The 72,089-nt window shown below is 37.3% G+C and overlaps 1 long non-coding RNA gene across 1 annotated transcript; it reads left to right on the forward strand.

The window, feature by feature from the left end:
* The first annotated feature begins 9,968 nt into the window (after positions 1-9,968).
* LOC140604831 (uncharacterized) lies at positions 9,969-53,565 on the forward strand. The gene is made up of 3 exons (XR_012007660.1): positions 9,969-10,111; positions 50,575-50,678; positions 52,720-53,565. It is a non-coding gene; the product is annotated as an uncharacterized lncRNA (long non-coding RNA).
* The last annotated feature ends 18,524 nt before the right edge of the window (positions 53,566-72,089 follow it).

A 72,089-nucleotide genomic window follows, 5' to 3' on the forward strand; every position in this document is an offset into this window, starting at 1 on the left:
GAGAAATAATAAAATGAGAAGATCCTGCTCTGCTCCTCAAGTGGACTCAACACAATTAGTCATTAGGCTATTTGCAGCTGAATTCCCTGCACCACCCCTCCGCCTGGCTTTACGCTGTGAAGACAATCTATTAGTTCATCAGTCTTGCTCTTTCTGGACACCTCTGGAAGCTCTAAAGTTGACAGATGTCTGTTTTTCATAACCAAGACGGCTGCCTCTACCATGTCCTCTACATTTTAACAAATTACTTGAAGATACAATTGAATTGAGAGAAGGTGAGTCAGTTCAGTACAAGAGGCTTCTACTTACATGTGACATACGCTGTGCTGTAGCTGTAAGCGTGTGGATACAGTACTTGGTTAGAATCTCAGCTCTGGTGAGTAAGGCTATGTGATCTTGTGCAAATACCTCTCCATTGCTTCATTTTCTGCCCTGAACGGAAGAGAAAAAAAGCTATACCTCTTTCTCAGGGCTACTGTGAGGATTAAGTGAGTGTATTCATGCAGCAGAGCTAGGATGGCACAGGGCATATTTTTGAGGGTTAGCTTTTATACAATGAGGAGGAGGTAGAAGGGGAGGCATAAGCTTTACCCCAAAGACTGAGAGACAGTACAAACATTACCACATACAGAGGCCTTTGGGTTTCAGGTCTGAGCTCATTATTCATTTGCAAACACAATCTTCCTTGGGAAGGGAACCGTGACTTAGAAGGTGGAGCAAGAACCAGGAAGAACAATGTGATCATTAATTTTATGTGTCAACTTGGCTACACGGTAGCCCAGTTTTGGGTCAAACTCCCATTTAAATGTTGCTGGGGCGGTGCCTGGATGACTCAGTCCACTAAGCATCTGCTTTCAGCTCAGGTCATGGTCCTAGAGTCCTGGGATCAAGTCTTCCATTGGGCTCCCTACTCAGTGGGGAACCTGCTTCTCTCTCTGCCTCTGCTGCTCCCTTTGCTTGTGTTCTCTCTCGATCACTCTCTCTCTCTCTCTCTCTCTCAAAAAAAAATGAAATTTTAAAAGATATTGCTGTGAAGGTATTTTTTTAGATGTGATTAACATATACATCAGCAGACTTTGAGTAGATTACCCTCCATCATGTGGGTGGGCCTCATCCAATCAGTTGAAGGTCCTAGAAGAAAAGACTGAAGTCCTCCAAAAAAGGAGTTCCTCCAGACGGCCTTTGGGCTCTAGGTGCAGTATCAGCTCTTCCCTGGGTCTGCAGGCTACCCACATTTTTCAGACTTGGTAGCAGCCCCTACAATTGTATGAACCAATTCCTTAAGATAAATCTCTCTAGACAGAGGGAGGTGGAGATACATATGTCTATGTATATATGTACATATGTATCTTTTTCTAAAAATATACATTTTTATGTCATCAGATATGTGTATACATGCATGTTATTCTCTACACACACACACACATACTATTACTGGGGTATCTTGGTAGAGGGAATAAGTATGTGTTTTGTGTGCTAGAATATATGCATCATTTCTAGTCAGAGTGTTGGTTGTGGCTATGTTTTTAAAAGCCCACAGATTTCTTAACACTCTTGTTGTAGGAATTAGCATCTATTTCCTCTCAGCTGCGGTCTTGTCAGGCTTGTGGCTTCTTGGACCACTAGAATAAGGTGGGACTGTGGCTGTGTGATTGCCGAGACTGGGCCATAGAAGAAAATGCCATTCTGTCTGGTGTGCTTGGAGAATGCACACCTGTTGCCCTGAGCTGCTGAAGAGCAAGTCCAACCACCGTGAGGGGGCTGTGCTCTGAGAAAGCCAAGCTCCATAGAGAGGTCACACTTCAGTTTGCCAGCTTAGCCCTCAGGACCTCCCCGCCAAAGCAACAGATGTGTGAATAAAGAAGCCTTCAGGTGATTCCAGCCACAGAGTCATCTCTAGCTATCAAAGATTCCCAGTTGAGTTCCTACATGCTAGGGGACAGAGATAAGCAATTAACACTGTTGAACATTATTGGAGCCCTGTGTTCCCAAAAAGCAGTGATGTTGGAGAAATCCTCCTACCCTCATATGCCAGGAAACACCTAACCATAAGGGACCACCCTGACCTCACATTATTCGAGCTAACACCCAATCAATTCTTCCTCATGACTCCCGTAGGACTTATGGATGAGTGCCCTGTGTACCTGCCTCTGTAAAATCCTAGACCCCTTTTTTTTCCCTCTGGAATGTTCCTCATTAATGAACATTCTTCCTTATTTCGAAAGCATGAACAAAATCACATCTTTAGTTCAGGTGCGTTTTTGTCTTCAACCATTCTGAGTGCTTTCCTCAACACTTGACCCACAAAAATCTGTGAGCATAATGATGTTAGTTTCAGTTTTCAATGGGATTCAGTTTTTTTTTTTTTCCACAAGAAAAATAACCAGAACTTATAGTTATCTCTATGCTTCAAAGTTAAAAATTTCACCAGGTTAATTTAATTAGTCTTTACTTATATCCTCACATGTACTCAGGAATTTTTTTTTAATATTTTATTTATTTGAGAAAGAGCAAGGTAGAGAGAGAGCATGAGCAGAGGGAGGGGCAGAAGGAGAAGCAGACCTCCCACTGAGCAGGGAGCCACCGTGGGACTCGATCCCAGGACCCCAGGATCATGACCTGAGCCAAAGGCCAACACCTAATTGACTGAACCACTCAGGTGCCCCCTCAGGAATGTTTTAATCTGTGGAATCATGACTTTGTTGAATACAAAGGAATGATTCTATCATGTTTTAAATTATTGCTTCTGTTTGTCTTCTTTCTCAGAGACACCAATTATGTGTATGTTACATCATTACTCATTCTCTTCTATATATATCATCAGGACTCCATTTTTCTCTCTTTTCTTTTCCAATAAATTCTGAAATGTGTGTTAGTTTGCCTTCCATCACACACACTGATTTAATTTCCACTAGATTCAAACATGTTCTTTAATGCTTCAATGCTGACATTAAATCTATGATTATAGTTTTAGATTTTTTTAAATCCTTTTTTTGCTTCACTTTTTAAACAATTGTGTGCTTCTATGCAAGCCTCTTTTTCATATCAAATATTAATCTTTTGGTTTTTGTATTTCATCTGTAATTTCTTATTATATACAGCCCATCTTTCTTTGAAAATTTGAGTACAGAGTGATATATTTTAAAATTTATTTTCTGCCATGTCTTTAAAAAATATGTATATATCCTTTATGTACAGTTTGAGAGCTTTATTCTCCATTTTTTATGTTGCAGGTTTTTTACTGATTCCATTTTTTTTTTCTAATTTCCTAATCACCAAACAAGAAAACATACATCCAGCCCTGGAGTGGTTTACTCATTGTCTCTCTGGTTGCTTTAGAATTCTCTTCTCCAATCGCAAGCTGTAGATTTTGAAGATTCATGCATGCCCTAACCATGCTTCAGGTGTTTTATTGTCTCTTATTTAAAGTAAATTTGCAGACATATGGCTAGATCATCTAATCTCAATATATAATATTTCTTTGTAATCCTGAGTTCAATCTGTTTTTTCTTTGGACTGTTTTTTGCCTTTTAAAAATATTATTGGCAGAAAGTGTAAATAATAAACTATAACTCACAGCATACACACTTCTGGGGCTTTTCTTGGTTCTGTCCTTTCTGTGGAAAGGACAATCTACCCCACCCACCCCCCCAGTTTATGTGTTGCTCGGGACTGTTGTTTTTGTGAGAATTTTTTTGTGTTAGGAAGGCTTTACAAAAGGATTTTTTTTTCTTTTTTAAAGATTTTATTTATTTGAAATAGAGAGAGAGAGAGCACATGAGAGAGAGCATGAGTGGGTAGGGGTGGGCAAAGGGAGAAGCAAACTTCTCTGCTGAGCAGGGAGCCTGATGCTGGGGTCTATCCCAGGACCTTGAGATCATGACCTGAGCTAAAGGCAGATGCTTAAACCAACTGGAGCTATGCAGGTGCCTCACGAAAGGATCTTTAAACTTGACTCTGTGAAATGCTGACCTTTCTCATTCATTCATAGCTTGGCTGTTGACTCTGTTGGGTGATCTGATCCTTTTGCACATTTATGTTCATATTTCACAACATAGATGTATGGTGTACTTGTGCCTCCATAACACTGAAGTATCTGTATTTCATTGTATTATTTAGTAACATGAGAGTTCCTGGTATTAAATATGCAAAGTGGCTTGAGAGTCTTTAAATAGGGGCAAAGTGAAAATTGCTGCTTATTTATTATTGCTATAAGGGAAGCCATTTAGGATTACTCTCCTGCCTTCTTCCAATTAGTGCCCATCTCAGCAGCATTTTCCCTGTGCTTTTGTAAAGGTTAAGCTACTTCGCTGAACTTCAAATCTTCAGTCGGTGTAGCCCTAAATAGGAACACAAAATTCTGCCTCATTAGGTCCCATGTGAAAGATAATGTTTACTTGATCCTCTCCCCTAAAAATTGTTCCATTTTTATTTCCAGCCCCCCATAACCACACCTGTTTGCAGCTTGAGAGTTCTTAAGCTGGTATTTATGCACTTACACAGAAGGTAATAAGGACCAAAAAAAAAAACAGAGACCTAAATCGACAAGTTTTACTTTTGATTCTAAGTCAGTGTCATGTTACCTCATGCCTTACGTTTCAAAATGTGGTCCCTAAGCCAGCAGCATCAGCATTACCCTCAAGCTTGTGAGAAATGCTTAATCCCGGCCCCATCTGGAACTTTTGAGTCAGAATCTACATTTTTAACACGATCCTCAGGTGATTTATGGGCAGTGAAGCATAAGAAACATTGTTCCTTCCCATTCCTGCCTGACAAGTCCCAGAGAGGAACTTTGAATACTCTGCTTTGCTTCAGTTGTGCTGTCCACACATGACAGTGGGCTGGGTAGGTAAATGTTCATCCTTCCAGACATCTTGTCCTTGTTTTTATAAAAATTCTAATCATTGGATATTGCCAGAGAAATAGTGATTAGCTTCTAGGCCTCATTGGTCAGGGTAGGTAAGCAGCAATAAGCTTACATCCTAAAAAGAGGATCAGATGGGTCCAATAAGAAACTTAATATCCTATTACTGCCTTTAATATCAAGTAGATGGAAGTTTTGTTTCATCGACTGACCAAATGAGTAGAGGCCCCTGCTAGATTCTCTTAAAGTAAAGGGGATCTCTAACCAGGTTTGTTTGTTGAAGAAATACAATCAAGAACTTCAGACTACATTTTAGAAAAGGCAGCTTCTCAAAACTCTCACTCAGATTCATTTCAGGATATAGCAAGGGAAGTGAATGCTTCCTGTATATGTGTTTCAAGGAAGGAATTGTCAGGGGGTTTTATTGCATTGGTCTGATGTGTGAAGTGTGTGAAGTTCTTCTTTGGGTTTTATTTCCTGAGAAGACATCAGGCAGGTCACCAAAAATGATCTGTGTTTCCAAAGAGAAAAAAAAAAAAAAAAAAAAAAAAGGAAGTTGCAAATTTGCTACACAAACTTTATCAAACAAACTTTATTTTTTCCCTTATTAAAGCATAACAATAACAGGTCCTGGCATCTTTCACTAACAGAATTTAAATCAGATTTGATTTTTTGAAAAAATATCTGTTCATGTTCAACTCTTTAAGAATATACCTATTAGATTACCTGACACATATCCACTTCAAATCTTCATTCATTCATTAAATCATTCATATATTGTCCTCTGTGTGCTGGACATTGTCTTCAAAATGGTTTTCTTCCTTCCTTTCTCTGACTATTCTGTGTTCTTCATGCTTATTCACCCAAGGCCAATCCTTCCAAACTGATTCCAGTCTATCACCTCCCTAACTTAAGTCTGCCCTCAGCTCTCTGGTTGCCAAAGGAATGTAAAAGTCAGTGGAAGAACAAGATTTCCATGTTTTGGCTGACTTTTCACATAGTCATTTGAAAGGAAAAGTTCCATGCTTTCTTTCTATGTAAGTCAGCTTTGTTTCATGCCCCTGGCTAAACTCCACACTGAGTGATTTCAACTGCTAGAGGTTAATTTTCCTGTAATAGCCTCATTGTGATAGAGAGTTTGGGAAATTACAAAAATTAGATGCACTACTAATTGGCCTGTCTGGTTTTGGAGCTGCTCCCTGGGTTATATAACACAGTCAGAGGAGGCTGTAGCAAGGCTAGATTTGATTCCCAAACCAACACTTACCAAGACAGTTAGATGAGAGGAAAGAAAATTGTTCCAAACAGAACCACATAAGTGTGTTATTTTTTTTCTTTTAATTGGCTAGGAAAAGGTACTAGAGAGATCTATTCCCTTCACTAGGACCTGGAACAGTATGTCAACAAATATTTCTGGGCACCTGCTTCACCCACTTCCTAGCTGAGCCAGCAGGAAATACAAAAGAAGGATACACCACTCCCTAATCTTAAGGGGCTTACCTTGGAGAGGAGAAAATATCAAATCATGTCACCAAACAGTGAGGTTTCGAATTTGCTCAAAGAATAATTTAGATGTATAGTGAAAATGATCTTAATATTTTTTCTAATTCATCTGAGTTTTGTGATAAACCCTACCCTGGGGGCAACTGAACTTTACTGGATGATAATAATACTGCAATTGTTTTTTTATCTAAAATTTCCCGCCCAGACTCTTTGTTCTATGCAAAGTTCTTCCTCCCAAACATAGCTGGCCAAAGAGTGGTTTTGGAAGACTCAGTTTCTTTCAGCCATTGCCCATTCTTTTAGATTTTACTCCCACCTCACTACTGCAAAATGGTATTTGGATGACAGAGGCAGCTTAGTGCATTTTAATGGAAGTTTAGGAAAAGTAGAGGAGTCCTTCAATCTACCCTAGATCATCCATCCCTGGATGGCCATGTAGAGTGGCCCAGTGGTTCTGCTTTCTTGTCTAGTCCCAGTGAGGGGTGATTTATCTGGCTCTCAGAGTGAGCAGGTGCCTCTGTCTTAAAGTTTTAGCCCAGCGCTGTCTTTTTTCTCCTAATGTATCTTCCGGAAAGAAAGAAGGAAAGTGGGGTGAGTGGGAAAGACAGGGAGTTGGTGGGGAAATCAGTATCAGGAAGTATATGAGAAAATTGCATGAATATATTTTCAAAATATTACCCCCTTGTGATTTATATGAAATTGTTAAAATATAATGAAAAACAGCATGTAATGAAGTACTCAAGTTTATTCTGTATATTTTATGCATTGCCATATTCAGATACAAGAGAGATGAGATGAAATTTGGTGGTAGTATGCGGGGAGTAGTCATGGAGTCTAGCATGGGCATGATTTGGGTGAACAGGTAGGGTTGCAGACCCTGAAAAGTATCAATGGAAGGATCTTCAAGCAACACGTGAAACCAAGCAGGGCTTTGTTACTGTCTTTGGTGACTTCCTGATTTTTTCCTTGGGAATGGTTTCCCAGGAATAATAGGAAATGAATTAACAGTATCTCCTCATGTGGCAGTGAGATTGGGTTGAGTCTGCATAGACTTGAGTATGTGGCAACTGGTAGGCCAACTGGACTGTTGGTTAAGAGTGACCAGAAGTAATTCTCTTGTAATCTGATTCTGTGAAGATGAGGTTCTTATTAGAGAATCTTTCTTCTTCCATTTTTAAAAGGAGACAAGTGTGCTCTGAGCAACTCCAAAGCTCACCTGGCTGTGAAGGTAAAGGCTTTCCTTTTCCTTTGCTCTGTAACCTCATCTTTATTTTTCTCCCAGCCCAGATGCTGACCTTGAAGACGTTTTATTTTACCCTTGAGCTTCCCTCAGGCTTCTCTTTGTCTTATAGCAGATTCAAGTCTAAAATGAATTTTAAGTGATTTGCTAGGAAGAAACAAGTTATAGTAAGAATATTGTGCAACCTCTTTCTGACCTTAAATCCTCTTAAACCACCGAGAAAAGGACTGTGGTGTGTCGAGTCTAGGGCTAAATGTTCTCCTAGAAAACAAACAAACAAACAAAACATGAGTAAGTATCTTTTCTAAGATTAACTTCCTGACAATTGCTGTGGCTTCTTTTATTTGTGTTTTGAGGAAGCAAAAGAAGAGGTAATTAAGGAGTGGATTATAATATAATCACCCTGAATACAATTCTTTCTTATATTTATAGCCATGCCAAAAATCCAAGCTGGCCCCTCAGTGATTCTTTCATTAGGGAAAGCCCAAAAATCAGGTGCACAACTTTCTACCAGAGTTCCAGCAATTCTATTCTAGTGCATTAGGCTTGATAGTGTGTGTTTGGGTGGAAATTAGTGTTACTATCTATATCCTGTCTCCCTTAGAATCTCTCTAAAAATCTTGTTTTTAAGAGGAGGAAAAAAATCCATGGAGTAACGGAGTGTATCAGCAGGAATTCTAATCTTATTTTAGCATTCTTTAGAATGTGTCATTGAAAAGGCAGACTCCCCAAAATTCCATCAAGGGGGCTTGCCAAAATCCCAGCAAGTGTCCTGAGAACTGCCAGAGGAGCACTAGTTATTAGACAGATTTTAATTTGTGCAAATCCATTAACAAAAATCTCTAATTAAAAAAAAATCAATAGATGCCTGTGACATTAACCAGGAAAATCTAATAGAGGACCATTAAATTTTTTTTTCTATTCAATTAACTTGAACACAACACGATGGACTCAACAGATACTTTAATTAGATGCATATGAAAAGAAATTTTGCAAAATTAAACAGACTCTCTATTTGCAACTGATATGAGGAAAACTGCAGTAGAAGATTTGCTCAAATCCCTAATGACTGGTAATTTCCTTGAGAGGGACGTGAATTCTTAGACAACATCCTTACAAATCAATCCTTCCCCAAGAGGCTGTCCTTTGTCAAGAAATAATACACTGTGCTGCCTGCTTCTTTCTCTATTCTTTTTTTCTCCCCCCCTGGGTGAGATATTCATGTGGGAAGCACAAAAGGTAAGTTTCAAGGGACTTGACCAGAATCACTACTCCAGCCTCTTCACAGAAAAAATGACCCAAAATATATGGCTCTAGAGCAGCCCGGGTGGCTCAGCAGTTTAGCGCCAACTTTGGCCCAGGACGTGATCTTGGAGACCCAGGATCAAGTCCCACATTGGGCTCCCTGCATGGAGCCTGCTTCTCTCTCTGCCTGTGTCTCTGCCCTGCCCCCCTCTCTCTCTCTGTGTGTGTGTCTCCCATGAATAAATAAAATCTTATATATATATATATATATATATATATATATATATATATATATCCCTAATTTACAGAGTAAACATGTGTCCCAGATCGTCCTGGACCATCTCAATTTATGCCTGTTGCCTTGGCATAGTTATTAATATCACTCTGTTTTGCTCTCAATAGTGTCTTGGTTAGGACAATAAATTATACAGTCATCCTACTAACCCATCAACCACCCCCACTATCTATTTCATACTTCCAGGGTGGGCCTTCCAACTTTTTTGGTGGAAATACAGGATTTCCCTGCTCAAAGAGGTTAAAATTTGGGAAATTAAGAAGTGCCCATTGTTGTCTATGTAAGAGGCATGCAAAAACACTTGCTCCTCAATTGGTTGTCTTCTTTTTCCATCCTGGCCTTCCACCTCCAAATTTACCCTCAAAGTTTTTTTCCATTTAGGATTAGTGTTGAAATCTTTTGAGATGAGTTTAACATAATTTCCACTACAGAGATTCTCAACTCCTAGGTGGTTCTGGTCTTTTTAACTTAAAGAATCATGTTCCTCATCTAAACTAACTTATTAGTTAACAGTATATTATGTATGCTTGGGAAGGCTATATGTAAAATGGTGGATTGTCATTCTACTAGCTAATCTCCAAGTTGACTCCCACTGATGCCTGCTTCCTGATATTTACATTCTTGTGTAGGATTGTACCAGGATTGGTTTTTGTGACCAATAAATGGTAGTTTGTTATTCTAAGATTAGCAAAAAAATTTTGCATTTTCTATTTTGTATGTAATTACTCACCTTGTCTCTCTCTCTCTTTCAGATTACTTGCTTTGGGGGAGACATGTTGTTAGCTATGTTGTAAACAACCATAGCAAGAAGCCCGCATGGCAAGGAGCTGAAGTCCCTGGTCAATCACAAGCAAGGAGCCAAGAATTTCCAACTGCCATATGAGTGAGCTTGGAAGTAGACTCTCCAGGTCCAGTTGATCCTTGAAGTGACTATAGTTTTCATCAATGGCTTAATTGAAACTTAGTAAGAAACCATGAGCCTGGACCTCCTAGATTCCTAACCCTCAGAAACTGTGTGAGATAACAAATATCTGTTGTTCTAAAGTGCTAAATTTCAGGATAATTTGTTATGCAGCAATAGCTAACTGATCCAGTCAAAACCCCTGTGTCCTGGGGGGATATTGTCAGAAAGGATTAATATGGTGCCCAAACAAAAAAGTCAATACCATATTTATGAAATAAAAGGATAAAATGTGGGCATAATCCATCTATCAACTTAAGAAATATTTCTTGATCACTACAATGTGCCAGGTGCTGTATTATACACTGCACTAGGTACTAAGGACATAAGAATGATGTGCAAAGGATATAAAGATGAGAAAAATAGGAAATTGCTAATCAGTCTCTGCATACATGACTTTGGAAGGACAAGTAGGTGAAAGTGGATATAGGGCCAATAAGTGCTAAATATATTGTGAACTTAAAACTCTTATTGCTACTATTTAATTTATGCATATGAGTATATATCACTCAAACATCAAATAATTCCCTGATAAGACAAATGACAACAGATAAGACAAATTGTTTTCCCCCAGTTTAGAGAGTCACCAAAATAAAACTGTGATGTTTATCACTAAGAGAAATTTCTATATTAACATACTAATAGAATGATTGGATTTAGTGAAATTGTGAATACATGCCGATAAATTTATCTGGGGTTAATTTACCTGCGGGCTTCGCTAAAGAAGACGAGGTGAAGACCAGGCAGTGAGGGAAACTAGCCCTGAAATTTGGATATAGCTTCTTAATTTGATCATTAAAAATGGGAGCAGTGGATTATCACTGACTTCTTTAATGGTCTGAAAGAAGCAATTTAGTGCCTCATATTTCCATTAGCATACATTCAGTGGCAATGATAGTACTGAGCTAGACATATCAGGAAGATTTCAAAAATAAATCGTAGTGTGGGATAAGACTTACAGAAGAGAGTTATCACCTCTCTTGAAGTAAGAGAGGGTAAGGATTTGCCTTTTCATTTCCTGTGCCTTGTCATCAGAGTGGCAAGGAAATTCTTGGCTGACTGTGAGAGTCACACTCAGTGAGTTGCAGATCGGGTTGATTTTCTGGTGGGAAAGGGCAGTATTCTTCTACCTGTGGTACCATGGATGCCCTTGCTCTGCACGCTAATGAAGACTCAGTGCTGACAAATTCAAAGTAATCACCACCCTTTTCATCTTCCCTTCTTTCCCCAAAGCTTAAACTAATAATAATAACCATTTTAAAGCTTTCTCATGGGAAAGTTGGGCTCGGCTAGAAGGGAAATCAATTGTTCTTAGGACAGCTATTATTGTAAGAATTAATCACCGCTATTTGCAATTACTGTACCATACAATTATCACTAATATTTATGCCGCTTTGACTGCTGCTGGAGACCGCGCTGCCTCTATTGCTATTACTCCAGAACAGAGAGGCAGAGCAGTAAAATAAATGAAACCAAAGGATGGAGATGACAGGTTGAGGGGATCCGATTCTCCCACTGTCAGGCCAAGATGTATTAAACAGCTCTTGCCTGCTCAAGTCACAACAGCAACCCACTCAGAGCTGCAAGTTCTGCTTTGAAAGAAAAGAAAGGAACTCAAATAGGTTTGAGAGGACACAAATTAGAATAATTCTCAGCCTTAAAATCTATTTTCTGAGCCTGCATATCTCAGTTCTTCTAAAGAGTATGGTTCTTTGTCATAGAAAAAAAAAAAAAGTCAGCCTCTCCCTATTTTGAAATGAGCAGCTTGCAATGTACTGATTGGACTCTTGGGGTGACTCCTCACATCTGTGTGACTAAGAGATATCTGGTCTCTCTACTGGAGGGGAATATTTAAGATTTTAGGTATTAATTTTCACCCAGCAATAAACAAACGACAAGGCTTTATTTTCCTCATTTATTTATCCAGCATCAATTTATAATTAAAATATATTTAAAGTTGTTTATAACTCTTATTTTTAAAATAATTGCAGACTTACACAAAAATGGAAAAAAAATTGTATTAAAATATCTGTACAATCTTCACCCAGATTCTCCCAAATCATAGTATGATTACCCAAATCAGGAAGTGTAACACTGAAACCCCAAAATCTAATCCACAGACCTGCAAATTTCACCAATTTTCCCATTAATGTCCTTTTTTTTTCAATCCGGGATCAGATCCAGGACCTCCCATTGTACACAGTCGTCCTTAGTCTACTTTTATCTGGAACAATCCTCATTCTTTTTTTGTCTTTGATACTCTGATGCTTTGCAAAGTAGTGTCTGATTATTTGCAAAATGTTTCCTTGAGATTGCTCATGTTATGCTTTCTGGGGGCTGAAATAGCACAGAAATTAAGTAGTGTCCTCAGTAGTGTTATCCTATCTACCACAAGACACATGAAATTTATAGGTGATTTTTTTTTAATTTTTGTTTTTTTTTTAATTAAGCTTTTATTTTGAGATAAACATAGAATCACAAGAAGTTAAAAAAATAATACAGATAATCTCTATATAGCCTTTATCAGTTCCCTCCCAAGTTAGCAACTTCCAAAATCATAGTTCAATATCACACCAGGACGTTGACATTGATGGGCAAGAAACAGAACATTTCCATCAACACAAAGATCCCTCTTTTTGCCCTTCTATAGCCACACACACTTCTTTCCTCCTTCACCCTCTTTTTAATCTATGACAGTCACTATTATGTTCTCCATTTTTATAACGTTGACATTTTGAGAATTTTTTATAAATGGAATCATATATTATGTAACCTTTTGGGACTGGCTATTTTCCATTCTGTGTAGTTCCCTGGAGACTCACGGGGTGTGTGTGTGTGTGTGTGTGTGTGTGTGTGTGTGTGTGTGTGTCAATAGTTTGTTTCTTTTTATTGCTGAGTACTACTTCATAGTATGGATGTATCACACCGTGTAATCCTTGAAGGACATTTGGGTTGCTTCAGTTTGGGGCTATTAAGGAAAAAGCTGCCATAAACATTTCTGTACAGGTTTTCATGTGATCATAAGTTTTCTGGGATGAATGCCCGCAGCAAAATTTCTGGTTGATGTGGTAGTTGCATGTTTAGTTTTGTTTTAAGAAACTGCCAAAATGTTTCCCGAATTGGCTGTACTATTTTATATTCTGACTTTCCATGTATAAGTGATCTAATTTTCCTCATATTTACTAACATTTGGTATTGTCACTATTTCTAATTCAGCCATTCTGATAGGTGTGTAGGGATAACACTCATTTTAATTTCCTTTTTGCACATGGCTGATAATGTTTAGTATCTTTTCTTATGCTTATTTGCCATGAGTATATCCTCTTTGATGAAATGTCTGTTCACATCTTTGCCCATGTTCTAATAAGATTATTTGTTTTTCTGTTATGTTTTGAAAGTTCTTTACATATTTTAGATACTAGTCTGTTGCTGGTTATGCGGTTTGTAAATATGTTATCCTAGACTGTAATCTGTATTTTCATCTTCTTAATGCACTCTTTTACAGAGAAGTTTTTAATTTCGATGAAGCCCAATTTGTCAAATTTTTCCTTTATGGATCATGCTTTTTGTATCAAATCTAAGACTTCTTTGCCTAACCTTGCCTAGAGATCTTAAAGATTCTCTATTTTTTTCCAAAAGTTTTAGAGTTTTGTGTTTTTTCACTCAAGGCCATAATCTGTTTTGGTTTGATTTTTGTCTCAGGTGTGAGACTTAGAAGAAGTTCATTCTTTTTTTGGCAGGCGGGGGTGCAGGAATGCCCATTTGCTTCAGTACCAGTTGGAAAAAGCTATTTTTTTCTTCATTGAATTGCTTTTGCATCTTTGTTAAAATTAAATTAGGCATTTTTGTTCAGGGTTATTTCTGAGTTCTTCATTCCATTATTAAAAGTATGTGTCTCTCCTTTTACCAAACCCGTAGTCCTGATTACTGTGGCTATATAAACTTAGACTAAATCCTCCCTCTTTATTCTTTTTCAAATTAGTTCTATTCTAGTTCCTTTGAGTCTCCATATAAACTTGTGAATAATCTTGTTTATCTCTACTAAATATCTTGCTGGTGTTTTGAGAGGAATTGTGGTAAACTTGTTCATCACTCTGGGGAGAATTGACATCTTTTCTATGTTGAGTCTTCCAATCCATGAACACAGAATGTCTCTCCATATTTAGATCTTTTATTTCTCTCACCAGCAATTTGGTACTTTTCAGCATGCAAGTTCTGTACTTATTTTGTGAAATTCACACTTATTTTGTTTGCCTTTTGAGTTTACAAATGGCACTATGTTTTTAATTTCAATGCTCACACTTTAATTGATAGCATATGGGTATACAATCCCTGGAATAAACTTGTACAAATATATTTTTATGTTGCTCAAGGTATATCTTCAACATAAATTCCTTAGAAGTGGGCTTAATGGGTCAAAAGGTAGGTGAATATATAACTATGTTAAATGTTATGAAGGATAACATTAACTTGTATTTTGCATTTCCACAGCAGTGTATGAGAGGGCTTATTCCCGATAGCCTCACTAACAGAATGTATTGTCAGACTTGGAAAGGTTTTGCCAATATGATGGATGACAAACTGCATTTCAGTGTCATTTTGATTTGTGTTTCTACAATTATAAGCGAGGTGAAATATATATTTGTACACTTAAGAGCCATTATTTAATGCTATCGTGAATAGTCTGTTTATGTATTTTCTCATTTTTATATGAAGTGTTTGGTCCCTTCTGTTTCAATTTTAAGGATTTTACATATTGTTGGGATATCAATGTACTTTGTGTGTTGCAAATGATTTCTCTGAATTCCCTAATAGTCTTTTAACTTTTTGGTGTTGGCTTTTTTTTTTTTAAACCATGCTTTTTAAACATATTATGTCATCAAATGTACAATTTTTTTTTAATCCTTGAATTTTAAATTCTATTTAGAAAGCCTTTCCCGATATTGAGGTTAAAGAGAGATTTACCCATGTTTTCCTTCAGTTCTTGCTGGTCTTATTTTTCATTTTGAGATTGCTGATCTATTTAAAGTTTATTCTTGTGTATGGTGTGAGGAATGGTCCCAGTTTAATATTTTTCCCAGGGGTTGCTTAGAGGCCCCTATGCTATTTATTTAAAAAAGAAATCTATTGTTTCCCCAGTGATTTGAGACACCACATTTGTCATATACCAAATATCTACATGTACCAATGTCTGTTTTTGGACATTCTATTCCATTGGTCTGGTTGTCCATTCATACTCCAGTATCACATTGTCAAATATTCATTCACCAATACTCTGTGTATCACTTCCTTGCTAGAGAATGTAAGCCTGTGAGCTGCCTTTTGATATATGGTAGCTTGCTGAGAAGGACAGGGTCCGTGGGCCTGTGCTATCACACTTCTGCCAACATGTGACTTTGTCTTCTCCGCTTTCAAAGGCACAGTTCTAACAATTGTAAATTAGAGAGGATGACAACATGCATTTCAGATGCTTATGAGGCTTAACTAAAGCAATGTATGTGAGACTTCATTGGTAACTATTATTGTTATTAATACACGCAGTGCAGCATATATGATGGTATTTAAGAGGCCAGGTCTTACAGTAAGGCAGTGATGGAGTCCACTCTCCTATTAGGGGTATGACCTTGAGCAAGGTAACTTAGTCTTTCTGAGTCTTAGATTTCTCATTTTGAAATGCAGATGATAATTATAACTCTATGATCAGGTTATAAGGATTTATTATAACACTGTATGTAGAGCACTTAAAAGACTGTCTGACACACTGTTCATGTTTGATTAATGTTAGATTTTTCCTTTATTAATCTATATAATATCGCTAACAACTTTTGGAGTGAAAGAATATTCCATTGCCAGAGACTGAAAGGTGTTTGCAGAGGCTATTCTGTGTATACATCTCACCTATAAAGCATCCAAATTAGTGAAATCCAGACTAGTTGGTAATCCATTTCATTTAAAAACATGTAAATAAATAATTCTTTGCTTGGCCCCTTGTAGACACAGTACCAGTCTCTGTTGCCCTGACCACATGTGTTTAGTGGCTTTACCTCTGGATCTAGAACACACGTCAAATAGCTAGACTCAATTATGGTAGCAAGCCTTCCATGGACAACATTCTTGGGGGATGTGTCACATGCCTTTAATTTCAATGATCTTTCTACATTGGGTCAGTGCCCATTTCACATTTCGGATCACAGAGTCAGGCCCTGGCCTTTCTAGAGGCAAATTTATAGAAGTTTTTCATTAGAGAGGATTCCTGTTTTCTACCACTTTCCCTTTGCTCTTTTCTGCAGAGGGTTAATTTTAAGGGAAACAAAAACAAACAAGCCCAAACGTTTCTATTTATTATGAGCTTTTCAGCTCAATTCAAACCTTGTTGGTATTGATTGCCCCTCAAAGATATTAATTTATCACAGGCTTAATTCTGCATGGAGACTTCCCAATTATAATATCTCTCCTTCCTTATATACTTCAGAATTCTGACATTAGATTAAACATGTGTTTCCTGTCACTCCTTCGTTTCTCCTAACCCTGTTCCCACAGCCTTCTGCTTGGCTAACCATATTTTGGCATCTTTCCTGTTGACCTCATGAAACTTGTCCTTTATTAATACCCCTTGGCATCCAACAACTTCAAGGTGATAGAAGAACAGGAATGGCATTAATAATTAGAATTAAATAACTAACCAGAACAGAACAGGCCACTTTCCTTCACCTGCTTACCCTCTCTTGGCAGCACAGGGAAATTGTCTGTGCCAAGCAAAATGGGGCAAAGGCGCTAACTGGAAAGGCAGAGATGGATCCACAAATCAGGGTGGTCAGCTAGGTTTTCTACCAAAATGACAGAATTCTTCATAAAACTATACATGAATTACAAGGAATCATTAAGGTTATCTAGCTCTGTCCTTTCTTATTCAGATGAGAAAACTGACACTCCGAAAGATAAAGTAATTGGTCCAAGGTCACACAGCTACATGGTAGTTCGGGGTCTTTTATAGTACAAAAGAGTGTCATTTTCGGAGAGGCGATTTAAAGGAGGCATCCGACGTCCTGAAGCTACTATTTTCACATAAGTTTATCCTGGTAGAATTTTCCAGTTTGACACTTAAATCATACCAGAGAAAAGAAAATGTGTGAAGCCACTTATAAACATTTCTGTAAGATTCTCATTAACACTGTGACGTTTTTCCTCTGAACTCTCAGGTACCTATGACACATTGAACCTGCCTCCTCGATTTGCAGGATCCCTCGAGCCCACGCTGTATTCCAGCTTGTCTGCTCCTGCACTTGATTAATGACATATGTCCATACCACTCTGTTGGACATTTTCATATACTGACTTAAACAATTAACTTATAGTTTATTCTCAGAAGGACCCACCCAACTAGATTAAAGTACCTTGTTCATAGGACCAGAAGTTTTAAACTTTTTTTTTAAGACTTTATTTATTTATTCATGAGAGAAACACACACACACACACAGAGGCAGAGACAGACAGAGGAAGAAGCAGACTCCATGCAGGGAGCCTGATGTGGGACTCGATCCTGACACTCCTGGATCATGTCCTGAGCCAAAGGCAGATGCTTAAACACTGAGCCACCCAGGCATCCCACAGAAGTTTTAAATCTTTCTAGCCGCCCTGGTACTGTAATTACATAATTAAATTATGTAATTCACTGTCCATACCATACTAGATGCTCAATAATACATGTTCATCTATGGAGCAGTGGTCATTTTCATGAGTCTTTATGACTACTCTGCTTCTCAACCTGAATGACACTGGATTTAGAAAAATAACCCACGTGTCTGAGGAGTTTTCAGTTCTGGAAGCAAATGAACCCCTTAAAGATCCTCCTGAGAAACCTCACAATGCCTCCAGGATTAATTACTTATTTCCTGATTAAAAAACTGTTCCAGGTTTACATTTATGCTTTGCAATCTCAAAGCTCTTGCAAGTGTGTGTGTAAAGCTATAACTTCTATTTTAATCGATTCCTGCAAATGTTCATCTCCTATTAGAGAAGGCAGCCAGTGCAAGAGCAACTGGATTGTGGAACAGTTTCGTTCCAAGTGATGATCTCTGTTCTGATACTGTAGAAAATCCTATAATGCATTAAAATGTTTCCAACAAGGCCTAATAAATATATTACAGTTAAAAATAATTCAATCTGTCCCAGTGATTGATTTGAACCACAAGGTAGAGACAGGTGGCTAAGGCACGTTTTTTTCTGTCTCCCAAATATTTTCCATGTAATGAAGATCCATCCTTTTTATTGTGTTGATGAAATAATAATAGAGTCATAAAAGAGAATAAGAAGAAGTTTGACAAAGTATATGTTTGATTAATTGCCTTCATAGATTAGAGGTGCTGACAGAGTGTTTCTGATTTCTTAATACTCATCTTTCAATCTTCTAAGAGGTAATGCAAAACATATGTATTTACCAACTGCCAACTCTATGAACAAAAACCAAAGCACAAAATGCATGTGTCAGAAGTGCTTGAAGTGTGAAAAGTCTACTGTCTATTTAGAATTTTAAGGTTATGGCAGGCTGATTCAGTTGCCTTGTCAGCCAGGACAGGAGGATAGTTGATCAGGAAGCCTTTGGACTCTCTCTTCCCAAGTCATGTCTTTTTTTCTTGCAAAAGGGAAGGTCCAAATTTCTCAGAGCAAATATAGGAACCATCACGAGTGGTCCCTGCCCCTGCATTTTTTTGAAAAATACTTTCAACCCAAATGGACTTCGCCATTGGGCCCTGTGAGGATTTCATGGGTAAGAAAATATGACAGATGCTCAAGAATTGGTGGCTGAGAGACAGTCGGTGGAGATAATATCATTTACAGTTACAGTTTTCAGAACCTTTTCTTGTGTTTATGTTGGAATCCTAAACCATGTGACTTCTCCTATCTGAATTTATTTACTTTTTTATTCATTTATATTTTTCATTTGTCTACTATGTGATAGTCCTTGTAATACAGCAATTAAAATGAGATGCATAATTGTTGTCCTTGGAGAATTTCTAGCTTATTTAGAGAAACAGATATAAAATGTGTCATTTCAATAAACTGTAATGAGTGTTATAAGAGTGGGTACATTGGGCGCTACAGTAACATATATCAGAGATGGGTAAGCTTAATTTTCTCTAGAAAGTTAAGGAAGACAGATCATTTGTAGATGGAGATGTTTAAGCTAAAATATAAAAATTTAGAAGGAGTTAGCAAGGCAAAGTAGTGTTATTTGATGGTGGGTGGATGGTGTGGGAGCTGTCTTCTACTTTTTTCTTATTCAAAAAATCTAATGTTGAAAGTTCTCATCTTAGTAATTCTGGAGTAAGCTTGTATGAAACAAATCCTCCCACAGCAAGCAGTTGTAAGCTCTGGATAAAATATAAAAAGCAGCTATTTAAAGTTACCGAGGAGAAGTCAAAGGCAGGAAAAAACTTGAGAAGATTCACTCCTGAAGGAAGGAAATCTCACTGGGTGAGGCCCATGATGTTAACAGACTTTTCCCTGAGAGCACATGGTGCTGGAGAGTTAAACATAAAACAAAACACCTTGGTCTTTTTGGCTAGAAGTGGCTAGAAATCAAAGGGAAACAAAATCTCTCACATACTCCCATAAGCTACAGAGAGGATGCCCAATTCTGTTTATAAGATCTCAAAAAACTAGGGTGACCCTTGAACTGCACATGTTCAGGGAAAATTACAAGATGCCTAGAAGAAAGCGACAGATTTGCAGCTAAAAAATCTGAGCAAGAGATTTCAGCTGCTTTACCCATATAGGAGATATAAAGTTTGGAAATTGAGTTCTATACATTTGAAAAGTCTTAGAGACTTGCTTTGGTTGAAAGCTAAACTTTCAGAACCCCTGTTACTCTGAAGTTCTAAGTCCTGAGCCTGGTCATAGCCTTCTTTGCCCTATATTTGGAGGACATAAGATGTTTTTTGTATGTTACCAACAAGGCATCTTAGTTTCATCCTTAGTTTTCTATTGGCTATTAATTTGCCCTTAGCTTTTACTCTTTTCCAGGGCTCAACTTATCCACCCAGTTCTATTGTTCTTACAGTTATTATTTCATATTTCTCAAAGGCTTGATAAATTATACCAGCTAGTGAATTTTCTTCCACTGATATACCAACCCAATTCACCACCGGTGAAATCCAAGCATCTGCTTCACCGGTTTTTGCACGGACTATCCTTGATAACTGACTACCATCCAGGGGATCCTCCTTGCTACCTGGTAGCAAGTAACGCAGCTCAAAAATTCCATCTCATTGGCTGCTGTCCTTGACCATCTGTAACAACCATTTCCATTTCAAGAGTGTAGCGTGAAGGATGTTTGTGAATGCCCTTGAGTTCACACCTATACAAGAAAAGGAGCAGAAGCTAGATTTGATAGAGTGAGAAGTTGAATATGATGCCTTAGCAACCAGAAACTTTGAAACTAAAAAGGCTCTTCAGAATTGTTCCCCATTACGACAAGATGGCTGGGTCTTTATGAACTATATGCAATACACTATATTGTATTTAGATCATCCCAGGAAGGTCTGTAATTTGTGTAATATGGGTCTCTGCAACCAAGGCAATCCCCAAAGAGGCTGACAGCTAAAGGCTGTTCTGCTAACAGTACTTCCAAAGTGCTGAGTCTACAGGGGCTTTCCTCAGGATGGATTTGGGTGGTTTATCATTGTGTTTAACACACTCTACATCCACCATTTCAGACCCTAAAGTGAGAAACTTCATGGCAAAAGCCAACACTACAAATAGCAGAATGGCAATGTAGAAAAATCCTGGGAACATTAGGAATTCTTATGAGGATATTATCTACATCTCATCGTAATGCCCATAGCTAGCTGGATTTTCAGTTACTGAAAACTGAAAACATTTTAACAAATGGGGGAGGGAGAGAAAGGCAGATAGCACACTGAAGGCAGAGGAAGCAACCTGGGAAACAGCCAAGATTTCGAGAGAACACATATCTTCTGAAGAACTGAAGCAAGTCCAGGATGGATGGACTACGCAGTGCACAGGGTAGAGAGAAAAATAAATCAAGCTGAAGAAGTAAGTAGAGGTGAGATCATGGATTCTGCTGACTTCACAGTGGAGTTGATTTTATCCCAAGGGCAAGGGAAAGTAATAGTTAGTAAGGTTTTAAGCTGGAAAGTGATATGATAAGGTTGTGCTTTTGAAAGATCTCTCCAGCTCCACTAAGGAGCTTAGGTTGGAGAGGCAAAAGTAAGATACTGGGAGAACGTTTAGGATGGAATTGTTCTAATCCCAATGGAAGGGGGCTTGGAGCAGGTGGTAGCAGTGGGCATGGAACAAAAGTGGGCAGAAGATCATTTAAAGGTTGGAACCAATTGCACCTGGTGGCCAATTTGTTAAGGGAAAACTTGAAATTGGGGATGATTTCTCAGACCCTGGCTCAAGCAACGAGTGCTTGGGAACCTATAACCTTCAGTTATAGCCAGCAGGGAGGTTCAGGCACTGGGCTTTAGAGCCAGACTCTGTGTTCCCTTCCTGACAGGTGCTTCTTAGCTGTGGTGCTTTCTGTCAATTTTCACCATTCTGTAGTTCCGTTTTCTTGTCTGTAAGGTGTGGTAAAGTATCAATCTTCAAAGCTTGTGCAAAGGTAAATGAATTTATACAGGTAAAATACCTGTCCCTAGTAACTTCCCAGTAAATACTAGTCATTATTATTAGGGGCCTTACTCTGGTTTTCCTATTCCTGCTTCTTGTTTGCTTTTAAAACCTTGTCGATTTTGGTGCTTTCGGATTCCAATGCAATAACCCATTTTGTCACTTGCTTCTTTCATGATGACTTGCCTTGGTATTCCTGATGCCCAAGCCAGCATCATTAACTCCCTCACATCATGCCAGTGGAAGGGCAAGTGATATTGTAGGAAAATAACTTCCTGATGAAAGTAATTTTGATTTAAATTTGGGTATACCGAAATGACTGTATCCTCAAATGGAACAGTCTGACAGTCAAGTCTGAGGGCTCTGGCATCTAGGACCAATGGCATTGGCATCACATTCTTGTTTATCTTAGGAACCAGTGGAAGTTAAAGCTTCATTGTGATCCCACATTTGCACACTGCCATTCTTCTCTGTACTATCCCTAACCTGTTATCCTTCTTTGCCTTCCCAGGCTTTTCCATTCCACTGCACCTCTGGAATTCAGAGTTTATCCTCAAGCCCCTCAAATGCACACACTTTCTCAGAATACATTCTCTAAATGCCCCTTTCACTTTTTGCTCTAGCTGAAACTGACTTGTTCCAACAACATTATTTCACCTACAGCATATCAGGCATAGATTGCTTTTTTATTTTTCCCAAGAACTGCATACCTTGAGAAAAATGGACTACATTGGGGTAGGAGTTCCCCCATGTTTTCCATAGATGCTTCCAAACTACCTTTCCTACTTTCTCCTTCAAAACCCATTATGGTACGTATCATCAGATTTTGCCATTTTATCCTCTCGGTGAGGTCTTCTGTCTTTTGATCCTTCCCCATTTTATCTTTCCAATGCTTTATCTTCCTTCTTTTCTTCCTAGCCCAGTGTAGAAGTCATAGTAAGCTCCATAACTCTCTAATCCTTCCTCTCTAATTCTATTTCTCTCCATTCTACTTACCTCATAGAACCTCATTTAAATACAAACTTGTGCTTATTTCATATTTGCATATGGCCCACTGAATTTTGCCCAAGGGGAAAAATAAAATGACAGAACCATGGTGACAGGACTTACTTTAAGTTTTGGCTACAGTTCTGAAACATCACTAACATTTCCTCACTTTCCTGGTTAAATTCATTTCCCACCCTCTCAGATGATTATTTCATACTATTCTCCCAAATTTCCCCCTTTCTTTCCATATTCCCCATACTCTCCGCTGATCACTCCAACATGGACTTGATAGAGAAATTATATTAAAGTAGATGAGAGTTATTTCATCTTTTCACCATTTCCACCAGAAACTATTTCAATGAAAGAAGCACACATACTAATATTTTAGATAACTGACTTCAATGGAGCTCTGGTTTCTATCTCATAATGTCCCAGAAAGGACTTCATTTCTGGAATCCTCTTCTTCTCTCCTGCATCAATTTCTCCCTCTTTATTAGACTCTACCAAATTTCCAAATCTGCCTTGCTGCGTCTCTACACAGTGCATTCACAACCTAGTTGCTTAGGCCAAAAGTCTGGATTTCCTTCTTTTCATCATCTTTCACATCTAATTTTTCAGTGAGTCCCAAGTCTTATAGGTTAGATCTCAAAATAGTTTGAAAATGACCCTATTTTACCATCTTCAATGACATGGTCTCAATTCAAACACTTTTATCTCTAGCATGAATCACTGCTACATTGTCCTATGAGGTCTTCTTGTCTCCTTTTTGCTTCACACAGTCCATTTGCCACAATACGCTCAGGATAATGTTAATAACTTACTTTGTGTAAAAGTAAGAATAACTTTGATCATATTGTCTCACTCCTACTAACCCTCCAATAGCTTCCAATTATAAAAAAATAAGCAAATCTTTTTAGTACAGTCCATGAATTTATCCTTGTCCAGTTCTCCAATCTCATCTATCTCCACTACTCCTACACTAGTTAGTTAAGTGCACTAACCTTCTTTGTGTTCCTCTAATATGCCATTCCAAGGCCTTTGCATTTATTCTTTCATTAGGTCATTATTCAGATTTCAAATCTAATGTCATCTGCTCAGAGTCCTCTCCCAGCCAATCTAACTAAAACTGCTCACCTGCATCTGTGCTCTATCTCATTACTATTATTCTAGTCTATCTCCTTCCAATGACTCTTTGGTTTTCAATATCCTTTAATTTGTGTTGCCTCCTTACTTATCATACACATAGCAGATACCTGCCTAAATTCCTTGAAGCAGATTCTTTCTCTCCCTTACTCACTGCTGAATCACTAGTACCTAAATATTTGAATTTGATGGACACTGCTTGTGCTCAATAAACATTCGTTGACTGACTGAATTATCACTGATTGATATTGAAGCCATCATATTAAAAACCTATACCACTCAGACCTCGGGGTCATGCTTGAGAAATTAGGAAGCAGGATTAATGTAAAATTGTTCTTTTTCTCCATATTTAAGTACAGAGAGAGAGAGTGAACAAACTCCAGAAAGGAAAGAGGAGATAGATAGAAGTCACAGAGACATAGAATGGATATATTCGAGATTTTACTTTAAATGTCATTCTACCCAGTTTTTTTCACTTAGTACTAGAAGAACTTTCTCACATAATTAAAGATATTTGTAAACATAATATTCAATCGTTGGATAATATTCTACTTTCTATGGAGGGACCATAATTAATTTAACCATTCTATTGTTTGTTGACATTTGCTTTTTTTTTTTTAAAGTATTTCTTCTTTTATAAATAAACATGATTATGCATTAGTCGTTTTGAACATTTCTGATTGTTTCTTTAGTATGAACTCCTAGGAAGGGAAAAACTACTTAAAAGGAATAAATATTTTTAATGTTACCAACATTACTAAATAGCTTCCTAAGATGTTTGTGTAATTCATATTCAAATAGTCTATAAAAGCAACCATTTCATTGCACCCTCCGACATTAATAATGTTTATTTTATTCTTTGTTCGTTTATAGGCAAAAAGGTTAATCCCAATATTTTCATTTGCATTTCTGTGATTACTAGAAAGTCATAAATATTTCAGATATCTACATTATTTCTTTTGCATTTTGTACATTTGTATATTAGATTTTCTCTTTTTGGTCTTAGTGATGTCCTCATCAATTTGCATGAAGTTTTTATGTATTAAGATTTATATAATGGTTATAAATACATAACCATTTATCTGTTATGTTTGTTTCAAATATTTATCAGATCTACAAATTTTAAAATGTTTTCCCTAATGTCAGCAACTTTAGAGGCTTTAAAGGTATAGGGTGAAATCTAAGGAAAAAATAGAAAAACACCTTCCTTCTTAAAGTGGAATGTACTAACAGTGGGCCCAAATAGGAAAACTGAAGCAGGGGGAATTAAGGATTTGCCTCAATAGAGTTCCAGTGGGGCATAAAGGATTCAGGATTTTATAGGATCAAGAGGAAGTAACATTCAGGAAAGCAAGCAGTGCAGCCTGAGTGTTCTAATTTTCCTAAAAAATACAAAACAAAAAGCCAGAGTCAGTCATGGCTGAGAGACCAGGCACAGAGTGGAAAGTAGCAGTTTATCTTTTATGAATTAACGATTAGACCATCTTTGAGATTTTAGGCACTTTCTTTTCCAACCTGGAGCCTTTAACCTCACACGTCTCTCCTCTGAAGCCATAAATATAAAGGAAATCCAAAAAGTTTTTTTTTTTTTTTCTAATGTATAGAGAGAAGTCAGGAGAAAAAGGTAGATGCCAAAGGAAACAGGATTGAATTCCAAGACTTCTGTGAAGCAGGGGCATTAAGAAAATATCCCTTTGAAGAGCATTTTGGTTGAAGGAGAGAAAGGAGGGGCAGATGGATAGACAAAGTTAGCACCGAAACAGTGGGAACAAGGAGTCCATCCAACACAGATGTGATCAGATCTCACCTTCCCTGGTGCATTGACTAAATATATTAAGGGGAGAGCAAAGTCTTTAGGACGCAAACACCTGGGATGAGGAGAATCTATATTCCCCTTACAAAAGCGTGCTTTCTTGGCACACGTGCAGCTTTTCAGCGATCTGGGCCAGCTGTGCACCCCGGGGACTGGCACAAGCCCCGGGACTCGTGCCTGGTGGGTACACCACATTTCCCAACTTGAGTTAAATGCCTTGAAATGGCACCAATTGAGAATGCCATTAACACCATTACCATGCCACTAAGCTGTTTTCCCTTAATTGGATCTGAAATTTATTATATTTAACCTATTAATTTTCTGAAACATGTTGCCATAGCAGTGTCTCTCTTTCTCCAGGCTCACTTGCACACCCAGAGCCAATTGCCATTCAGCAACAGGAAGAAAAATACAGGCTTCCTTATCTGCAGTTTATTTATTCAGATTTCCCTCAGGCTCTTCAATGTTACCCTAAAGAAGCCGCCTTGCTCTTAGTAATTCTGTTCTTCTAATATCATGGAAATTGGCTTTAGGATGCAGAACATGAAAAGGCAAAAAGGAAACTTTACTTTGGTTATCCCCAAATTAAAGCAGTTGGTGAAAAGAGAAAATGTTTTTGTTTGCGTGAACATTTTCCTCTTCTCAAAGACTATTTTTAAAAAGATCTTAAACCTTGGATCTATTGCCTTCCTGCTCCCCCCACCATTCTTCCTTCTGCATACAAGTTTCCTATCTCAGCCATCTCAATTCCCATCCCAATCGTTTTACCATTAAAACAGGACTTTGCTGTGGCCATTGAACTGAACTGTCATTCAGTCAGGAGGCATCTGAGTGCCATTCATTCACCCACCCATTTATTATCTTACTCAATAAATGAATTAGAATCTCTATTGTAAACCAGATTTTAGGAAAATACAAATGCTCATTCATTCACTCATGCTTTTCTAAGGAAGGAATCTGACATAATTTTTCTGGTTCTTTTGTTTTCTTAATTTTTAAAGGGATTTGTCCATTTCATCAGGATTTCAAATTCATTATTTATGATAGCTCATAACACATTTACAAATCTGTATGGTTACAACCTCCTTTAAAATTTTTATTCTGGGGGCACTTGGGTAGCTCAGTGGGTTACGCACCTGTCTTTGACTCAGGTCATGATCTCATGGTCCTGGAATCAAGCCCCCTGTCAGGTTTACTGCTCAGTGGGGAGCCTGCTTCTCCCTCTCCCTTCCCTGTCCCTGCCTCCATCCACTCATGCTCTTTCTCATTGTCTCTCCAATAAATAAAAATCTTTTAAAAATAATAAATTAAAAAATAACAATAAAATAAATTATTCTTTTAAAATTTATTTTTATTTTTTTAAATTTTTATTCTGTAGCTACTTTTACCTTTCCGTGCTCCACTGTGTTTATGTGTTTATTTGCATATTCTCTTTCTTTCTCTTTCTCTCACTCTGGATTTTTTTTTTCTGGGGGAGGGTCAGTCCTCATATAAGTGTTTTTATAATCCCTTGGGAGTAATCACCTTTCCATTTGTTCATTTTTTTTTTTTTATTATTCATTTGTCTAAATTCCACTGAAGCTTCTCTTAACTCAATTTTCTTTCTTTCTTTCTTTCTTTCTTTCTTTCTTTCTTTCTTTCTTTTTATTTTTTATTTTTTAGAAAAAGAGCATGAGTGGTGGGGTGAAGGGCAGAGGGAGAGGGGAAGAGAGTCTTAAGCAAACTTGCACTACACATGGAGCCCAACGTGAGGCTCAATCTCATGACCCAGAGATCATGACCTGAGCCAAAATCAGGAGTCCAGTGCTTAACCAACTGAGCTACCTAGATGCCCCCTCTATTATTTTCTTGTTTCTTCTTGATTCTTTGATTGTTTTTCCCTAACTTCCTGAATTGAGTACTCAGTTCATTTACCTTCACCTTTCTTCTTTCTTGATAAATGTATTTATGGCTCCACATTTCTCATTAAGTACTGCTTTAGCTCTGTCTCACAAATTTGCCTTTTAACATATTTGTTATCATTCATTTTCAATACTTGTTAATTTTCTTTAGTATTTCCTTTTAACTCAAAAGTTATTTAGTAATTATTTAGTTTCAAAATACATTGGATTTTACAAGAACAATACTTTTATATTATGTTGATTCTTTGAAATGTATTGAGACTTTGTTTCCTAATTCAAGACCATTTTTTTGGTCAGTGTTTATATGTGCTTAAAAATACTTTTTATTCTTTGAGTGTAGATTATCATTAATATGAATATGCTTTTTCTGCCTCTTTAATGTCCAAATTTCTAAAAGAGGTGCTAAAATTCCCAGCAACTGCTGTCTTTCTCTCAACTTTCCTGATAGTTGATGCTTGATAAACTTAGAGACTATATTGTTAAATGCATATATGGATATACAGCTGTTTTATTATACTTTGTACAAATAAATAATGTTTTTCGAGCATTATGCTGCTTTTCCCTTAAGTGAGATTTAATTAGATCCTGTCCCTATGAGTCCAGCTTTCTTTTGGTTCAATTTTGTTTGAGATATCATTTCATATTCTTTCATTTTTAGCCATTCTCTTCAATATGTGTCTTGTCAGCAGGTTTTATTGCATTGTGTTTAATTAAATATCAGACTCTCTACTTTTTAATTGATCTAATCCATTTACAATTACTCTGTTTTTAAAAAAGATGTACTTATTTATTTTAGAGAGAGAGAAAGAGAGCTAGCACATGCATAAGCAGGGAGAGGGGCAGGGAAGAGCGAGAGAGAGAGAGAGAGAGAGAGAATCTCCAGCAGACTCCTTGCTGAGCATGAAGCATGACACAGGGCTCAATCCCAAGATCCCAACATCATTACCTGAGCTGAAATCAAGAGTCTGTCACTTAACCACCTGTGCCACCCAGGTGCCCCAACAATTACTCTATGTAGAACTTTGTACCATCATATTGTTTCTTATTTTCCATTAACTTGTCCTTTTTTACATCTTTTATTTTTTCTTGGGTCAAATAAAAAACAAATCCCACCTTAAGTAAAGAAATGAAATCTTTATTTGAAAAGATTACTGCAATAAAGGGGGACACTGAAGAGAACTCTCAGGTCATAAGATCTGCAAGCAATTTAAGGGGTGGGCAGAAAGGAATGCCTTTTGTAGGGAGGGATAAACAAGGTTACAGAGAATCAGGTGTAGGGGAGTGGGCTAAATAGTTGAGCAGGAAATGCCTTTTCTTCTGGTCGGCAGATTCTTGGAAGGGGCTGTAAGGAGGAGCCACAGGGCAATGCTGGATCAGGCTAAGGGTAAGCCAAAGTTCAGGATCTGAGGGGAGAGAGTGAGACTAAAACTTGGTCAAGTTATCAAGTATTTTACAAATATTGGTCAGGGGTGACAAATAGTTCAGCTAAACATCTCTGAGGGGAAAAAAAGGGAACGAGGTGAGTTTTTCTGTCTTTATAATGAATATAAAAGGGGAGAACGCGTTAGTCTTATGTAAGTCATATGGGAAAGGGTCATTCTTTGCAATGAGCTTTTTCTGAAACACAAAACAGTGAGATGATTTCTAAACCACCCCTATCTCCCTGTGGCACACGTCACAGGTAGAGTTTACTATTGTTACCAGCTTTCAACTGAATATATCATTTTCTTTTGGAGATTGTATTTTATGGTGTCAGACTTTTCCTTAAAACATATTCTTTTGTTAATTTACCCTAACTGAGAAAAACTTATCCATATTTGTGTCTTGCCTCTTACAAAGTAAGTATTTCATCATCCTCCCGTGTTTGCTCTCAAAATGTGTCTTTTATAAACACTAACATGAATAATTTTGTATGTCTTACCCTATCATTAATATTATAGAATCTAAGATCACATGGCTAATTTTTTCCATGTTTTTTTAATTTCAGTATTTATCAAATGAAGTTCTAAATCAAAATGTATTCCATAATTATCCCCATGGCTTTCTCTTTTATCCTAAGAGGTGTAAGTTTTGGCCAAAAAAAAAAAAAAAAGAAATAAAAAGAAATCATGTGCTTCATAATTCTCCTTCAGGACAATATCTCTCTGTGAGTCTTTCCCATAATAGAGTTCAGTAAATCTTTGTTTAATGAATAGCACAAAGAATATATCAAGTGGATGTCTAGAAAGTTATATTTATCAAGTATAACTACAACCTGACAGATTTTTCTGATAGATGTTTAAAAATTGTGTATTTCTTCTATCTTGATTTTATGTAAATGTAAACTTACATAAACTTATGTAAATGTAAAGAATCATACAATTTTATATATACACGCACACATATATACATATACATGTTTTTTTCATGCACCCAATGTTTCCTAATTTTTTTATCTCAAGGTTCATGGAATCCAGTACATTATACATTAACATAAAAACATTTATATTTTGACATATGAGGTATTTTTCCATGGATTATGTCTGAATTTTTTATTCAATCATTCAACCATTCTTTCAACTAATATTTATTGAGTGCCTTCTATGTGCAAGGTGCAAGGGTAGGAATAAGATTACAATTATATATTGGACAGTCAGAGAAGCCTTACTGAGGAGATATTTGAGTCAAGATGTACATGGAGATGAAGGACTGAATCATCCATATACCTGGGGTAACAATGATTTCTACAGAGAGGACAAAAGGGTCAAAAAATCCTCTTAAAGCTTGCCTAACAGGACAGTATATTGGCCAATAATTTTCAGGGAAAATATCATTATCTTATAACAATGTACATTTGCATGCATTAAATATAGTAATTCCTTTCTGATATCTATAACCAAGAAGTCATGGACCATTGGACATGTTGAGAATACCAATAAAAATATTATCCAAACAGCAAAAAAGCAGATACAACTCAGTAGTCCATGAAAGATAGATAAATTCTGCTATATTCACACAATGGAATGTTATACAGCAGTGACAATGTTTTAACCATCTACATGGATAAACCTTAAAAACAAAATTGAATTAAAAAAAATTCCTTAGAAATCTAGGTAGAATGACACTGTTTTCATATATTCAAAAACAGGAAGTACCCTCTATTAGGTTAAAAAGTCCAAGTAATTGAAAGGCAAGAAAATAATCAACACAAAATTTAAATCTGATCACCTCTATTAGAGAAGGCAAGAGGCTGAACTAGGGATAGACCATACAGTCAATGCTATGTTTGCTATCCACAATGTTTTACTTCCTAACTTATTTGCTGTATTCTGGAATGTTTACAATTTAAAAGACAACAAAGAAGTAGGCTGAAAAGAAGGAAGATAGAGGCACTTAAATATACTATTGTTAAGTACGTGAATAGTTGAAGCCAGTTTGGAAGGTAACTTGTCTATATCTGTCAAAATTTAAAGTACACATACCTTTTTATCCAAGAAACACACATGTGGGTATTCATCAGAAAATTTATGTTTACGTATTTATCAGTACATGAATACAAAGATGAGGGCACAATGATATTTATTGCAGCATTATTCAAAGCAGCAAATAACCTAATTATCCATCAAAAAAGAAAAGGTTAACTGAGTTATAACATATATTTCCTATAGGATGCTTTGCAATTCTTAAAAATATATTTCATATTTGTGCATAGAATTGCATAGAAAAGTAACTAGAAGATGAAAAACATAAGTCATCAAATTGTTTACCTCTGTGGTGGGAGGAGAAAGGGAAGAAGGAAATTTTAATTTGTCCTGTATACTCTGTATAACAAAAAAACTTTGTTCCTATATTGATCGGGTGATTCTTTTTTTCTTTTCTTTTTTTTTTTTTTTTTTCTTTTTAGAGAGAGAGAAGGAGAACTAGAGGAAGGGAGCAGAGGGGAGGGGCAGAGGGAGAGCGAAAATCCCAAGCAGACTTCATGCACATGAGGTCATGACCTGATCTGAAATAGAGAGCTGGAGCTTAACTAACTGAGCCACCCAGGCACCTCAGATCAGGTGATTCTTTTTTTTTTTTTTTTATGATGTATTTATTTATTTTAGAGAGAGAACCCTTGAGTGAGGGCAAGGGGACAGGAGGAGAGAGAATCTGGAAGCAGGCTCCTCAATGAACGTGGAACTAGTTGTGGGGTTGGATCCCAGGACCCGGAGATCATGACCTGAGCTGAAAGGAAGAGCCAACTCCTTAGCCAACTGAGCCACCCAGGCGCCCCTATGATTGGGTGATTCTTAAAGCATTCTTTTCCTTGCCAAGAACATGTTCATTAATATATTAATTATGGTTTGAAAAACACTTTTAAGCTGATTTGTATCCAAAATTATTTAATTATCCTTAATATCATGTCCTCCTCAAAGTCATAATCTTTAACTTGAGAAAGACCTTGAAATCACACACAGTTTATCAGGATCCATGATTCTTCTGGAAGAATCCTCTAAGCCAAAGGTGTATTCTCTCTGCCTTCATCTAGATAAGGTGATTTTGATGGACATATCCAGCACTGCCCAGCCTTTCGGTATCTCTCACTTCCTCCCTGGATGGCCACATTGCAGCCAGAATCATCTACAGAGCCATTCAAAGAGCATCCCTTGCCTGCTTATATGCGTCTCACATAGAGACTTTCAGATATGTTTCCAAATTTTCTTTGTGTATCTCAATAACCATTGCTACCTTCTCCCATCATTATTTGCTACACCGAATTGTCTTCCTGTTCCTCAGACATCCCCTACCTCTTGGTCTTTGTAGAAGTTTTAGCTCTTCTCTCTTCTATTTCCATCATGATGTGATTAAAACCACTTAGATTTTTGGAAAAATTATAACTGAATTGAAACTCCAGCTCTGCCCAGCTCTGCCAATTATTGGCTATAAAATCTCTCAAAAACTACTCAACATAATTGACCTTTAATTTTTTCATTTGTAACATGAAAAATAAAAATTCTTAATCAGATGTCTAAGAAGATCATATCAATTAATGGATGTAAATCATTTGTTATTATGGCTATCCTAATGAGCATTTAATCAATATTTGTTCGATCAATTTACATCACAGCAAGCAATAATACCAGGTGTTTACTTCATCAGCACTTACCTATTTGCTGTTATTCCAAGCAATTCAATCTATCAGTCAAGAATCTACTACATTATTGTGTTGCACCGTTGAGCTTTCCAAGCAAATGACTTACATCAGCATTATATATATATTTTTTGTATCTCCTATTAGTTTTTGGGAGGATGTTATTAAGAAAGTAATTAATGTCTAATTGTTTATGTATGTAATTTTTCCTTGTACAATGCTCATTGTATCCTATTTCCAACTTCCATTCTCTATAATTTTAGTTCTGGATAGCATTTGAGATAAGCTATTTTGTCCACTGTAATACATCCATGGATGTCATAAAGCAAATTTTTAAGTTGTACTATTTTAAATGTCCACATTATGGAGAAGAAAGGAGACTAATTCTGATAAAATTTTAGTCTGGGGCATGTATCTTGGTAAACAGCACACACACACACACACACACACGCACACACACACAAACACGCAGTCCAGTTCCCAAAGTATTGGCTCAGCCACTTCACACTATCACCACACACAGCCATTTATCCATTCTGCAAGTAATTGCTGGCCTTGGGAACTGAATGACTGACAAGACAACCTTGATTACCAGGCCTTTCCAGATTCACAGCCTCTCATTGAAGATACATGTTGAACAATAATTACAACAAAGTACAGTATATGTTAGAAGAAAGCATGTCTCAGGTCAATGGGAACACAGAGCAAGGGCATTCACCTAAAAGATGGCATTTGGGATTGAAGCCCCAATAGCCATTCCCCAAGAAACTTCTCCAGAAAACCTGTTTTTGGCAGTTAAGCTGTTTCAAATCCTGAAAAAGAAAAGATGATTTTAAAAAAATCCCTTAATCACTTAAAACACCGTCTCTACCATCAAGTTCTTCTCTAGAATTCCTGGTAATTATAGTACATATTGTCCTTCAATTTTCAATGAAAAAATCCTTTTGTGGGCCATCACTGTCTTACTGTTAGGCCAGGATTTTTTTTTTTCTTTTAACAAATCATCCCATACAAAAGCCCTGTTACATACAGCTCAAAAACTGGATAGGGAAATTTTTCCTAGTCCAAGCTATTGTCAGTGGAGAGCCAAATCCACACCAAAAGAACAGGCACTAGCACCACTATGATAGAAGTGATTAAAGCAGAGACTGGTAGTCATTGTTTAAAGACATCAGGGAATTGACTTACTTACAAAGTGGGAAGTTGAAAGAATGGGTAGCCCTTAATGTCCACAGTCTTGCAAATTCAGGTGTGAGTGTATATATATGAAAGTGTGTGTGTGTGTGTGTGTGTGTGTGTGGTTATGAAAAGTCCAAAGGAGCAAAAGGTTAATATTAATTTAGGAGTCATAGAGAAAGCTTTATGAAAAAGGTAGTATGTGAATTGTATTTAGAAGTACTCAAAGTACAGAACATGTTTAGGTCTTCCAGGTCCATTATAGCTGGAACAGAGACTAATAAGGGTTTTTGACTGATAGAAACATAGGAAAATAAATCCAGCTATAAAGCCATCCAAGTAAGGGACAAGATTCTCTGATTCTAATGCAGTGTTCTTTCAAAACAATCTGACTCCCATTCTATACTTTCCCTGCCAAAGAATACTCCTTTGGTCTGGAACTAAAAAATATTTATTTTGGAACTAAAAATATTTCTATGTTGCAAATACTTATTTTTTTGTGGGATTGAAGAGTTGAATATGTCCCCAAATTCATTCCATACATGTAAACAGGTGTGTCCCTCATATATGTGTCTTCATGTGTTTTCATTCATCATTGAAGAAGACCTGATATAATATTGTCTATAATCCCTTTAGAGGCTTGGATGAAGGAGAACCAAAGTGGCATATGACCAGAAGGGACAGATGTTGCCTCATCTAAAATTATCTGTCAGTAACATTGTTGGCATGGTGCTGGTACAGTGCTGAGCTCAAGAAGACATGACAAATTTTTACTCTTACTGCTTTCCTAGAAGCAGGTATCAACCACAGCTACTAGTTATTACTGGTACGTTCCCAAAAATGTCAGTAAACCTGCCTGAAAAACATTTTTTTAAGTAGGTTCCATTCCTAGAATGGAGCTCAAAGTGAGGCTTGAATTCACAACCCTGAAATCAAGACCTAAGCTGAGATCAAGAATTGGATGCTTAACTGACTGAGCCACCCAGGTGCCCCTGAAAAACATTTTTAAATGAGGATATATTTCCTAGAGCATCTAAGATCTAGTGTTGTTTTACCAAACCTGAACCACTTTAGCTAAAAGAGACCTCTGAAAAAAATAAAAAAATAAAAGAGACCTCTGAGAATTTAAAGAGCCAAATTATCCATATACAAAAACATGTTATCTCAACTCAATAAACCTTTAATAGCATATCCTAGAATAGCTCCAAAAAATGTTTAATTCTTTCATAAACTATTAGTAAATGCAAACCCAAAGGTGAAACCCAGAGCATAATGTCCTGTAGTATTGAAATCATGTGTAAGACGTTGCTGAGTAATACAGAGATTTGGACTCCTCCAAATGGCAAATACAGTTTTGCTTTGGAATGAATGATAACTATAATCCATTTAGTTCACTCTAATGTTTATTGAAGCATTGTCTTACACACTGACAATATAGCTACAAAAACAAGCAGCAGAAATATTTCCTTCCTCATGAAACTTATTTCAAGTAGGAAGATATTAGGAGTAAATAAAGTAGGCCAATGAAGTGTAGACCAGATGGTGATCAAAACTACAGAGAAACAGCAAAGAAGGAGGATGGGAAGGCAGAAGCAGCACGGTTGGGTGGGGAGAAAGCAATTGCCATTTCATGTGGGGTTGTCAGGCTCAGCATTACTCATTTTTTTAAAGATTTTATTTATTTATTCATGAGAGACACAGGGAGAAAGGCAGAGATGTAAGCAGAGGGAGAAGCAGGCTCCATGCAGGGAGCCCGATGCAGGACTTGATCCCAGGACTGCGGGATCACACCCTGAGCCAAAGGCAGAGGCTTAATTGCTGAGCCATCCAGGTGTTCCTAGCATTACTGATTAAGTGATATGCAAGCAAAAAGCTGAAGGAAATAAGCAATGAAGCCAAATCATTATCTATAGGGAGAGCACTACTGGCAGAGGAAATAGCACAATCAAACATCTCAAGATGGGAATATGATTGGCATGTTCAAGAAATATCAAGAAGATTAGAATGGCCAAAATACAATTAAAGATGGGAGAGAAGAAGGAGGTAAGATGAATGAAGTCACAGGGGAGCCACTGTACAAAGCTGGCTTTTACTCTGAGTGAGATGGAGGGCACCACAGAGGTCATAGTAAAGGAGAGTGTGGTCTGAAAGGACAACTCTGCTTACTGTGTTAAGAATAGACTATAGATGAAGGTCAGCTCTTAAGAAGGGCAGAAGCTGGGAGACCAGTCAGATATCCTTGGATCGCACTTGGATTGCAATAATCCAAGTGAAAGATGATGGTTTGAGGCAGGTGACCAGGGAGAAAATGGTTAAGAATTGGCCAGATTCAAATGTATGTATTTTGATGACAAGGATCCATTGTAGATTGCGTATGAGTTGTGATAAAATAGAGGAGTCAAAAGGTGGTTCTGTCTTAAGGATGAGATGGCCATCAACAGAGATGAAGCCTGGAAGAGGAGCATCTTTGGAGAAGGGGAAATCACAAACTTTGATTTGGGGCATGTCAAGTGTGAGGTGCCTACTAAACATCAAAATATGTGTATTGGGTAGCCAGGAGGAAAGAAATAGTTAAAGACAGAGTTCATGGCCAGAGAAGTAACTTGGCACGTTAGCAAAAGGATGGCATTTAGTCCTCTGAGACCAGATAAGTTATCAAGGGAATGGTGTAGAAAAAGAAGAGAAATGTGCCAGGGAGGAAAGAAAGAACTCACCAAGTTGAGAAAGAAGCCCCAGAATATTTATAATTATAGTTCTAACTGTGAAATCACAGTCTTTCTGTTTTAAGAACCTAATTATATTTATTATCTCTAGTTTGTGTGTCCTGTGACTATATGGATTTTTTTTTTTTTTTTAGACACTGCTAAAGCCAATGACTCCTGGCTGATTCAGTATGGATCCTTAAACACCTCCTATGTGCAATGCTTTTTATTTTTCCAACAAAGCATTCCTCCACCAGAACACAAGGTGCATTTTCTCTAGGACTTTTGGACAGCTATAAGATAGTGAATAGAGGCAAAGTTTCATGCTTATTTAGCAAAGCCTTTAATGACCTAATCTTTGCAGTAGCTTAGTATGCAGTAGTTTGTAGGCACAGCTCAAAAAGTGAAGCATGGAGACCCAAATGATGAGATAAGGAGAAAGGAACAGTTGAGTTATTGAGGCAAAAAACTAAGATCCTGCCTCTCCATTTCTTCAGCAATATGCTGTGGCATGCTGACTTTTTTCTATACTCTGGAAATGCTAATTCAATAAATTTACTTTTATTCATTATTGTAATTATAAATTCATGACTGCAATTTTAAAGTCATCTTTTTTTTCTACCCTCTGCTCCAGTGACATCTGAGTGCTATTGATTGTAAATGTCAAATTAAATTTCTAGGCATATTTTCCTTGTGTTGGGATCAATACATAACTTGAAGAGCTCCTTTGATAGGAGATTGAAAGTTATTTCTCACCCATGTGACATTTTGTCTTTTTTCCCCCTGAATATTTCAGTTAGATATTGGCAGCTTTCACTTCCTGGATGTTTACAGGGAAATATGGTCTTGCTTTATAAACCTGAACTTCCAAAATAAAAAAAAAAATTAAAAAAAGAGAAGTGAGATCATGATTCCTGTGCATATTCATTTAACTTTGAATAAACCTGATACAAGAAAATCCAACTTTACAAAAGCTGATTAAGGTGCCCTAACTCTGTTAATTATTTATTGATTTTTTACAAAAATATTCTTAGTTTTTCAATTTTCAATAATTCAGTATAGAATTCTTTCAATCATTTAAAAATGCTTTACTTGTAGCTTTTTTAAGGACTCAAATTTTGATTATAGAAAAGTCTTTTTGATGAGTCATAGTTTAAGAAATCTAGAAAAATTGATTTGCTTAAACCATTACTTTCATATTTCAATCACTTTTTCATTTGTTCATTTACTCAATCTGTAAATTGTATCAACCATTATAGAAAACAGTATGTAGGTTCTCAAAAAATTAAAAACAGAGCTACTGTATGATTCAACAACACTACTTCTGAATAAATAACCCAAAGGAAAGAAAATCACTACCTCAAGATATCTTCACTCCCATGTTTATTGTAACATTATTCATATTTCCATGAATAATGTTACAATATGTTTCCAATATATGGAAACAACCTAAGCATCCATTGATAGATAAATAAAACACTGACATTTGCAACAACATGGATGAATCTGGAGGACATTATGCAAAGTGAAATAAGCCAGACACAGAAAGACAATTATTGCATATCACTTACACATGTGGAATTAAACAAAGCTGAACTCATAGCAACACAAAGTAGGATAATGGTTACCTGTGGCTGGGGTGTGAAGGAAAAGGGAAAACTAAAAAAGAAAAAAGAAAATAGAATAGTGGTTGCTAGGAGTTGCGGGGGAAAGGCATTATTGGGAGTTATTGTGCAGAGTTCAATCTTACAAAATGAAAAGAGTTCTGGAGATGGATGGTGGCGATGGCTACACAACAGTATGAATGTACTTAATATCACTGACTGTATGCCTCAAAGTGATTGAGACAGTAAGTTACATGTTATGTATATTTACCACAATAAGAAAATAATAATTTACCCGTCAATTAACCACAATAAAAATAATAATTTCCATAACTATTATTGAGCATCTAGACTTGAGTCAGCCAGGCATGGGACTTGGGAGAGAGAACCTCCAACCTCATCAGTAGTGGTAGGGCCAAAGAAACTCTGGAGACATTGTCAATGGTGGGTCTTCATGTGGTCTGCTGAATGCTATCTAATGTAGTAGACCCTTCACCCAATTCCTCTATGAAATCCCAGTCAACATTTCTTACTCAGATGTTTTTCTTTGGAGAAAACCAAAGAAAGAGCTGACAAATTCTTTGTCCAAGGTTAGCAAAGACTAGAAACAGAGGCAGACTGCACACACACAGAAGCTAGAAGGGCAGAGACAACCCACACTTTGGTTGGCCTCTATTAAAACACTTCTCACATGAGGAGGTAAATCATTATCCAAATATATTTTACTCCTGAATGGTAAGGTATGCTATTTTACTTATAGCTCCAGGTGACTGGCATGGTGTCTGGCCCTCACCCTTATCCCATAGGTAATTAGTGAATACTCCACAGGCAGAATGATTGATTGTCGAATATTTCTGTATATTCCACTCAAGAAGCAGTGGGCATATACCCAGTTACAGCTGAGGCTGACATGTGATGGAATGTGAACAGGGCACAAGGTAACATAAGTGGTCAATTCAGGCAGTGAGGCTAAGATGGGGTGGCAGGCAGGTGGGGGTGCCCTGACTCCTCCCATAGGCAATGTTGGGGACCATGGTATATACTTTCACTGAGATGCAGACAGAGATGAGCAACAAACCTAGAGGCTGATGAACTGAGATGATGGCAGCTACTAAAGATGGTAACTGATCTTTTTGTAGGAAAAAAAAAAAGGAAGATAGCACTTTTATTATCATATGAAGGATACATTTGAGCTTATGCTTGTCAAAATCCAGTGTGGAGGAAAAAATGGCTTCTAAAAAAGAACACTGGCTTGTGTTCTCACCAAAAAACAGATACAAATATTTAGTATGCTTTTCTTGAAAATGGGACATTACAGTTTTTAAAGTCTTTGAATAATTTTAAACTAAGTTCTCACAGCAGCCTCTGAGGTAGAAAAAGGCAGGATAGAGTAATAAAGAAAAAAAGGATCTGAATTCAAAAGGGGCTCCCGGTATATCCCAATTGATCACATGCCAATTGTAGGGCCTTAGGCCCTATATATGTCTGAATGCTTTTAAGCCTCATTTTCATAATCTATAAAAAGGGAATTAAAATGACCTTTTCTGGACACCTGGGTGGCTCAGCGTTGAGCATCTGCCTTCCGCTCAGGGTGTGATCCTGGAGTCCTGGGATACAGTCCCATATCGGGCTCCCCACCAGGAGCCTGCTTCTCTCTCTACCTGTGCCTCTCATGCATAAATAAATTAAAAAATAAAATAAATAAAATGACCTTTTCCTGTTAGAATAAGAATTATGTAAAAAATCTTTAAGACCCATAAAAATGTTTACTATATATTCATTAAAAAATATTTATGGAACATCTGCTGTGTGCCAAGTAGTATTCTTAGCCCTAAAGTACAGTAGTGAATAATGAAACAAAAATCTCTGTGTTTGTGATTTTTTTCAAGTGTGTGTGTGCGTGTGTGTGTGTGTGTGTGTGTAAAGGTAAGTAAGCAAAACGTGAAGTATATAGTATGTCAGATGTATAAGTACTATGGAGAAAAATAAAGCAAGGAATGCAGAGGGAGAGTGCTAGGGAAAGAGAGAGCTGTGATTTTAAATAGGGTGAAGGGCAGGGGCCCTTGGAGAATCAATGGTTGGGACATGATCCTGCCAGGAACAGTCAGAACAAAATCCTAGTAGGGAGAATGTGTGAGGCCTATTTAAAACAGCAAGAAGGAGTATGTATTTGGAATAGAGGAAGTAAGGGAGAGTATAGGTGTATTTATGTGTAGTAGGAACAACATGGGGCCTGACCTTGGAGGGCCTAAGGGCCATTATCAGACCTTTAGCCTTATCTCTGGGAAAGGCAGATTTCTCCATTTTGCTGGTTAAAGAATTGAGTCCCAGGGAAGTTGAAAATTTTCTAAAGATTATATATTTGATTCAACTTGGGATTAAACCCCAAACTTTTATCCCTTCATTGAGAGGAAATGAACAAGGTAAGATCTGTTCACTGTGTGTGTGCATTTGAGACAGGCAAGAAGTAGGTATTACAATGCTCCCGCAACCCTTCAGAATGGATATGCTAACATCATGTGGGATCCCATCTATGAGGATTATACTCTATTCTAGAGTGAAGAAAACAGCCCAAAGAGTTGTCTCTGCCCTCACTGAATTCAATCATCTATTGTATGCCTCTGAAGCTGGCAATCTAGCCACTAACAGCATCTTACTTTCCTGCTCAATTCTGTATTATGGAAAGGGCAAGCTATTTCTCAGTACTTAAGGCCTACTTTCAAATAGTGGTAACTATAGTTTCTAACACTCCATAAGGAAGGCATTTCTAAAGTAGCTATCAAAAATACATATTCATTTAGTTATTGAGAATGTAAAAGCAATACCATCCTTCTTCCTGTGGGGAATATCATTTTTCCACCTGCAATTTGTTCATAAAAGAGCAATATTTGTGCCAAGGACTCAAGTGAAACAAATGTCCTTCTTGATGGGAAGTGTCCACACTAATTCGGAGCTGTAAAATAGGAATTTTAAATTCACCTTTCTGTGATTTGGCATTTGCAACTTCTACATAATTTAACTCATGTTGAGCTACATGAAAGGACTCAATGGATAGCACTACATGGTGAAATACCAGGCTGATGTTCAGAAATTTCCACTGTACCTTTCAAAGGCACTTATTTCTGGAGTGTGCTGTTAGGCAACCTATCATCGTTCTTTCTTTGAAATGTCACCCTTGTTCTGTCAAAGGCTCCTGTCTGCGTGTCTGACTAACTTTGCAAATGTCTGACAGGAAATTGTCAGGAAAAGCTATAAAGGGAGATGCCTTTTGTCTCTAAGTAGAGAAGATGGTGGTTTTTGGACAGGACAGATCAGCCGAACAAATGCTAGGTGAGTTCACCAGCTCTTTTGAAAGGCATAAAGATAATGTCAGAGGGTTAAGCAATTTCCCAGTCCAACTACCCTCATGTAATTCTCTCAATACTACCTTCATCAAGTGACTACAGATAAGCTTTCTAGGGCTTCTTGTGACTCTGACAGCTTGATGTCTCCTCAAGTGTTCAGGACTTCCTAATGCTATAACTTCTCTGCAAATATTCAGGCAAAATAAGAGAGAGATGCCATGAATGAGATAGAGTCCTGGAACAAATAGACTTGAAACTTTAACACATGGAAAATAATCACCTAGAATTTACTTTATAACCTTGGAAAAGGATCCAAGTTGGAAAATTCCTGTATAAATGGATGAAATCAAAAGCTACTTCATGTTCTCAGTGCCTTTCTTCTCATTAACTCATGCTGAACATCTGAGCAGTACAGTAGGAGAAAAGGCTCCTAAGCCTTCAGAGGGTCACAGCAGCACAGATCTCAGTCTGGGAGCAAGTGAACTGCACTGACCTCATTGTTCTAAGCTTCTGACACCTATGTCTCCCTGCTGAGTAGTTGCACACTCCACATAGAACAGAGTGGAGAAGTTCAACTCACATTAAAAAAAAAAGTTTCTTCACATTAATAAGAAAATGATACTTCAAGAAGGGATAAAAGGACTTCTGGTTTTTGGTTCCAAATGTAAGGAGCTTGGAAATCACCACTCCATAGTAACAAATAAGAAACTGAATAGACCAAAAAACTAACAACTCTTCTTGACCCATAAGAAAAGGGAGGACACAGGACAAATTACTGCCTCCAAGACTGGAGAGATAGACCAATGAATATAGGGAATCATGGCTTACCAGAGCAGAAGTTCACCAGTGGAACATGGGAACCAGTGCCAATCTGAACTGTAATTGAGAAATTGCTGGAAGCTCATTGTGAACAATTCTGAGAGCTAAAACTTCCCCCACTACCCCAGTCATGGGGGCAGGTGGGGTGAAGATCACAATATTGGAAGATTCATTTCCAGGAGCTCAACCATATTCCTATAGCATATCAGAGAAAAATCCTTTCAGGCTTTCTACATGGAGAAGAGGGAAAGAAACTGTTTTGGAATACGGCAAAGCATTCTGTTCTTCTTAACAAGATCCAACCTCAGGGAAACAAGCAGCCAGAGCCAAACTAACTGAGTTCTTACAACTTAACCGACCTGGGGAAGGGAAATAACCAATATTAGCTTGTTCTAGCTTTCCATATAGGAGAGAGAAAATACTCAAATTCAACAAACTCTAACCATACTGTTTAGTATGTTTGGTAGCAAAGGGAAGAGAGACAACAACAAGAACAACAACAAACCTAAAAAACATTAGTGAAGTTTGCAGTCCAGAGGCATAGACTCACTAAAAGATGAAGACCTTATCATGTCAGTACAGAATGCTTCCTCTCCCTGGCACCACATTACTAAAGGCCTACTTAATAGCAATTCCTTTCATCCAGTGCATTGTGTCCAGCAATTGAGAAAAATTATAAGGCATGTGTCAAGAGGCAAAAAGGACAACTTGATGAGACAGACAGAACAAGCATGAAAACAAGACATGGTAAGGATGTTGAAATTATCAGACTGGGAATATAAAACAGCTATGATTTTATGCTAACATATTTAATAGATAAAGGAGACAGCATACAAGGACAGATGTATATTGTAATAGAGATGGAAATCCTAAGAAAAAATCCTAAAAAAGAAATACTAGGGGTAAAATAGTACCATAATAGAAATGGAGAATGCCTTTGATGGACTTATTATTAAGTTGGACAGCATTGAGGAAAGAATCTCTGAGATAAAGGATATATCAACCAGATCCTGAAAAACCAAAAAGCAAAGAGAACAAAGATTAATAAAACAGAACAGAGGGGTACCTGGGTGGCACAGTTGGTTGAGACTTCAACTCTTGGTTTCAGCTCAAGTCATGATGCAGGGATCTGGATTGAGCCCCATATCAAGCTCCATGCTCAGTGTATAGTCTGCTTGAGATTCTCTCTCCCTCTGCCCCTCCCATTCATGCTGCCTTTTTCAAATACATAAATAAATAAATAAATAAATAAATAAATAAATAAATCAGAATAGTCAAGGACTATGGGACAAGTTACAAGGGACTAGCATACACACTATGGGATTGCCAGAAGGAGAGGAAAGAGAAAGAAAAGAAAAGGAAAGAAAGAAAGAAAGAAAGAAAGAAAGAAAGAAAGAAAGAAAGAAAGAAAGAAAGAAAGAAAGAAAGAAAGAAAGAAAGAAAGAAAGAAAGAGAAAGAAAGAAAGGAAGGAAGGAAGGAAGGAAGGAAGGAAGGAAGGAAGGAAGGAAGGAAGGAAGGAAGGAAGGAAGAAAGAAAGAGAAAAGAAGGAAGGAAGGAATGAAGGAAGGAAGGAAGGAAGGAAGGAAGGAAGGGAGGAAGAAAGAAAGGAAAAAGAAAGATTTGAAAGAATATTTACTGATAATTACTCCAAATTAATGTCAGATAACAAACTACAGACCTAGAAGCTCAGAGAACACCAAGTAAAATAGATGTCAAAAAAAAAAAAAAAAAAAAGCTACATCTAGACTTCTTTCAGAAGGGGAAAAATCTCTTAACTATCAAAGAACAAAATAAGAATTACAGTCAAGTTCTCCTCTGAAACCATTCAAGCCAGAAGAAAGTGAAATGAAATATTTAAAATATTGACAGGAAAAAAAAACACCAAACACTATAATTCTGTACCCTGTGAAATTATGCTTTTAAAATAAGGGATAAAGACTTTCTCAAATAAACAAAATTAGAGAAAATTTATTGGCAGTAGACCTGCCTTACAAACAATGTTAAAAGAGATTTTTTAAAAACAGGTAAAATAATATAGGTCAAAAACCCAGATTTACTTAAGGAAAGGAAAACTATTGAAGAAGGAAAAAGCAAAAATAAAATAAAAACTTTATTTCTTGTTTTAATTGATCTAACAGATACAGTCTGTTCTATATATATATATATATATATATATAACATATATATGCTCATATAAAAGTTAAATGAATGTCAGCAATAACACAAAGATAGAAGGAAGGAGTAAGGCTTCTTTTGTTATTCTAAGACACAGTATCTATGAAGTGATATAGCATTATTTGAAAGTGAATGTGGGTTAGCTGTGTAATTATATATTGCATACTTTAAACCACTAAAACCAGTTTTTTTTAAGTATAACCAATATGCTAGAGAAAGAGGAAAAAATAGAATCATATAAAATGCTCAGTTAAAAGGCAAAAAAAAAAACAAAACAAAAGTGGAAGACAAAAATAGGAACAAGGAGCAAAGGCAACAAATAGAAGAGAGTAACAAATATGATAGCTCTTAATCCAAGTATATCAATAATCACCTGGAATGTCAGTGGTCTAAATGCACATATTAAAGGATAGATTTTCATAGTGAATCAAAAAATTTGACTCAACTATTTGTTGTTTATAGGAAATCCACTTTAAATACAAAGACCTATATAGATTAAAAGTAAATGGATAGAGAAATATATACCATGCTAACACTAATCAAAAGAAAGCAGGAATAGCTATATGAAATTCAGACAGGGTAGAGGGTAGATGTCAAGGTAAGAAAAGTTATCAGGTATAAAAAAGAGTATTACATAATGATAAAGAGGGTCAATTCTTTAAAAGACCTAACAATTCGGGGGATCCCTGGGTGGCTCAGTGGTTTAGTGCCTGCCTTTGGCCCAGGGCACAGTCCTGGAGTCCCAGAATCGAGTCCCACATCAGGCTCCTGGCATGGAGCCTGCTTCTCCCTCTGCCTGTGTCTCTGCCTCTCTCTCTCTCTCTCATGAATAAATAAATAAAGTCTTTAAAAAACAAAAAAAGACCTAACAATTCTTAGCATATATGCCCTTAACAACTACAGAAAGCAAGAACTGAAGAATTGTAAGGACCTACTATCAGAGTTGGAGACTTTAACACTCCTTTGTCAGAAACAGATCCAGCAGACAGAAAATCAGTAAGGATGTAGTTGAATTCAACATTATCAATAAATGGAATATAACTGACATCTATAGTCTATCTAACAGCAGAATTCATATTTGTCTCAAGCTCATATGAAACATTCACCAAGACACATCCATTCTAGGCCATAAAAGACACCTTAATAAATTTAAAAGTGTACAAATCACACAAAATCTGGTCTCAATCTATAATCAATTTAAACTAAAAATCAGTAACAGAAAGACAGGTGGAAAATCTCAAAATACATGGATATTAAACAACACACTTCTAAATAAAACATGGATCAAGGAAGAAATCTCAAGAGAAATTTTAAAATATTTTGAACCAAATGAAAAGGAAAACAGAAATTATCTTGGGATGCCTTGGTGGCTCAGTTAAGTGTCTGTCTTTGGCTCAGGTCATGATCTCAGGGTCCTGGGATTGAGTCCCAGATCAGGCTTTTTGCTCAGTGGGAAGCCTACTTCTCCCTCTACCTCTGCCCCTCCACCTCCTCACTCCTGCTCCCTCTCTTTTTCTCTCTCTGTCTCAAATAGATAAATAAAAATCTCTTAAAAATAAAGAAATCATCAAAACTTGTGGTATGCTGCAAAAGCAGGGCCTGGGGGGAAATTTATAGCACTAAAGGCATATGTTAGAAGAGAAACAAGATTTAAAATTAATAGTTCCCATCATAGGAGGTATAAACAATTAAATTCTAAGTAAGCAGAAGAAAAAAAATAAGCATAATTAGAGCAGAAATCAATGAAATTGAAAGCAGGAAATCAACAGAGAAAATTGATGTAGCCATAAGCTGGTCTTTGAAATGATCAATAAAATTGTTAAACTAATAGCCAGGATAACTATAAGAAAAAAAGAAAGGACACAAATTATTAATATAAGAAGTGAAGGAGGCTACATCACTATAGATCTTTTGGACATTAAGAGATAAAAAAAAGAAATATAATTAACAACCGTATGCCCACAAACCTGTAACAAAATTTAAATGTACCAATTCCTTGAAAGATGTAATCTGCTAAAACTCACACAAGGTAAAACTGAACAATATACCTATAGCTATTAAAGATATTGATTTGATAATTTCTTCTGAAATAGAAAGCACCAGACCTTGCTGGGTTCACTGGTGAATTTCAATCAAACATTTAAGGAAGAAATTAAATCATCCTCTACAATCTTTTTCAAAGGATAGAAGGAAAAGGAATACTACTCAACTCATTATATAAGGCAAGCCAGCATTACCCTAATACCAAAACCAGGCAAAGACATTTTAAGGAACGAAAACTACATACAAATATCTCTCATGAACACAGATTCAAACCTCCTCAGCAAAACATTAGCAAAGTCCAAAAGCATTGAAAGTATTTTATACCATAATCAAGTGGGATTTATTCTAGGTATGCAAGGCTGGTTCAACATTCTATGATAAATTAATGTAATCCATCACATCAACAGAAAAATCACGTCATTATATCAACAGATGCAGAAAAAGCATACGGCAAAATCCAACACCCATTCATGATAAAAAAAAAAAAAAAACCTTCAGTAAACTAGGAACAAAGGGGAACCACCTCAACTTGATAAAAAACATTTACAAAAAAACCTTTATCTAACGGGATACTTAATGATGAGGAACTTGAAGATCAGATACAAGCAAGGATGTCCCTTCCCTCCCATTCCTTTTCAATAAAACTATGGGAACAATAAAAAAAAAAACAAGGCAGGATAGGAGTAGAGAGGAGATGAATAGACAGAGCACAGAGGATTTTTAAATATTCTGTATGACATTATAATGATAGGTATATATCATTATACCTGTCCAAACTCATAGAACATACAATACTAAGAATGAACCCTCATACAAATTGTGGACTTGGGATGATTATAATGTGTTGATATAGGTTCATTCTTCATAAAAAATGTACCATTCTGATGAATGCTATTGATTGATACCAGAGGAGGCTGTGCATGTGTGGGGTAGGGCATAATGAGGAATCTCTACCTCCTTTTTAATTTTTTAAAACTAAAACTGCTTAAAAAAACAAGATTTAAAAAAAAATAATAGAAGCCTCTACTTTCCTGTAATAGGCAAATTCTAAGATGTCCCTTAAGATACCTACTCCTGGTATGCATGCCTTATACGTTTCCCTTACCTTGAGTGTGGGCAGGATATGTGGATGTGATGGGATTTCACTCCAGTGATTATGTCACCTTGCATGACTGAAGGGATTTTGAATATGCAATTAAATATATGAATTAATTGACTTTGAGTTAATGAAATGGAGATTATCTATGAGCCTTTTAAATCTGTGTCTAAAAGTCAGAATGAGGTAGTTAGAGGTTTGAAGCATCAGAGACACTTGCTGCTGACTTCAAAGGAGTAAAAAGTGATGTTGTGGATAGGGTCACATGGCAGAGAACAGTGGGCAGACTCTGGGAGCTGATGGCAACCTGCATTTCACAATCAGCAAAAACCTGGGACCTCAGTCCTATAACCACAATAAACTGAGTCTATGAACAACCTAAATAAGTTTGGAAGAGAGCCCTAACTGTAAGATGAGATCCCAGCCCCAGCTGACACCTTGATTTTAGCTATGTGAGATGCTCAGCAGAAAATCCAGCTAAGCCACGCCTGGACTTCGGACTTACAGAAACTGTGATATAACAAATGTTGCTTTAAGTGACAAAGTTTGTGGTGATTTGTTATACAGCAATAGAAAATGAATAGATTTTTTTCTTCCACTTTAGAAGAAGTCCATTGACCTGACCTCCAGTTGTACAGCTAAAGGTTTATACTCTATTATATTGAACTAGTAGCTACTGGTGAAGTCATTATGCTTCCTGTAGGGGAGGAGTATGAGAATTGATGCTTATTTTGTGAAGGCATGAAGATGTAGATGGGACTCCTGATAATGAAAGGGAGGGGCCCACGTGCCTCAAGTTTTTACACGCAAGGGGCCCTTTCTTAAATTGAGAACACATGTATGCTCTGTCAAAGAAATTACATGGGTAGATGACTTAGGAGAATAAACACCGCCAAGGTACCATTTGTGCGCTCAAGGGGTGTAAGTACCAGCAGAGAGTTAACTTCACAAGGACCACTGGTTTCAGAACTTGACCAGTCATATTGACCAAGGCCTTATTCATCCATCAGGCAGTCTTCACATGAATGGTACCAATATTCTGCCCAAGGTATACAGTATCAGTACACCGTTCTGAGTGCCAGGTACTGTTCTAATCACTAGAACCAAGCCAAAATAGAAGTAAATCAACAATGAAATAAAATAACATTATGTACCTTTGGCCTAAAATTTCTTATGTTTCTATTACCAAAAAAAGAGACTCTTCTTGAGTCAAAAAAAAAAATCTATCTCCATAAGACTTTTATCCATCACTACTGAATATGGCTTTGCAGGTCCTCAACAACTGGATTTTCCTCTGGTGATGCTGTAAGTCATTCAGATGATCCTAGAACTGGGTCACCCATAGTAGGATGTACTGTTTAGTTTCCACCCAGTCAATGCAGATAAATGTCCTAATGAGAGAGAAATCTCTGAGACACAGACCAGCTACTATATTTGAAAGGCCATAGGATGTGAAACACAAAGTAGCTGAGTTTCCATCCAGTAACTTGCATTAGTTGGGACTCCAATTGAAAATTTGACTCAGACTCACAGATGATAAACTATATTAGGCAATAATAGTATTTTAGTTTGGTTTAGCACAGAAATTGAAACAAGGATGTTGGTGCTGGTAGATTATTGTAGAGGCAATTCCAAAAAGCTCAGTGAAAAAAAGGGGAAGGTAATGCAGGATAATGAGATAAAGTCAATCAAGAGTGCTGTGAGAAACTGGGAACCAATCCTACAAGGATCCTCTGAGAAACCACATGGGGCATGTTTCAGAAGACATGGAAGTAGGAACCTTTAATCCACCATATTTATTCATTCCTTAATTGTGGAGGGTTTCCCTAAGGGCATTAATCTGTGTACTGTTAATCATGCTCCCATAATTCCAGTGAAAGCACAAGAAGAGTGACTAGGTGCTCTAGTTGGAAGACCATTGTGTGCTGGGAACTGTCTCCATTGGATGTCAGTGACCTCACACAGGCAGAGATATGGGATATAGGATAAACATATAGTTAGAGGATATCCATATAGTGTCTGCTATAGGTGGTGAGACAGGTATGTGAAGCCCAAGATCTTGTCCAGGCCCTCCCCCTGCCATGCTGTGAGATAGGAAACATTTCTGAATTACTTTGAGCATTAATTTCTTAGGCTTTATGATTCTGTGGTTATTCTGTAGGCATTTTCTGTATAAATTTTAAAAGAAGTATTTAATAAGCTAATGCACATGGTGGACAGCCCTAACAGAGAATCATTTAAACAAGCCAAAAGCATATATGTACTTTAAAAAAATTTAAAACCAAAAAAAAAAATAAAATAAAATAAAACCTACCCAAAACTAGAGTGGGGAGAGCAGGAGAGTCTTAAACTGAGAACTCCCAGTCTGCTACAGAAAGAGTAGATGGATTTTTTAAATTGTTTCAGTTAGATATTTATTTTTATCTAAGGAAGATTCTAACACTCAACTTGAAAGGTGTTTTTTTTGGACATAATTCAGGGAAATGTATGAAATTCCTGTGGGGGAGATGATGCCATTCTTGGGGCTCATCAAATAATTGTGACTGGCATCTTTACAGAACACAGAGTAGGAGAGTAAGACTTGTCAAGTCCCCACATTTTCATGGATCTAACAAAGTTAATTAAAACACACTTAGCTACAGCTTTAGAAACACAGTGAAGATTCCATAACACAAATGACTAAATGTTGAAAAGTAGATGATTGTTGAAAGTGTCTATATCAGCCTAGATAGAGTTTATTCCTAAACTTTTCAGAAGACCTCAAATACTTCTTATTAATCTCCTTTCTTAAGGGTGTCTTAAAGGGACAGGGATGCTTAGAAAGAAGTTTGCACCTTGTTGGTGAGTGGTTTCCTTTCCAGAAGGGCCTGCCATAGTTCTAGGTGACCTACCCCACTTGCTCACTCTCTTGCTTCTAGGTCTAGTGGTCACTGCACCAACACACCCTATCCAGCCAGCACAAGGTCCACTCCGAGAGAAGCAGCATGTGTGTGATCTGAAGGAAGTTCAAGGAGAAGTAATGGTGAGCAGCTGTGATTTGCTGACCGCGTCTCATCAAGGAATTGTAGTTCTTGACCAGTGACTCATAGTGCTTCCTCTAGAACTGGCCTTGCAGGAGGGATTTGGCTTGTACCACCCAGTTACCTCTCCATGAGTGGCCTGTTGGATCCTGGTAAATTTTGAAGAGGCCATTGTGGGAAGAAGGAGGATATACAAAAAGCGCAGCAATCTAGGCCAGGGGATGATGACCAAGCAAAATGAGAGTCCTGATAGAACAATTTCTCTACTCTCACCTTGTTGGATGATGGAAGAAGGATGGAGTTAACACCAGAAGACACTTTGTATTTAAATTACTGTTTTTTTCTTAATTACACAGTTTATTCTGTGCTTTAAATTCTAACATTATGGGTGCCTAAGTGGCTCAGTTGGTGGAGCATCTGCTGTCAGCTCAGGTCATAATCCCAGGCTCCCTGCTCAGTGGGGAACCAGCTTCTCTCTCTACCCACTGCTTGTGCTCTCTTTCACTATCTCTCTCTCAAATAAATAAATACAATCTTAAAAAAAAAAAAGAAAATTCTGACATTATGAATCCTTTAATTACTGTTTTCAAGTGCCAAATAGCAAGACCTCATTCAGGTATGGCTAAGAAGACCCTGGAAAATCTTGAGTCCAAATTGACATAGCAGTCAAGATTCCAATGTCCCAAAAATATAGGCCAGATCACTATTACCCTCAGAGCCCTGCTAGAACAGACATTCTGTTGGGGTAGTCACATGGTAGACCCAATCACTGTGGCACTACAAATCAGTCTTGTTCAGGTCTGTAGTCAAGTTACCTGGGCCTTCCTGTGCATGCAGGGCACCCCTCCCTGACTGGCCACTTATTCTCATTTTCTTCATCTTATCCTTCTCCCCTCCATGACCTTCTAATGTTGGAATTATATGGTGCAGCCTTGAGATCTTTCTCTTCTCTCCACATCACTAAGTGAGAGATGTTAGTCACTTTGTTGGTAAGATATTTCCAAATAAGTCTACTTAAAATTGATCCACCCAACAGTCCCCTTATTCTATTTATATTCTTTCATACCACTTCTTACCATGTGACATGCTGTCAGCTAATTTTGTTTGGCTATTGCCTATTTATCCTTGTGGATTAAAATGTAAGTTGTATGAGAGCAGAGACTATTTCTGTTCACTGTTCTATCCTCATACTCTTGGAATATTTAATAGATATTCAATAAATATTTGTTACATGAATGAATGAATGAATGAATGAATATGTCTGATAATTATAAAAGTGTATCTTGGAAAACATATTCTAATTCAAAATCTTTGCAGCCTCAACCATCATCTGCTTGCTGGAATATCTTTCAAATGGTGGTGTTATGAGTACATCTATCTCAGATGGACATTGAGAGATAATCACTGTTAAAAATGTCTTTTGGTTTGATATATTGATTCCTATTTTGTTAAGTAGAAAAATTCTGCCCTATGTTCACAATAGTTTCTTTAAGATTTCCAAGATCCCTTCCCAAGTCATGGCTTTCACATGAGCAGAATCTGGGGGCCAAGAATTTTACTAGGCATAGAAGATAGGGAGAGAAAAACAGTGGCCCCTTTCCGGGAATTGCTTTATTCTTTCTTGCAGAGGCTCATTTGGCAGACCTCGAGGGCATAGTGCAGAGCCAAGTTCAAATTGTCCTTGCAACGGCTGGCACTTTTTATTACTGCCCTATACTCTTTAGCTGCTACCACTTTTAGTTTTATGCATTTTAATTAGCACTCTCTCTTTGTTTTATTCATTCATTCATTCATTCATTCATTTACTTGTTTATTCACTTTCTTAATATTTTTACTGGAGCATAAGGATGGTTCACTTAAAGGGAAAAATTTAAAAGCTAACAAATAGAAATTTTTAACCCAAATGGGCCCTCTGACATAAAAGATTGTTCTGGCCTGGTGGACTCAAGGCACCCTATTCACTATCAGGAGCTCTAGATTTTATCAATATGCCTACTTGAGTCAAGAGAAACTTTCATTATGTATCTTTTTCTTTCCCCCAAGGGTGGAATCTAAAAAGGGCATGAAAAGACTTTGTGCAACATTATCCTTTCCTGAATGTGGCAGAAGGTGGTTTTTACTGCATATCACAATATTGATATCCATCCATTTGTTCAACAAATATGAGCATTTGCAGCACATACGACACTATGATTAGATGTTGGAGATACCAAGAGAAATATGACCTTGGACACTATGTTGGAGGCTATTGCACTGCAGCATTTATTATATTATATCAAAACTGGTTGATGTCAAAATGTTATGGTTCTGGAGTCAGGAGTGATATTAGGACCAATTTCAGAGAGGAAATATTATTTGAGCAAGATTTTGTCTAGCAGGATTTTTTAATAAGAGAAGTTTGCTTTCGGTCTGCCTTCATCACTGTGCTGGAGAAAAGACGGGAATAAAGAGTAGTCCTGGGGAGGACGTTCCAGGCCAAAGAAGAGCATGTGAAAAGATGTAACAGCTAGAGTGAGGATTGAAACTCCATCGTGATGCCAGAGCACAAGACAAAGGAAAAACACTTGCTAGGATTCAAAGCAATGCCTGTCTTTCTACATATAAGCAAGACTATTTCAACTTAAGAATGTGGTGTGACATTCCTGCTGGTCAGAAGTAATTTGGTCTCAACCTTCACCCAGCTCCTCTGAGATTCCTGAAAATACTCAGGAAGGACATGTCAGTGTGGTGTTTCCAATTAAGTATAAACAGCATTGTCACTGCTATCAAGGAATGGGGCCCACACCAGAGTCTAATTATTAAACAGGTATTGCTCTGTTACATATGGCTGAAGATGAGTCATTTTCTTAGTATCCTTTGTCCACACCATTTAATATATAATGAGAGAAAGAGAGGCATAGAATTTTCCTTCTCTGTGTTGCCAATGCTTCACTACATCAGTAGGACAAAACAGATGAGTTGATTTAAATCTATAGTTTTCCTTTCTACCTGTCTAGGAAAAAAGATTGTTTCTAGAAACTGACATCAGATCTGACATACACAAAATAAGATCTTCCTTATCCTATTATGTATGAATCCAAGAATAATCCTCTGGGTTAGTTTGGAAAGCTAAGTCAAATATTACAAGGGACCTTTAGATTGGGAAAGGAGTCAGAAATGAGTACAACACAAACATATTAAAGTGAGGCAATTAAATGCAAACAAACACTACCGTACTTTCCTCCTAAGGAAATATAATTAGACTGCCAAGTAGATTGCTTTTGGATTATTTGGATTAAGTGTTGCATTCTTGAAAGCTTAGTGATTTCATTTCCTTAGAAACCACGAGTTTCCACTGTTATAGGCTGTGAGTGTTCTCTCTTATGCTTTGGGCACTTTCTTACTGTGCTTTTGTTTCTAAGACTGGGAATCATAGCATTCAAAAATAGGACATCAACAAGGAGAGCAAGGATTAAGTTTAAAAGGTTTTGGACGATTTGGAAAGCTTGGGCAAGCACCATCATTATAGCAACCTCAAGATACACTGAGCCTGCCATTTTAAATCACACACTGAGCCCCACAGAACACTCATTCTTGCTTATAAAGTGACTTTGTGTAATTAATAAGCTGTACAACCACACTAAACAGCCCCTATAATAGTTAAGACCTTTCTTTTGCTCTCATTGCTGCTGACTTTCTAGCCCATGAGACCTTGAAAAATAACCTTTATTTACCATGTTGTTAGCTTCAGACTGAGCTGAAAGTCACTTCCCAGGAGAAAACACTCCTGAGATTTTCCCTGTGTCTTATTAATAAAGTTTTCCATTTGCAGAAAGAAACTCAGGCATCTAAATAAGGAACCCTGCTGCATACACAATATTAGATGAAAAGAAGAAGTCCAAGGAGATACCTGTAGCAGAGATTTATCTTGAAAGAAAAAGGAAAAAAGAGTGGTCATTGACTCCCTTGCTGAACTAGCCAGACTCAACAGAGTTGGAGCTTCAATTACAGTATGAGCTTGATGGAGTCAAGGATTACCTGTCAAATACACAGGCCTACAGCTATAAACTAGGTGCAGACATTCTGACCTAACTGCTCTGATTTAATCTGGAAGTGTTCTTTTAAAATTTTCAGCCTTTCTGGATTGATTTTTGTACTGGCTCACCCTGGGAGAGGAAACAGGCTCTCTTGTTTACAGAGTTGATCCTTAGCAAAATTACGACATGGAGAAGTAGAGCGTGTATTCTGTTTTCACTTCTCTCATAATTGACCACCGGGCATAGGTATCCTTAGCTCTTGTTTGTTTGTTTGTTTGTTTGTTTGTTTGTTTGTTTGTTTAAAGACCCAGAGAGGTCTGTCCAACACAGATGGAGCCCTGAGATTTAAAATGACTGGTTCACAATCCTGAACCTCCAACACTGACTTCCTGTTCTGCATTCTGTTTCTCCGGGATTGTGTTTATTAAATGAACTTGATTAATTGGCTTTAACGGAATCACATTAATCGCTTTTAATGTGAATGTGTAAAACCTGGTGGTATATTGGCAGTGTTAGAAGATGTTTTGTTGAAGCTTACCTTAATGCTAACATGGAGTTTTCAGAATTGTGACAGAACAATCAGTTTCATGGGGGAGATACTTGGAGTAAGAGGGCTTTGTTTTTTTGCCTACCTCTCATCACCAGAATGGTTGGAAGATGAGTTGGAAGATGTCTGAAGGTGGTGCAGAATGTGCAGTCAAAAGAACAGCCTAAAGTAGGGCTTTACACCAGTGGTCAGCACATTTCTGCTGTAAACAGAAAGATAGCAAGTATTTGAGACTTTGCAGGACATACAGTCTCTGTTGCAACTACCCAGCTCTGCTGCTGTACTGGGGAAGCACTGTAGATAATACATAATAAGTGGAAGTACACTTCCAAGAAAATGATTTTTACAAAAATAAGAAGTGCCCCCAATTTGGCCCACAATCTATAGTTTGTTGATTTCTGCTTTCTACTAATCTAAGGAAGACACCAGCAACCCGTCTGTCCCAGGTGAGAGATTCAACATCCAGACTCTTGGGAAAAAGTAATACAATCATTACTCTTGAAAGATGAGACTTGTGTGTATGTGCGTGTGTGTGTGTATGCATACACACAGATATATACACATAATTATACATACATATATGGAACTGATGAACTTCATTTACTATTCTTTAAAGTATAAGCTTTTCATCTATGGTAGATTTGTGCTGTCAGTTTAGCTTAGCCAGACGTGTGTTTCCCAGAATCTTTATCTTTGTATATCTTCAGGTTAGCATGGGTCACAAGTCACATTTTGCATGAATCTACAGGCTTGAAGCAACAACTTTTTTACACTCTCAATGTTGGTGCAGCCCATAGGGGCTGTTGATCTACTGGTTCACCTTGTGGTGAGGCAGTAGTTGAGTCCTCAGCTCCTCTAGCTCCTGCCAGACCACCTCCTTCAATTTCTCCAAGTCCTGACCAGGTTTATGTGAAGATCTGTGGACAAGGATACCAGCTTCTTCCTCAGCAGTTCATCCATGTCAATGAAACGGTGGGGGCCTGGTGGTGGTGAGACATAGATGTGAGTTCCAGTATGTCCCCATGAGTAGCAGTTCACCTTGTGAGTTCCTGTTCAACCTGCCCTCCCCGCTTTCCATCCATCTCTCCTTCCCACTGCCAGCCCTGCTGAGATCAGGCCCAGCCACAGAGGTAGAGGCCAGTTCTCAGAGTCACTTGAAGTCAAACTCTTATCTTCAATACCCTACTCTACATCAGGCAGAGTGATTCTGCTTTTCTATGAAACCCTAAGTGATATATCATCCCAATCTAAGAAATTCCCTACTCAGAGAAAAGAAAAGCCAAAAATAAACAGGTAAAAGTACTATGTCTCAAAATAGCATAGTAATAGTGATACTAATTTCTCCTTTTTTCTCAGGAAGGTCACACTATTCCATTCAACCCTGAGATTCTGTAAATAGTGGGTTCCATAATGATGCTGACCTGTTTGTTCACAGGGCATGGACTCTGATTTATCTTCTTGTCCTCCAGGACCAGTGGTACACATTAGTGAGGTGACTGGTAGAGGACCAGTATAGCAGCTTCTTGCTCCCAAACAGAGCAAAGTCATCTGGCCCTTAGAGGAACTGAACCCACATCATTGACCTCAATGCAACCCACTTTAACCAACTGCAAAAAATAAAAGCTGGAATTAATCCAATTGTCTTCTCTTTGGTTATTTCCAATTGTAATATTATATCCATGTTTAGGTTCTGAAACCCAAAAGTTCATGCTCCTGGGAAAGCTACATTGGAAGGCATGATATCACGGCATCACCTTTATTATGACTTGAAGAATTGCTGGACATCATACTTTTAACTGCCACTTCATTGCCCAATCCCCAAACCCACACCAAGTTAGATATGAAAAGGATTTCCAGAGAAGTGAAGCCACACATCTATTTAATGAGAGTAAAGCAGTCTTTCAGTTACATTTTGCTCATGTTCGATGAGTTAATTTGTTGGCTTTGTTATATTTTCAGTATAAAATATATTCAAGTTTCATTCATCTGAATCACTGGACCCATTAGTTACATTGTGCTATATACTTCCTGCTATACTTAATTTTGACTTTGATAACGCTTAGAAGACAGAGGGAACTATCTTATTGTAAGTAACAATCCTTTCAACTACCTAATTCTTTCTGCTGGTTACAGCAGTTTGTCTCTTAGACTCAGGGCATTGACTTTAGATGACTTTCAACAAATATCCCACACACATGCTTCTTGATGGATAAGCTCGTTTGTGTTTGTTTCTACTATCCTGCACACCAGCTCAGATAAAAACTAAATCTTAATGGATAAAGATCACTGGAGAAAGATTGTTTGTTGTTTCTAAAGTTTCTTTTTCCATTTTAGCTCATGTAATCCTATATGTCTCTATTAAAAACAGTAGTGCTTTTAGTTGAAAACCTGTATGAGAGCCATTTATAGATGTAGACAGATGAGTGTCAGTCTGAGAGTGTGTGGGAATGATGTGGATGATGTGTTAACTGCTGGAATTTTAGAAATGGGTTTTTCATAGTGTAGTGGGCTAAAAGTGACCCCTAAAAATATCAGGTCCTAATTCTTGGAACCTGTAAATGTTCCCTTATTTGCAAAGGATCTTGAAATTGGAGATCACCCCAAGTTAATTGTGTAGACCTAATTGTAATCTCAAGTTGCCTTATGAGAGAAAGACAGAGGAATATTAGATACAGAAGAGAAGCCCTTGTGAAGATAGAGGCAGGGATCGGAGTGATGCAACCATAAGCCAAGAATTTCTGCTGGCCTCCAGCAGCTGAAGTAGGCACAGAGCAGATTCTCTTTCAGAGTCTCTGCAGGGAGTGCAACCCTGTCTACACTCTGGTTTTGGCCCAGTGACACTGATGGCAGATTTCTGGCCTCCAGAACTGTGTGACAATATCTCAGTTGTCTGGAGCTGCCAAGTTTAGGGCAATTTGCTACAGCAGCCTCAGGAGACTAATACACTAAGTTAGACATAAGTTAGTAATTTTCTATAGAATTAATTGTCCAGATCAGATAGGCAGGTCCTTGCAATCCCAACTGAAAAGATTTTGGCAGCAAAATCCCAACTGAAAAGATTCTCTTTGGTTCATGTGGACACTGAGTGGTCTCCTTAGAAAAGCTGAGGCAGCATTCAGCCATGCTTCCTATTGTCACATGCCTTGAATCCCAACAAAGACATGTTTGGTGTTAATTTTTGATCAGATACTGAAGGTAGAAGCTTCCAAATATCTCTGACTCCAGAACCCTGAACCAAAAAAACCCTACATTACTGGCCATTATTTTTGGGATATAGTAGTACGATGGATTTCTGGTGTAAAGATGGCAGAATGAAAAGGTTTTCACCTCCTTCTTCTCAGAACCAGTCCCCAAACCGAAAGGATAAACACAACAGAAATGCCATATTTGCTATAAATGAGTTTATCTGCATATATCAAGAAAGGTAGTATCACATGAACATATGAGAAGAGGTCCAGCTTTGTGGCTGCGGAGTGCCAAAAAGGCTTGTAGAGTTCAGTATTCCAAATTTGGTGGCATTTGTTAAGAAACAAACCCAACAGTCCCATTTTGGGGGGAAAAAGGCTCAAAAGTAGGAGCTTCTGTCTCTCATTTTCATATGATTTCTCCTGTAGGACTACACAAACTATAAGTTTACAGCAAACAGTTTGCTGGTAAGCTAGGCTAGGGGAAATAAAATATGAATTGGAGCAATATTTCAGCTGCTAATCTTTGTTGGATGGGAGAAGCAAAGTTAAACATGTCACAGATAATGCACTGTTATTAATGACTTCTCTTGAAATCAAGGAAAATTCTTATTGTCCCAGAATAGTGTCCAAATTCCTCCACACCTGAAATACTTGAGCCAGTTAGAACACAGTTCATTCAAACAGATTAGTTAGTAAAGTAACTCCAACAAACAATCAAACAAAGCCAATCTATAATGTAATAAAACATTGTTTAAAAAATTAAATAAGAAACTATAAAATAAAATATGACAAAATAGAAATGAAGATTTAAAAAGGTGAAAAGTAGGAGAAAAATAAATATCTGATAATAAATGCACACCGAAAAGTGTTACCATAGAGTAGATAAAAATCATTAAAATTAATAACTATTAAATCAAGAGAGTGATGATAGTATATTTTAAAAATATCTGCTGAAGTAGAAATGCCAGCATTCAGAGAAACTTTAGGAAAAAAGATATTAGGAGAAACAAATGAGCTCATGGAGTTATGAAAAGAAGTGAGTGGAAAAAATAGTCATGAAAATAAGGGTCTCTTTGGAACCTAGAGAAGAGATATTTGTGAAAATGCAACAAAATAAATGATAGGCAGAATTGAGCAACAGGAGCAAGTTGAAATGAGAAGAACTGAAAAGGATTAGAGAGAAAAATTAATTTGGAAGATGAAGGATATATAACATATGCAAAATTAGTGTGTCGCCCCTCCCCCTCCTGCCAATATAAATGCATAGTGGATCAGAAGAAAAGATTCAAAGTTACAATTGTAGGAAGAAATTCCAGATATTGAGCATTTTCTATATTCCGAGGACATGGATATAGAGTGTGGAGCTAACTATATTATTCTATATTCAAGGGACACAGCAGTGTGGAAGACAGATGGAGCCCCATCCACCATTAAGCTTACCTTCAAAGAAGAGTCGTGACTAAAGACAGTAAAGAGAGCGTATATTGTGTTAAAGATAAAAAGATACAGGATGATCATCATTAAGACACATGCTAGCAAAGTTAACTGATGTCAGAGCTAAATAAAGAACATTTTGAGTATGCAGGCAAAAGGATTATGTTCCCTGTGATAGGAAACATAATCATTTAGACCTACACACAAAACCATAAATTGATGCAATGCCTACTAACTCCTCAAAGAAAAACGATTGAACATTATTTTTAAACTTTCTGAGGACTGACTTTTGTCAACTAACACATGAATGCAGAAACTTGCAAAAAGGGCTGATGATAAGCACCAAACACGTCCAGCTAAAACAGTAATGGGAAGCAACAGTGGCCAAGAAAGAGAATGTAAAGGTGACACAATAAATACACAAAAATATAAGAACTAATATAATTTGGAAGGGAAGTGGCAAGAAATGGAAGAGATTATAAATCAGGTGATCAAAATATATTAGTTAAAGTTGGTAAATCATGTAACAGCTACAAAATTATACTTATAGACACAAATTTAATCGTTAATAAACTAAGAAACCGGATCTTAAATCAGATGGAGGAGAAAAGAGTAGGGAAAGAGTAACACGGCTGGTGGTGTTCTAATTTCATATTTGCTTATAATGGGAGACCAAGAAACTGATGGATGTTCTAAACGTTTATATTAACAGAACTAAAATAAAAATAATAGAAAACTAACTTTCCAGATTAGTCTAGGGAACACACATACACACAACTAGGCAAAGCAAATCTGAACCAGCCAGTAAAATATTGTTTAAAAAGGAAAATTACATAAAAAGCATAAATTTAAATATGACACAACTAGGTCCACATATGTATTTTACCAACATACACAAGTGGGATAAGGCCACTCAGTCGAAAGTTTAAAACTCCCAAATTTGATCATAAACCAATGTCTAACTATATGCTGTATCTAACAGCCATAGCCCAAAAAAAAGTAAAGTAGAACATTGGAAAAGTATAAAAGGATAAACAATGGCATAGTAGGGAAATGCAAGAAAATTAAGGCAGGTTATATGTTCTTACTATTACAAAATGTGGAATTTAGGAGTAAAAGCATAAAATAAAACAAATAAGGCACTTATTATAATAATAAGAGGAATAATCAACACTAAAAATATGACAGTGATGAATACTAATCTAAAAACACAGAATAAGAGCTCATTTTCAGCACAGAACAGATGAAATAGATAAAAGTAAGTATGACTGGAAAATCTAAATGACACAACAAGGTATATTTAATTGAAATTTATCAAATATTATCATTTGAAAACAGAGATTACCCTTTTGTCCAATTGCATATAATCATATATGAGACCCAAAAAAACCCACAATATATCCCCCCAATTAGAAAGACTACAAAGCAAAAATTTCACTCCTGGGCATTTCCCTCAGAGATGTAAAAACTTATGTTCACACAAAAAGCTGGCCAGGCAGAACCAGCAAGAAGGACTCTGGCACAACACATGGCCTGGGCTAAGAAGCCTCCTTGCTCTGATGGGCAAATAACTCATTGACATGTTGTCTTTAAGAAAATGACTAGGGCAGCCCAGGTGGCTCAGAGGTTTGGCGTCGCCTTCAGCCCAGGGCGTGATCCTGAAGACCCAGGATCGGATCCCACATCAGGCTCCCTGAGTGGGGCCTGCTTCTCCCTCTGCTTGTGTCTCTGCCTCTCTCTCCCTCTCTCTCTCTCTCTGTGTGTCTCTCATTAATAAATAAAAAAAAAGAAAGAAAGAAAATGACTAGACAATTTAAATGTCGGTAAGTATAGGGCTTGCCTAAAATGGACAACCACTGTACTATAGTTAAAATAATTCAAATTGTTTCATATATCAAAGATATATAATGCTACAATGTATAATATAATATACATGATAATGTTATAATTCCAAATATATCAAATGAGTAAAAAGTTTAAAAGCCATTTTATATGCTATGTATGTGTTAAATCATATAACATTTATAAATTACATATTATGCACCTTATACAGATATGCTATATGCATACATACATATACATACATGTATACATGAAGGTATACAACATTTTAAATAAAATTCTCTATTTTTATAGCAGTTTAAGTTGGATTTTCTTTTAGTTCCAATTGAACACATTTTAATGATCTGTTACACAAGACTGAATATTTGAGAGTGGGGCACCTGGGTGTGGCTCAGTTGGTTAAGCATCTACCTTCGGCTCGGTCATGATTTCAGGGTCCTGGGATCCAGCCCCATGTGAGGTTCCCTGCACAGCGGGGAGTCTGCTTCTCTCTCTCCCTCTGTCTCTCTGCCCTGGTTGTGCTCTCTTTCTCATGCTGTCTCTCTCTCTCTCAAATAAATAAAATCTTTAAAAAAAAAAGTACTTGAGGGTAATTGGGGAGCTACATTACTATTTCTCCACATCAAGAGGTACTGTACTTCTTGGTTCTGGTAGAACAGTACAACCTAAGGAACAGAAACGCAGGAAATTATCTTAATTCAACCCCATTACATGGACTCTGGAGCTTGGTTTTGACCAATAACATCTAATCTAGTTCCTCTCCCAAGTGTAAGTATGAAGACATTGTTTCACATATTTTTTAATTTTTAAAGATCTTTTAGAGAGAGGGAGAGAAAAGGGGAAAGGAGAGAGAGAGAGAGAGGGAGAACCTGTGCCATATGTGGGAAAGGAACAAACGGAGAGGGGAGAGAGAGAGAGAGAGAGAGAATCTTAAGCTGGCCCCACACTCAGCACAGTGCTTGACTTGGGGCTCATTCTCATGACCCTGAAATCATGACCTGAGCCCAAATCAAGAGTCTGATGCTCAACCCACTGAGCCACCCAAGCACCCCTCACATATTAATATCTTTTCCTGAAGCTAAGGAAACCTTCTTACAAGAAACTATAAGACTTATCTCTAAATTATACTAGGTTTTTATAAACTATAGAGTTTTGCATCTTCACATCAAGATATGACCAACATACAATCAGAATTTTTAAGTAGGAGGTAACCTTAATCTGCTATCCCCTATTTTACACTAGAGAGGTAAAATGACAGCCTAGGTCATGAAATAGTCAGATGAAGATGGAGAATCCCAAATTCAAGCTTAACACACTTTCCTGTAAGGATGCCTGGGTGACTCAGTCAGTTATGAGTCTGCCTTCAGCTCCTGTCATGATTTCAAGGTCCTGGGATCAAGCCCTGTGTCAGGCTTCCTGCCTGGCAGGGAGTCTGCTTCTCCTCTCTCTGCACACCCCACCACACCCTGCCATGTTCTCTCTCTCTCTCTCTCTCTCTCTCACACACACACACACTCTCTCTCTTTCAAATAAATAAATAAATAAATAAATAAATAAATAAATAAATAAATAAATAATATCTTTAAAAAAAACAACATTTTCCGTTATATCATATAGCCAAATACCCAATAAAACATGTGCTGAAGTAAAAAAAAAAAAAAAATGTGCTGAAGTGCCTTCAAAAGATGAGTATGAAAAAAAAAAAAAAAAAAAAAAAGATGAGTATGGATTCCAAGCCCAAGAAATGCTGGTACCCTGATCAATATAGCTCATTTTCCCTTGCAAGTGGTCCAGACAACAATATGTGTGAGGAATCTCCACTCTGACCTATAAAAACAAAAGCTGAGGGGTGTACAAATGAACAACCAACCTCCATATAGATATTGTTTAATGGACAAGAACAAATAGCCCATGTTCTCATTAAAGAGCTTTTTGTCATGGCTCCAGAGTATGCTCATAAATGTAATTTACTCTCTGGCTGTCAAGGCCTCCTGACTAATTGCTCCCTGGTCCCTTGATTGTTTTTGGATAAGCAATGTCGACTGGCTTGAAATATCAGGTGACTCAACTGAGTAGAAATATAGAATGCATATTTTTCACAACAGTCTTGTAAATCTGGATGGCAAATCATTTCCATCAAAAAGATAAAATGTCACACAGAGATGTGTCAGAAATAAACCCTTGCCACCAGCCATGAGGAAGGAATAACAGAAATCCTAAAATTCACACCCCAAATAACCAGATGTTATATTCCCCAGATTCTGCAGTCTCATTACAAGTAAGTCTTTCCATGATCTTCTTTCAGATCACGTACTTTGTGACTGTCCTTTCCACATAGTATGCCCTGGAGAGAGGATGACTGAGTTGAGAGCCCTAGTTTCCACCACTGTGACCTTGGACAAGTTATCCAACTGCAGATGTAGAATGGAATTAATAATAGTTTCTACCTCGGGTAGTTATTTTATTTCTGGACCAGAGGTCATTCAGCCTGTCTACAATCAGCAGGTACTCAATAAATGAATGTCAACTGGGTGTCAGGAACACTGCTTTGCTGGGGTCATGTGGAGATGAGTAAAAACATGGTCTTGGCCTTGTAATGAAATGGAGGACAGAGAAAAAGACAAGGTAAGTACAACAAAAGAGTTATAGGCCAACTTCTTCAAAGTTTAGGGGAAAAGTCACATTCAATCAAAGAGAATTGGAGATTTCTTCATGAGGATGAAATGATTCGAGGTAAGACTTCTAAAGTGGTAAAATTTGGGGGGTACAGCAAAATGAAGGTGGAGATTAGGGTATATTGTTTGAGTGCATTGCAAAGTCTAATTCGGTTGAAATAAATAGTAGAGGAATAGTGAGAGATAATTATCTAAAATCTAGGCTAAGATTGTATCAAGTCATCCTAGTGAGGAGTTCTGTCATAATTATGTAAGCAATAAGCAACATCTTAACATACAACTTAATGCAAGTTGGTCATTGGGTTGCAAGTTGGCTTTAGAAATATTAATTTCAGCATGATGATGTACATATGAATTGCAAAGAAAACATTGTGGTAGCAGTAGGGAGACTGAAGGGAATATTATTGTACCAATCTCCTGCAGACTGCAGGGTAATGTGCAAAGCTCACTCATGGAGCTTACATTTTAGTGGAGAAGATATGTAAAATTTAAATAAATGAATTAATAATAAAACTGTCAGGTCATGACAATTAAAGCAAGGTAAGAAGATAGATTGTCATGAGAGTTGATATTATGTATACTGATGACTACGGACAGATATGGTGAGGAGGTGAATTTTGAACAAAGACAAAAGTGAAAGCTTTTGAGGCAGAAAAAAAAGTTGCATTGTTGGAAGAAGAACAAGGGAGCCAGAGTGGCTAGAATGAGGTGAGCTGCACAGGAGGAAGTAGATGAAGTGTTGAGAGAAAAGGGAGCATCACATCCTGTGAGGCTTTCAGGCCATGTGTAGATATGATGAAACAGACTGTGAGTGTGAAGTAGAGGGTAATCACAGGAAAGCATTACCAGTGCACTAATAGGGATTGTATGCAAACTAATTTTAGGAAACTAAATCTGGCCTTAATACTTGACATAGTTTTGAGGAAGTGACACTGAATGAAAAGGGGTCGAATGGGAGTATTTCATAAGGAAGATGGGGAGAGCCAGGGAGATGGTGCCTAGGTACAAAGGAATAGATGAGTATATCACAAGAAAGTTACTTTTGTTCCCACTGACACAAGTAATTGACCTGGTTTAATTAATGAATCAGAGTTGTAAAGTGTTAGACTTAAAAAGTTCTCTGAAATTTTGAACAATTTTCATTGAATCTATTCACATTTTACAGATAGAGAAATTGGGATCCAAATTAAGAAAGTATTTTAATTAAAAGCACACTGTACTTTTACTTATCCTTTTTATAAGAAAACCTTAGTGAAGTAGATGATTTTCTAGGAAAATATAACTTAAACATGGACTGAAGATCAAAGATGGAAGTATAAATAATAAGCTAAGAAGAAATTAAAAATGTATGCCAAGTAATTACTTTCAGAAAAGGTGCCAATTCCAGCTGGTTTTATGAGTAATTACATCAAACTCTTTTTAAAAAGATATTATGTGAACTCTTTTAGAACATAGACATAGAATTCCCAAATCATTTCATGAATTCAATGCCAAAATCTGCCAATGGACTTAAAAAATACTAGAATCTAATCCTACTCAAGTATATAGATCCAGTAATCTTTATATAATATTATGAAATCAAACCCAGAAATTTATTGAAGAGCATCTCAAAACCAAGTAAGATTTACCCTAGTAATGTGAAAATAGTTCAACAACTTCTATTTATTTAATTTCAAATAGTATTAGATCAGGCCTATTCCTATAAGGTATATGATAAAAGCAACATGATTTTACATAATTTTTAAATAAAAAAACAGCATTCCCCTCCAAAAAGTAGCAGTTAAAGTTTGCTTTTTTTAATAGTATAAATATTATGTAGTTCAAGCAGCCCATGTATCCCATGTTAACAGAACTACTTTTCATCTTCATAGCCTACAAACAAGACAAGCACATTTACTATTGTTACTGTTAATTTGCTTTGTCCTTGAAGTTTTAACCTATATGATAATATAAGGACTAAAATGAGGTATTTGGTTCAAATGTTTATTATAATAAAATAAATTAATAATATAATAATGAAAAACATGAAAAACCAAGATAATCTACTGAAAAACCATTAGAAAAGATCAGAATTTAGTAAATCAGAATCTAGTAGATACACAAAAACACTATTTCCTCAAATCTACGAAGCCAATTAGAAAACATGGGGAGGGGCCCCTGGGTGGCTCAGGGGTTGAGCAACTGCCTTTGGCTCAGGGCGTGGTCCCAGGGTCCTGGGATCGAGTCCCACATTGGGCTTCCTGCACGGAGCCTGCTTCTCCCTCTGCCTATGTCTCGCCTCTCTTTCTGTGTCTCTCATGAATAAATAAAATCTTCAAAAAAATAGAAAACATGAGGACATGATCCTAATCATAAAATTGACATAAATTAGAAAACATGCTATAATAAATATAGCAATAATAATAATAATAATTGTTCCCACTTATTGAATACTTTTTAGTATGTCAGGCACTATGATAAGTGCTTTTTATACCTATTATCTCATTTTATATTCAATACTCTCCTATAAGGTAGCTACTATTATTAATCCTAATAAGCAAACTTATACTTTGGAAGTTTAAGTGACTTGCTTAAGTTTACTAGTAAGTAAATGTGCATAAATTGAAGACAACTTTAAAATGTTACTGAATGGCTTAAAAGAAAGCCTGAATACATTGAGTAATATATTTCTGGATGGGAAGATTCAATATCACATTATATCAGTTTTCCCAATATACCTGTGTATGTTAAGATCTAAACTTTATTAAAAAAATAAATAAGAAAGCATACCTCCACACATCTGCAGAAGAAAAAAAATGAAGGTGTCTGAGGAGAAGTGTCAATCATGAATATTTGGATGTATAATGTAAGCCTTCAAAAGCAGTGAGAGTGGATGGAATGGCTTAAGAAAATATTTATCATACATATTTATGTGAAAAAGCCAGATGCTGTATTTTCTATGAGGTACCATTTCTTAAGATGACTCTATTTGCAGCATGGCTTCATTCTCAGCCTGTCTCTCCTTGGGGCTTCCATAGCTGCTTCAAAGAGACCATGCCTTCCTATGGATTTGAGGGTACCATATTTTTCCATTTCTTGGATTAAATAATTTTGTGGGTGGGGTGTCCCACAGAGTCTTAAAATATTGTGAATTTTCCTGACTCAAAGGATTTTACATAATCCTTGTTTCAGGTGTGTATGTGCTTGTGTGTGTGTGTGTGTGTGTGTGTGCCATGGATGTTCATTCAAGATTGACGAAAGTCCTCTCTTGACTATGCATTTGTCAGCAGACCTCATGGAATGGCTTGTCCTGATCCTTATGATGACTGACCATGCCCTCTCTGGTCCCATGACTGGGCAACATTTCCCAGGCTACCCTGTTGGGTGTGGCCATGTGACTAAGTTCTAGTAAGTGAAATGTGAACAGAAGTAATGTCTGCTATCTAAAGTCTAGCCCATCAAAGGCTCTTGTTCTTTCTGTCTGCAATTGCTTGACTCAAACACTCATGGAAGCCACTTGCTCAAGATGGAAGGAGGCTAAGTTCCTGAATCTCTGCCTAGAAGGGAATTGCCTGTGATTAGGAACACATGATTTGGTATTGAGGCAAGTGAGAAACAACCTTCTATTGTGTTAAACCATTGAGGTTGAGGGTCATCTATTAGAGCATGTAGCATTGCCTTGATACAGCTCTATAGTAAACCAGCAAGATAAAGATTATAGGTACCAAAGCACTGATTCACTACAGTAGCAGATTGAAAAATACCCTCCCTCGCCCCCAGTTAGGTCCTCATATGAGTGTCAAGAAAGATCCTCTCAGCATGGCCTCGTTCTCAGCCTGTCTCTCTCTAGCTCACAGCTGGAGAATTAATTCCTAATTCCTAGTGATGAGGTCACTAATGTTCTTGTAGATCATGTGGACAAGTTTCTACTTTGTTTTCTGAAGGAAAGAGAAGTGAGCCCAATTTCCTTTAATGAGAGAAAAGAGATATCTGATAGCTGAACAAAAAGGATACAATGTAGCAGAATGTCACACCTGCTGGGTTCAAGGTGACCCCTCCTAGATGCGCTTCCCCTGCCTTTGCTACTGAGTTGTCTTTGGGTTCAGATTTTTTTCACTGACTGCAAGCCAAGTCTCTTTTGACAGAGCAGTATGTATGACCTGCTCCCAAATGAGGGTATTGGATTGACATTTTCTAGGTTTTTATGTTATATTTTTATGTGTGGGACATTGTAGTGAGTGTTCTACATGCATTATCACATTCAGTACTCCAAATGAAACTGTAATATAGTCCCATTGTTCTACCTATCTTATGACTTGAGGATTTGTCAAACTTATTGGCGATCAGCTTCTCAACTGGGGAGAGAAAACAAAGTTAGAGAAAAAAAGAAAAAAAAGAAAAAAAAAATAGTGTTCTCTTGGTCAGGCTAGAAAATACCCCAGTAAATAAGAGAAGGGGAGATACACAAGGGGAGAAAGGTTTTAGCATTGACAAAGGAGGCCTGCCTTAAATTAGATTATGAGTGGCTTTGTATTGTCATTGTTCCTGATTTTCAGTCTTTCATTTGGTTTGATGGCCCATTTCCCTGATTATAAAGAATCCACTTACAGAGGAAAAGCCTTTTGTGTACCAAAAGGAAAAGGCAAATTTTCTTAACCAATCCAGAAGCCTACAGTTCATTTTATTTTATTTTTTAAGATTTTATGTATTTATTTAAGAGAGAGTGCATAAGCCAGGAAGAGGGATAAAGGGGGAAACAGACTCCCTGCTGAATAGGGAGCCCTATGCAGGCTCCATTGGAGCTGCATTGGAGCTGGATTGGGGCTGGATTGGAGTGCTATCCAGGCTCCATCAGGCTGGATCCTAAACCCTGAGATCATGACCTTGAGCCAAAGGCAGACACTTAACTGTGAGCCACCCAGGTGCTCTAGCCTATTGTTCATTTTATACTATCCAAATAGTAGATGGGCATATTAAACAGAGCAGCTGGCAAGTATATCCTCAGATATGAGTGGAATTCCCTCTTCAAGTATACAGCTGGAGAACAAATTAAACTGCTTGGCTACTAGCTTCTATCTCATGACCTTAAGATACCTTCCATGCACAGCAGGATTGAATTGAGCCAACTTCCCTAGATTTTTCTCTTCTCTCCATGCAGCTAAGATGAAATACATGAGCACTAAGGTCCCCTGCTTGGACCAGGGCCCCTCCTGTCTTCACCACACTCCACGATGTACTTGTTGAAATTATAACTCCCAAAACTCAGTACTCCACCACCAGACCACCAACCCCCTCCACATTCTGTCTTTTTACTTTGTAGACAATACACTGGGTTAGCTTCAGTGTTTTTTGTTGTTGCAGACCTTGGGTCTCTGTTCAAGAATAAGATCACTTCCTTCCAGTTCTTTTTTTTTTTTAAGATTTTATTTATTTATTCATGAAAGACACAGAGAGAGATTGGCAGAGACACAGGCAGAGGGAGAAGCAGGCTCTATGCACGGAGCCTGACATGGGACTCGATCCCAGGTCTCCAGGATCAGGCCCAGGACTGAAGGCAGCGCTAAACCACTGAGCCACTTAGGGATCTGTCTTCAAGTTCTTTAGGAAAGAAAATTTGCTCTCCTTCAAGTGTGTTATCAGTATTTGCCACCAATCAGATCCTTTGTCACCACAGACCTTCCAAACACTGAGAAATTACATACTGTTATAGTGTGTGTGTGTGTGTGTGTGTGTGTTAACTACATCCTCTTTTTTTCCTCTTCAAATATTGATAAGAATTTCAAGAGAGTTCGGAATAGCAAAATCACCATCTCAATAAGAAACTTAATTCTTTATTTTGAAAGAGGTCTTAAAAGATGTGATATTTTTCAACATAAATTTTTATTAGAGATTTTAAGACCCCTACGATATTTCTTCTTTGATGTTCTTGTCTCTTGATCTGAACCACTGTAATCCTATTTAAATAGGGAAATGGTCCAGTATTGTTCCAGAACATGCTTCTTTTGGTCCAAATAATCGGGCTTCCTATTAAAAGCACTGTGAAAAACTCCAGACATCTGGTTCCTAATGGATAACTTCACATGAAGTGACAGGGGAAGGTGGGGAGCATTCTCCTTAAAGACTCAGGAGCTCCCTCTAAGAGATGGGGTGAATCAAGGTTAATTTACATTTCTGAACCTATTCTCTGCATTGTTGTAAGCTGACACTGCTGAGTTTCTAAAAGACAATCAAAATAATATAGTAAAGCACAAGTGGAATGCTATTAAAAGCCAGGAATAACCGTGATTAATTACCAGCAAAGCTGAAGGGAAAAAGGGAAGACTCCAGGAATCGTTTTAATAAATTATTTGGTTTGGAATGAATAAAATTGCTCTAAACTTGGTAAGAAACAAAGATTGACAGAAAATATGATGTTTGCTATTTAGGAAAGTGATACAAGCCCTTGATCTGGAGGACACCTGAGATGTCTAGGCATTATTTTATTTTATTTTATTTTATTTTTGAAAAGAAAAAAATGGACTCTAGTCATGTTCTTGGTCAAAGAAATGGCAATGCAGTCTGAGGGTTTCAAAGGCCTTTGCAAAGAGGAGATTATCTCATTTCTGCTGTGAGCAACTTCTATGGTGTGCATGTGCTGGACCTCCCTTTGATGCTAATCAAAATCCCAGAGACAGGCTTGCATTTGGAGTGTGGGGTGGAAGAGGAAATTTTGTCATTATGCAGTGCATTTGGCCAACAGACATAACCAAACCAGAAAGCTCCAACCCCAACCCCCATATTTCAGCTCGAGTGATTCGTGTACTTAGCTGGCACCTTGGATTAACCAGGTATTGAAAATTCTCTCCCTTATCATGACACTAGAAAGGACCCAAGAGATCAACTTTGAGTTTATTAGGGAAAAGATCACATATATTTGGGGAAGCTTTTATTTCTCTAAAGTGAATTGAATCAAAATGGGAGCCAGAGCATGTCCAGCTCTTCATAGATCCAGTTGTACATAACACAGGTTTCCCCATGCTCCCACTGAAGCCTCTTGACCTTGTGCTCAGGGAAGAATAACATCAGTGAGCATCACTGCAGCAGTAGCTAATGATTGATTAAAGCTTTCTATTTATCACACATGGCATTTTCATGTGGTATGTTATTTGACTTTTTGAGTTGTCACAATAACCTCCGGAGGTCCCATGGCTAAGAATGGGTAGAATCAGAATTTGAATTCAGTCTAAATTCAGTAGGCAAGATCACTGAGAGAAAAAGTAACCTTCATTTTATAGAGCTAGGTATAATAGGGTAGTCACCGACAGTTCCTTAATCCAAAATATAAACATAAAAAGAAATATAAAGGGTATTATTTACAACCAATGGCAGGTCATTATCTCATTCATCTGAGGTCCCCCAAAATAGTTTAGACACTGATATCATTAATGCAATTTCCCTCTTCCTATGTCTTCCATCAAAAACTGAAATTCTCAATCTGTTTTTGCTAAGGAAATATCTTTAGAGTTTCACATTCTATAATGAAAATCTGGCCTATCACCTCACTGCAGATATCATTCAGGTAATCAATGAAATAAACATGAATACTTTTAGCATGACGGCTATGCATCAAGCATTATTTTATGGGGGAAGCATTCACACAGGACATTCAGGATGAGAGATATTTCTAAGGTGAAACAAGAGTGTACACAGAGTAGAATAACATTTTACATACAAGTTGGTTTCTGATGCCAAC

This window comes from Canis lupus, chromosome 15 (genome assembly GCF_048164855.1).
Source record: "Canis lupus baileyi chromosome 15, mCanLup2.hap1, whole genome shotgun sequence".
Classification (NCBI taxonomy): Eukaryota; Metazoa; Chordata; class Mammalia; order Carnivora; family Canidae; genus Canis; species Canis lupus.